This window comes from Macadamia integrifolia, unplaced genomic scaffold, assembly GCF_013358625.1.
Source record: "Macadamia integrifolia cultivar HAES 741 unplaced genomic scaffold, SCU_Mint_v3 scaffold1924, whole genome shotgun sequence".
In the NCBI taxonomy this organism is placed as follows: Eukaryota; Viridiplantae; Streptophyta; class Magnoliopsida; order Proteales; family Proteaceae; genus Macadamia; species Macadamia integrifolia.
The window spans coordinates 43722-111161 of NW_024868419.1; the positions used below are offsets into that span (position 1 = coordinate 43722).

The following is a 67440-nucleotide window of genomic DNA, read 5'->3' on the forward strand; positions in this document are numbered from 1 at the left end:
AAAAAAAAAAAAAAAAAAAAAAGAAGAAAGAAAATCATATGGAACCACTATGAATGAAGTCATGGGAACCAAGTTTGAATGCACTCTTTATATATATATATATATATATATATGTGAAGGCTCTAGTGACGGTGCTTATAGCCTCAACTCACTCAAAGGATCTATGCCAGCCCATGAACAATGCTATGGCCAAGATCCATATGAGGATGACCCTGACTTTGAGCCTGCCAGCTCCAAGGCATCTTCCTCCAGCAAATTCAAAGAAGTAACCTCACGAAGATCTCGTCGGGCTACAAAATCTAAGTCTTCTTCGACCAAACCCTAATTTGGTCCTCAACACCTGCTAGGACGGTCATAAACTAGCCGACCTGTGTAGTCGTAAAAAACACACCTAGTCAAATGACCTCGGACGACCTGTTAAGGAAAGGAGGTACTGTTACTGTCCCAGGTTAAAGGACAGTTCGGCCAATATCTGGCTCAAACAAATAGGATACAAACCTCTTGATCAAACCAATACGGAGAACAGTGTCTCTGACACGTGGAATGCCGTGGTAAAATCATTGAAGTTCCAAATCAAAGGTCCCAAATCATTTTTTGACAGCAACTCTAAAGATTCCAAATCATTTGTCGACAGCAACTCCAACTTTCGGCGGCTAGTTCATCCAATAATGAGAACTTTCAAGCCTGTACTTGTGATTCTTGTATTATTGGTCTCAGCTGTGAAGACTTAAGGCTGCCGAAATAGAACGGGGAACTCCCAGGTTAGTCGTTAATTACAAACCATTAAATGATTTGGAATCTTTAGAGTTGCTGTCGACAAATAAATTTAGCACAACAGATTTTCCACAAAGGTTGGCATCACCATTCAACCTCTCCTACAAAAACTCAAGAATTCTACGAGTACATTTTTGTAGAAACAGATTCCATCAGATTCAAACTCAACTATGATAGAAATGATCAAACCTTGGCTACACACACAACTGTAACTATCTGCAAAATTCTCACCCTCCAAGACTGGGGTTGCCAAACGGCAGTGGAGAAAAACCGAAGGAGGTCAGGTTGGTGAGGTTGTGGGGTTGTATTTTGGCAAAATATTTGGAGGGAATCTTGAATTTGTGTTGGGAGGATTTCAACCATAGGACCATATTGATCCCACCATTTTGGAAACCAGAGGGGAGTTTGGTTATTGAATCTGTACTCAAAACAGAAGAACCAAGAGTGGCGGTTAATTCTGTTTTGAAAGCAGAATGGTATCAAGATCGAGATAGGCGATCCAATATATATATATATATATTGGTAACGATTCATAAAAGTCTGAATGGACTCTCACATGTCAAAAAAATAATGTTCATTTTTTGCTAAAAAAATCAAATTAATTCAACCATTTATAATAAATAAAGAAAGTCTATTACATGGGTCATATGATTTGAGTTGCACTAAAAATATAAGAAAAAAAATTAATACATAAAGGTGGCCAGTGTAAATTTTTTGGTCCCATCTCTATTATAAAACCCAATCATTTTAATAGTTTTATCTATGAATTGTAAAAGTTGTGTTATATATGAAAATATTGAGCTTTCATTCACTTTTAACTTTGTATCACTTCATTGGAAAAAGAAATTGGAATGAAATTAACCAAGTAGGTTGACATGAAAAATACTTACAAGAAATTCATCTTTACCTTCAAAGATAGAAGGACAATTTCAACATGGACTATAAAACAGAGAAAAACTAAAATAGCTGCAACTCAAAACTACATTAAAAGTGGAGGGGGAGGTGGAGGGGGAGGGGGAGAACATCAATCTTGAACTTCTTAATAGAGATTGTACACATATGGATGAAGGGGCAGTGGAGCATCAAATTTGAGAAGAAGAATAGCCTCCCAAATAGAAGGTCGGGGCTTGTAGTCTGGGTGAGTGCACCATAACCCAAGAATCATCAACCCAATTTACAAAAATTACTTCTCTTGGAGCAGCCTCCATCTCAACTGCCTTTCTCCCACATGCAATTTCTAAGAGAACAATTCCAATGCTATAAATATCAGATTCTTTGGTAGCCTTCCCCGTAGTAATATATTCAGGCACCATATATCCCACGGTTGCAGCTACCAAATTTGTTGTTTCTGGCCCTTTTCCTTGTTCCACAAGCCTAGCCATACCGAAATCCCCAAGTTTAGCATTGAAATTGGAATCTAGAATTACATTATTGGATTTAATATCCCTATAGAGACATGGAGGACGCATTGATCCCACTATTCGTGCATATATCGTAATGCAGAGGCTAAGTCTAGAGCTATCTTGTGTCGCAATTCCCATGTCACCCTATTTCGAAATAGATAGGATTCAAGGCTTTCATTGGGCATGAATTCACACAAAAGTAGTTCTTTCCCTTGATGGCACCAACCATGCAACAAGTTGCACGAGGTTCCTATGCTGCAATCGACTAATGATTTCCCCTGTCAAGCCGGTTTTGACAGGTGTGTTGGCGCTCAATCTGGTATCAGAGCCGGGCGGTGGGAGGGGGAAGTTGTGTCGATGTGGCAGTGGCACTGTTCGGATGCATAATCCCACATCGCTCAGCGAGGCCGCCCACCACGACTATATCAGTGCGACCTTACCTTCCCCTGTCAAGCCGGTTTTGACAGGTGTGCTGGCTCGAAGTCACTAGTTGCTTTAGCCAATTCAGCATAGTAGAACTTCCTAGGTCCCTTGGATCAAAGACCACATCATCCTCTGCTTTTATTTCCCGATTTTGTCTCCGATGGAAAATTAATACAAAATCAAGGAAGCCATTTAACTGAAGACTCCCATGAGATAGAATTGTTTATCTTCCAAGTCCATAGACTATTATTACATCAGATATATTTTACAAATATGATGGAATAGATGTCGATGATGGAATTTGAAGCATCATAATTCATAAACTATAATAAAGATTTGTCAATACACCATGAATCATTTCAATACAAGAAGGTGAAACGAAATATCGTTCACCGTCGATGACGTGTTGTTTTCAATGTAGTTTGATGCAATCATTGATGCCGTCCTTGTACGAATGAACAACCTTCTTCTTCTTCTTCTTCAATGGAGGTATGTTTATTTTCTTAGTATTTTCTTAATATACTCCTCTAATGGGTGAGATTAGTCCATAACCATACAAGGGGGGACCTAGTCTCCTTTAATAACATAATCCCACCTCCCATTAAGGTAGGCCAATCAATTAGAAAACAAATCTTCCCTAATAAATCTTTAAAAGAATCCAAAATATTTTGCAATCAAACGGGTTTTCATAATAGAACCCAAACAAATGTCAATTGGGACAAATAAGAAAAATATAAAATAAAATTCTATAGTCGATACCAATGTTACTGAAGGGTTGAGTTCCAATGGAATAGTGGATCCAATGCCTAATGCATTGACATGTAGGTTTTGTTTGAAGAGAAGGCACCATGAGGTTAGTGGATTGATTCGGTCACACAATGTAAGAGTGTGTATTTATAGTATGTGCCCCTCTCCCTATCATTCCTCCCTACCCCTTTGATTTGCTTGAGTAAAGTCTTCTTGGGCGGTTCCTTATAAATAATAGGTAAAAACAAGAAAGTTTCCATCGAGTTGTCTTATCAAAATATAGCAAATGCATGTGTGAGCATTTGTTAGGTCGCCGAGAAATTAAATGTCTACCATTGTTGGAAAACCAGGTTTTTCGACCTGACTCGTCTGGTCAAAAGCCTAGCGAGTCGACCTGGTTAAACCCAGTCAAGCCGAGTCTTGTTTTTTCTATTTTTTATATATATAAATGCAATAAATATGTAAATAAATCATAAAAATACAGAAAATATATAAAAACAAATCACATGTCAATAATTCGAGGGTTGCAGGCAAGAGTCTTTCTCTTGGTTAGAATGTTAGGTTAGGGTTAAGGATTAGAAAATATAAATTATATCTTCCAACAATCCAACTTCCAATAAAATAAGAACTTTGGATTTAGGAATATGGGAAGTTTCTTGGGTCCCAAATTCCTTTTGTTAAAAGGAAAGGAGTAGGAGAAGTTACTAAGTTAGGAGTCTTGTGATCTGGGATTGTAAAGAGATTTTATTTGAATTTAAATTTTTTAAGTGCCTTTTGATATAATGACCAGATTCGGTGGGTTTTTCAAGACTTGGCCAAAAATCTGAGTCAATGTAGAATTGTCTTGACTCATCTCGAGTCTTGTTCTTTTTTAACACAGGGTGAATCTTCGTGACTCTTGACCAGGAATCTCAAATTTTGACTCAACTTGGGCGAGTCTTCCCAGTCAAAACCTGGTTTTCCAACTATGATGTCTACTACAATCTTAATGCATTATAAAAATTATCCTTCGTGTAATTAATTGCCAAATTTTTGAAAGACTCAATCTATTTCAGTCTAAATTGGAAAGAAAAGAAAAATAATATTATAGAGTTCACTTGATTTTTGGAGATGCCAAGGAACTTGGGACAATGCCAAACCACATTTTCATACCATGATCATTTAACATAAAACACACAATTTCATTTAATCACTTAATCATGTAGGTACAGTAAGTACCCAAGTCTGGATCCTTGAAGAGCCTAATCATTTAATCAATCAAGAAAGACACCCAAGGGCACAACCTGTTTTGAGCTTTAAGCAATTATGTAAGTATAATATCACAACTCAATTTAACGTAGTCAATCATACAACACTAAAGATAGATCTTGATAATTTAACATTTTATACTTAATATATTTATCTTAAAATAAATCAAAACTTGTCTTGACTGTGATCACATATCCGTCAAAAGGCCATCTTGATCAGCCAAATCAACAGTAAATATTACTTCTTGGTTGCTCATTTATTGGTCTCTTGAGGTGTCTAGCTGGTTCATTAGCAATCTTCTAGTTTGCAAAGACTCATGTTCCTATTGGAGGTTTCACACATGCAATTTTTTGCTCTTCTAGTTGTTGCTTGGTTATTTGTGTATCCATATACTGCCTTGCTAGTTTTCTTTCTATAAGAATTTGTAATTCCAACTCTTTCACAATTTCACAATTAGTATGGACATTTCCCTAAAACCAAGTTTTTTATTTATTTTTTATTTTTTATTATTAAACATAAAAATTATTCTTAAGCAAGCAATAAATAACATAAAAGAAAGGAATTTAAAATGCTGGATAACATCATGATTAGCAAGGGAAACAACAATTCCATTAAAGCAATAACCCTTGTCCATCTAAATATGTGAAATCCATGAATTATAATGCTCCTCTTCTACCAAGAAGACAGTGAATGCGTTATGTCAATTCATCTTTTTAGTACAAAAAATATTGATTAGAGTTTTCACATTTCTCAATTAGCCTCAAGAATCTAGAATTTTTCGATCATGAATTGGACAATGAACCTAGAGGTTGCAATGACCGAAAAGTAAAGAAATTTCTTTGGCTGTTCATTTTGTTCAGTAATCTGTCCAAAAAAAAAAAAGGTTATGTTCAGTAACAATCCTTCCCTTTGTGTATAGTGTGTCATTTTCTAAGTCTTGGTTAATTTTTAGGTCAGATGTAATAAATAATTCATGTTGAGTATCAACAGTAAAAATTGACATGTAAGATAAAAAGTACAAAACAACTGCAACATCTAAAAGTGACTGACCACAATAATCCATTGCTCCTGATCAAGCAGTAGCAGTAGCAGTAACTTCTGAAAATCAAGTGTCAAACAGCTTTGGTTTCTTTGACAAAAGCTTGAATTGAGAGAGGTAAAACAAGTATCCAGTTTTGATATTTGTAACATTATCATCAAGCCATGGGGAATCATGATTCAAATATCAAAACACCAAAGCTACAACAGCTTCTAATCCTAGAGTGTTCCAGATCCTTCACGAAAACTTTATCATTCCCCTTCAATGTCTTAAGCATATAACTAAGAGATAAGTTACTGCTACTGACCTCATGTACTCAGAGAGAGAGAGAGAGAGAGAAGATATATTGCTTGGTTAACACGCCTCGGAGGAGAGATATAGCCTGACGCCTCACCATACCAGTAGAAACAATTCAAGTTGCATCTTCTTGACCCACTGTTGATGACTGCGTCAACAATTACTTGAATGGGGTTTAAGTCTGTGAGGAGATGGTTGACAATTCGGACAACCATTAGTTTTTTCTTGTTGTTTCGTCGATGCATCATCAGAGAATTTGTCAGCCTTTCCACAATGGGGTATTTGGCCTATTTGAATCTCTTCACAGGATACCTTGTTGGGGAACCTATTCAAAACTTCCACCACAAAGAAAATAGCAGGTTTTGTACAGATTTGGGTATACAATGCATCCCAAGGGGATTGTTTGGTGATTGTAATATCTGAACACTAAAAGAGGTAAGAGCACAGGCCTACCCAGGCCAGGACCACCTTCGCCACCAAACACCCACTTAATAGTGGACAAACAGAACACATAGCCGATAGCTCCCTGTAGTAATGGATCTGCGCAGTGGATTGAGCAAAAACACGTCCAAAGAAGGATTGAACAGTGAGAGCTTTCAGACAACTTCGTTGTGCCAAGCAAGAACCATGTCTTCAAGCTCCACTTTCAACTCTCCCCACTCCAACTCCACCAATTCCATCCCTCCTTTCCCATTCCCCACTCTCACTTGTACCATAAACACCGAAGGAGCCACCTCCAAAACCTCTGTCAACAATCCCATTCTCTCCTTCCCTAGCCCAATCACATTTTTCTTCCTTCTTTCTACTGTGAATCCTAATTTCTTCCTGATGAGGGTATTTCTCCCTAACCACGGCACGGGCAAAGAGTGTCCTGACCAATGCTACATTGGTAGCTTTCTTGGCCATGCTGGCACCTCGGCCCTCCATCTGGCCGTGCTGGTACCTCAGCCCTCCATCAGTCCGAGCCGCCACCTCGGCCTTCATTGGGCCATGCAGGCCGAGGTTCCACCTCGGCCATCCATCAGGCCGTGGTTCCACCTCGGCCGTCCATCAGGCCGTGGTTCCACCTCGGCCGTCCATCAGGCCGTGGTTCCACCTCGGCCGTCCATCAGGCCGTGGTTCCACCTCGGCCCCCATCAAGCCATGCTTCCACCTTGGCCCCCTATCTAGCCGTGCTGCCACCTCGGCCTGGCGTCAACAACAAGGTTCCCAGAAATGTGCTCTCGTCCACTCCTACATTCAAGGAACGTAATCCCCATTCACAAGGATAGGACTCTATCCACTACACGTCACCAGAGACATCTATCCCTCACACGGTTGGCATCTCCGAGATAAGAGGAGATTATTCCCCTGGAATACCCTAGGATCTGGAATATTCCCAGCATTAGAGAACCATTACCCTCGAGGACTCTACGCCTAACAGGACTCTTCACAAACGTCTCCCATCCTCCCTCCATCAGCAGTCTATAAATATCAAGGTAAGCCTCCCTAAAAAATGATCGATAACTTCTTTGACTGAAAAAATCTCTCTTGAGCATGTGTTGTGGAAAGATCTGATTTAGGCATCGAAGAGTCCCCTGTCGGGTCTGCAGGGAAGATCATCCAGTCAATTTTTGCCGCATCACTTCCCAACCTCAGTCACTCTATCCACAATCGTCTCTTGAGATGCTATCATTAATGTAAATCTCTTTGCCCATTTCCTCTTTCCTTCGAACAACCCCGATAAATCCAATCCCGATGATAAGGATATAATATCGAAAGAATTCATTGCCCCCTCATCTGGCGACATTGTTAGTTGCAAATTGAAAAGGGTTTGCATATGTTGTTGATTCTGATCCTGATCCTGAACCTGCAATGATTTCTTGAACCAACCTACGTCCATTAGAGCTTCGATGCTGATCTAGGTTTCTGGATTAGTGTCCAGCAGCCAAGAGATTATCCATCTCCTCAGCTTCAAGAACCAAGAAGGGAACTGAAACTCCCGGCTGCGAATCTTTTGGTACATGAAGGAGATATTGGAATCGTGGAAAGGGGGGAATCCAGCGAGGCAGGCAAAGAGGATGACGCCACATGACCAAGCGTCGGCTTTACTGTTGTAGCCTTTCTGACAGGCGAACTCAGGGGCTGTATATGCCGGCGTTCCGCAAGCCGTGTAGAGAAGCCCATCCTTCAATTGCTCTGGTAGAGCAAAGAGGCCAAAATCGGAGATCTTGAGGTTGCCCTGTTCGTCGAGGAGGAGGTTTTGAGGCTATAGGTCTCTGTGGGCAACACCGTTTCTGTGACAGAAGTGAAGGGCTGAGACTAACTGTTGACAGTAGAAACGGGCGATAGGTTCAGTGAAGCATTTTCGTTGGAAAATCTTGGAGAGCATTTCGCCGCCCCTGGCGTATTCCATGGCTGAGTAGATTGTGGATTTTGTTCTCTAAACCCTAAAACGCCTACTTCGCAGAAGGATTACACTTAGAAAGATGCATATCATAAAATATATTAAAAATAAATAAATAAATAAATAAATAAATAAAGAGAGAGGAACATGAGATTGAAAAAGGAAAATAAAAGTGTGCGAGAGGGATAAAAAAAGACTAGAGATAAAGAAGGGATTAAAGGCATGCCGTTTTGGATATTTTATTTTATTTATCAAAGATTTATACTAGACATGTTGTTGCCGTGTTGGACTTTTCCCTAGATCTTTTTCAATTGTTGGAGACTTTCGAGTTGCGTGTGGATCCAGTCCAAGCTAAACCTTTTTTGTTTAACATGAATTCAGTCCAATCAAACTTAGACACAGCTTGGAGGATTGTCGAGTCCGCCTGGATGAACATTTTACTCTGGGACATGCATTCACTGGTGATCCAACATGTGGCCGAGGAATGATCAGTTATTTATCGAGTTCAATTTCTTTATAGATACGTGTCAAAGAGCTATGGAACAACCATTAATATTGATTTTTATCCAATTCAATTCCAGCTTAAACCAAAAAATCTCTAATGCAGATTGAGATGGACAAGGATGAAGATTCAAACCCAATCTCCTTGAATAGAAAAAGTCTAAAATAGAACCCACCAATCCCTTCGAATTTGGTTAAATATCTTTAAAATCTCCCATAACAATTCTGAAAATCTAATATGTAGATCTTCTCATACCATGTTGATATAACTATATACTGGCCCAATTGAGTCGAACACCAATAACATCTCTAGAGTTTTTACAGAACGAGTTGCACGACAGATGGAAAACACCGATTGTAATTCTCAATATAACCACCAATCATGGAATTAACATGAAGAAAGGTACTTGGATTAAGCCTTGAAATCTTTTCTATTGAAAAATTACTCAATCATCTATCTTTACAGAATCAGATCTTACTCTCATCACCAATCACCCACCATTTCTTCATAGAAACAAAATTCCAGACCTTGCGAATGCCGACGAGATTGATGAAGAATTATATGGCTTCTTCATAGAGTAATTTTTGTTTAGAAACCTCACCTTAAAGAAAGATCCCATAGCTGAGTTTTATCTGCCATACTAATCTATAAAGCAAGGATTTATTCACATCTCGAAGCTTCCACATCCCAAGACCTCCTTCATTCCTTGGTTTACAAATCTCTTCCCATATTACTACCAAGCTTTAGATGATTTAATATCATATGTCCATATAAAATTTTTCGTCCATAGCTCCATAACTAATTTTTGAGGGCTGCCAGAACAAGGAGAAAACATGAACATGAATACTAGAGATCATAGATCTCATAAGCTCCATTCTTCTCTCCAATGATAAAAGCTTTCCCTTCCACCATCCATATGGTCTTTAAATTATCAAGCAACAATAAAATCAGCTCTTTTCTGACCCTTAAAAATTTTTGATAGACCTAAGTACCGGGTGAGAAGATTACATTTGAAACACCCAATCTTCTAATAGTTGTCTTCTTCCAGAAGGCTAGATGCTCTCCATGAGAAATTTATTTGTTCTTAGGATTTATTCATTGAATTGAAATTCTTGATACTTTGACAAAAAAACCTACAGATTTCTAATGAACTTAATGTAAGCATTCATAAATATAAAGATATTATTAGTGAAAAAAAGATGTGCAAGAACTGTAGCTTCTCTTGGCCCACTCAGAGCTTTGATTTTGTGATCATAAATCAGGTTATCAAAGTTCCTCTCACAAGACCTCCTCAGCTACAATGAAAAGTATAGGAGATAGAGGATTCCCTTGTTCAAGAACTCTTTGCACTCTAAAAAACTCATTGTTTCTCCATTAAACAAAACTGAAATTCTAGTAGATAAAAAGATCTGATGTAAACATTGATCCATATGTTATTACTAAACCCAATTTTCTTTATAACAGCACATAAGAAATCCCAAGAAAGAGAATCAGTAAAACTTATTTAGTACATAGAGTTTCATATACCAACCATTACAACAGAGGAAAAGCAACCAAAGATCATCTGCATCTACATTAAAGCAGAAAGGGAGGTGGGAGAATAGTAATCTTGAATATTTCAGATAACATTTTTTCTTAACGTGGAAATACAAGGGATGTCGAGTAAGAAGATGAAATTTGGGTTTGACTTGCATCAGAATTTGTAGACCTATCGGATCCATGATCGAATTGATGAGAAGGTAAACATAAGGAATGAAAGGGTGGCAGTGGAGCATCAAATTTGAGAACAAGAATAGCTTCCCAAATAGAAGGTCGAAGCTTGGAGTCTGGGTGAGCACACCATAACCCAACTACCATCAAACACTCTATTTGCTTCTTGTCAAAATCAAGACCTTGCCCTGGTTCAATCACTTCGAGATGCTTTTGTCTTCCATAGAGCTCCCGAACCCAATTTACCAAAATTACTTCACTTGGCTCAGACTTCATCTCAACTGCCTTTCTCCCAAAAGCAATTTCTAAGAGAACAATTCCAAAACTATAGACATCAGATTCTTTGCTAGCCTTCCCAGTAATAATATATTCAGGCGCCATGTATCCCATGGTTCCAGCTATTAAATTGGTTGTTTCCGACCCTTTCTCATGTTCCACAAGCCTAGCCATACCAAAATCCCCAAGTTTAGCATTGAAGTTGGAATCTAGAATTACATTACTGGATTTAATATCCCTATGGACGACACATTGATCCCACTCTTCATGTAAATATCGTAGTGCAGAGGCTAAGTCTAGAGCTATCTTGTACCTTAACTCCCATGTTAAAGAACCCCTATTTCGAAATAGATGAGAATCAAGGCTTCCATTGGACATGAACTCATACACAAGAAGTAGCTCTTTCCGTTGATGGCACCAGCCAACAAGTTGCACGAGGTTCCTATGGCGCAATCGGCTAATAATATTCACTTCGGATGCATACTCCTCTATCCCTTGTTTAGACCTTTCAGAGATCCTCTTTACAGCAACATCCATGTTGAGATCATTCAAGAAACCTTTATAAACACCTCCAAAGCCTCCCTCTCCGAGCTTTTGTTTCTCATCGAAGTTATTAGTTGCTTCAGCCAATTCAGCATATGAGAACTTCCTTGGCCCCGTGGGCACATCTAAGACCACATCGTCATCTGCTTTAATTGCCTTTCTCTTTCTTCTCCTGTACAACAAATACAACATCAAGGAAGTAACCATCGCAGCTCCACCCAGAAGAATTCAGTGCAAGACTTAGCAATGGGCTAAAGTGCCAACGGAGCTGAAAATTAGTAAAGGCTTTTGTGTGGTCTAAGGCATGCCGTGTTGGAATTTCTAATAATAGTCTTTTTTAATTGCAGGAGACTTTCGAGTTGCGTGCCGATCCAATCCAGCCAAACTTTTTTTGCCCTTTTTTAAATGTACCAAACATTTTTTTATTTTTATTTTACTACTATATATTAAAAATTAAAGATAAGATATACAAGATTTACGGCTAGGCATACCTAATGGTAAAGGACAAAAATGATATCCCTCTCCACCTTGGACATTGCAATCAACAGAGAAAAAATCAATACAAATACTTTTTGCCTTAATCTATCAAACATATCAGCTCATAACTGAACTGGATCTCAACTTTATTATTTTAAAAAACAATTTAATGGAAGACAGAAAAAAAAAAAAAATAGATTAGAAAATGCATATGATCCTAAGATTTCATATCTCAGGGTGGGGTTTTTGTTTCTTATGTACTGATGTATCTGACTTGCTTTGTTATTTTTTTTTTTTTTGTCATTAATATAAATGGCATCATAATGAGGGGGGAAAAATACCCCTTAGAAAAATAGAGAAATCTACAAAGTCTCCAGATGTCGATTTCTTGGAAAGTTGATTCAAATGTTTAAGAAACTATCGAAACTCTACGACATTCCACAAATGGTGAAATCTTGAGTCCGCCTGGATGTATATTTTACTTTAGATATGCATATGTTGTTCTTCCAACATGTGACTGAGGAATAACCAGTTATTTATCGAGTAGAGTTCCTGTTAGATCAAACACCAAGAAACATGAATAATAAAGAGACAATAAATCTGTACGACACACGGATTTAACGAGGTTCACATACTAGGATGGTGTGCTACGTCTTCGGACGAAGAAGAAGATGATTCACTATGCAGAAGAGAGATTACACCCTAGCAGCGGCGAGAAAAAACTCGCCCTGAAACCTTAGCTGCGTGAAAACCCTAGAATACAATCATTTTCTCAACAAGCAACAGTACATTATATATACTCCAAAATCATGGGTCGACCGATCGGGTCACGGTTGATCCAGTCGAACCATACCGCGGGGGCTATGCCCCTGCACCCCCATACGAGATCAATGATGGGTTCCAGGCTTGGGCCTATCGGCCCAACCCCTCTGCTTCCATCACAGATCTCAGAAAAATTTTCCATTCGGGTCGCCACCAAAATATGTCGGATCGGGTCAATCTTCCAAACGGGTCAAGAATTCGAGACAAACTTAACAAATCTCCACCTTGCCTTGAATTCTCTTCCAACAGATAAACAAATAGCTAATATCTTCATCTTCTCCAATAGCCCTCCAAAGGGCTGAACTCAAACACAACAAATACCAGTAAGTTCCAGCAATGCTCGAACTTACCAACACATAAAGGCTTGGTCAACATATCAGCTGGATTGTCTTCAGTACCAATCTTCAACACTTGAATATTACCTTGAACAATTATCTTTTATGAAATGATACCGAACATCAATGTACTTTGTCTTCTCATGATACATTGAATCTTTAGTTAAGTGAATAGCACTCTGGCTATCACAATAGACAACAGTCACCCCATGATCCATACTGAGTTCTCCCAACAAATCTCTAACCCAAATAGCTTGTTAGAGAGAGTACACCCTTGCTGATCTTCATGACTCCACCTTCAGCTGTATACTTGCACCCATTTGAATCAAGAGTGCCTAAACTAATGAGATTCTTCTTCAAATCAGGGACATGCCTGACATTGGACAAGGTTCTGACAATGCCATCATACATCTTGATATTGATCGTTCTCATTCCAATAGTCTTACAATAAACATTATTTTCCATCAACACAACTCCACCTCGAACTGATTCGTATGTGGAGAACCATTCACGATTGGGACACATATGGTAGGAACAACCAGAGTCAAGAATCCATTCATCCTGTAAGTTAACTTTATCATCAGTCACCAAAAGCATATCAGACTCACTCTCATCTTCAGCAATACTAGCTTCTGCAAAATCATCTCTTTTTTGTTGATTTTGATCACCACCACCTGCCTTCTGCTTATTTAAAAGCTTATAGCATTCAGATTTAATATGCCCATTTTTCTTACAGTAATTGCAGGTTAAATTCTTGTGCTTAGATTTTGATCTAGCCTTCTTTTTGTCACCATCTGAACCCCTTTCATTCGTTCCCCCTCTAGCTACCAAACCAATACCATCAGATTTATTGGTAGTTGTCAATTCATCATCAATCTTCTGTTTGCTTTGCAGATTCGTTTTGACATCCTCAATAGAGATTGTCTCTCTACCATAAATCATAGTATCCCTAAAATGCTTATATGATGGAGGCAGAGAACATAACAATAATAGGGCCAAATCTTCATCGTCTATTTTAACATCTATCCTTTTCAAATCAGTAACAATAGAATTGAACTCAGATATATGGGATTTTATAGAAGTACCTTCACCCATATGAAGGGTATACAGTTGTTGCTTCAATTTCAACCTATTGGTGAGGGATTTGGTGAGGTAGAGATTCTCTAACTTCACCCATAACTCTGCAGCCGTTTTCTCTAAGAGAACTTCCTGTGGAACATCATTTGAAAGACACAACTAAATAGCTGAAAGGGCTTTATCATCCAAATCGCTCCAATCATCATCGGACATAGTTGTAGGTTTCTTCGCCTTCCCAAATAGGGTTTTATTCAAACTCTGCTGCGTGAGAACAACCATCATTCGAACCTGCCATAAACTAAAACTGATGTTGCCATCAAACCTATTAATATCGTATTTCGTTGAAGCCATGGATCGAAGTAACCCAGAGCTCTGATACCAGTTTGTTAGATCAAACACCAAGAAACACGAATAATAAAGAGACAATAGATCCGTACGACACAGAGATTTAACGAGGTTCACACACCAGGATGGTGTGCTACGTCCTCAGATGAAGAAAAAGATGATTCACTATCCAGAAGAGAGATTACACCCTAGCAGCGGCGAGAAAAAACTCGCCCTGAAACCCTAGCTGCGTGAAAACCCTAGAATACAATCACTTTCTCAATAAGCAACAGTACATTATATATACTCCAAAATCGTGGGTCGACCCATCGGGTCGCGGTCGATCCGGTCGAACCATACCGTGGGGGCCCCATACGAGATCAATGATGGGCTCCGGGCTTGGGCCTATCGGCCCAACCCCTCTGCTTCCATCACAGATCTCAGAAAAATTCTCATTTGGGTCGCCACCAAAATATGTCGGATCGGGTCAATCTTCAAAAGGGGTCAAGAATTCGAGACAAATTTAACAGTTCCTTTGCACATATGTGCCAAAGAGCAATGGAACAATCATCAATATTGAGTTTTACCCAAATCAATTCTAAGTTATACCAAAAAATCTCCTGTGGAGATTGAGATGAACAAGTGTGAGAATTCAAACCCAATCTCCTTGAATAAAAAAAGTCTAAACTAGAGCCCATCGATCCCTTTAAATTTGGGTAAATATCCTTCAAATCTCTTATAACAATGATGAAATTCTGATATTTAGATCTTCTCACCCTCATATCTATGCCAATTTCTTTCCTTTCAGATGTTATAGAGAATTAAGATAAATGTTAGATCAAACACCAAGAAAATATGAAAATAAACAGATAATAGATCCGCACAACATAGAGATTTAACGAGATTCACATACCAAGGTGGTGTGCTACATCCTCGAGCGAAGAAGAAGATGTTTCACTATGCGGAAGAGAGATTACACCCAAGCAACGACGAGAAAAATCGCCCTATAACCCTAGCTCAAAAAACTCCCAAAAATACAGTGACTTTTTCAACAAGAGAACAATACATTATATATTCCAAGTCGTGGGTCGACCCATCGGGTCATAGTCGATCTAGTTGAACCATACCCCCTGATTCCATCACAGATCTCAGAAAACTTCCCATTTGGATCGCCATCAAAATATGTCGGAGCGGGTCAATCTTCAAAACATGTCAAGAATTCGAGACAAACTTAACAATAAAGCATGTAGATCAAGTTCCTTTTTTGGAAGTAAGAGAGCCATTGTGCTTCCATCATTGCAAAAATATTTAAATCGGTAGGGGAATGGTCAATTTAAGCCAAAACAGTTCAAGAACATTGACCAAACTGATTTTGAGTTAAAACAATCAAGAATATATATATATATATAGTGTCCTTATGATGGTTTCACATTTCACTCTCAAGGTGATCTGCAATCATAGACCTCTTAAGTCATGACTTCTGGTTTGCAGATTTCACATAAAAAATCAGTAGTTGTTTGCTTCAAAGTGGAATACTAAGTTGGGGATGACCTTCCTACATTTGCATGGCCAAAGGGAACTTGTGAATTCTCTGTTCCCCCACATATCACTGCTGTAACAATTTGACCCATTTCTTGTTACTTTTTGATGCAATATTCCTTGTTATTTTAGAATCATATGGTGATGGCTCTCGCTCTCTATTCTAGAGATTTTCACGATTACCATTATGTCATTATTTGAGCTTCTGAGGTCCCAATAATAAAAGATAAGTCAATTGGTTCTGTTAAGAGAAATTGCTCCATCTAAGGAAAATTTGATCTCTCTAGCATTGCCCCTGGTCCAAGGTTTGAGATTATTCAGTTCAAAATCGAATTCGTTTCAAAAAACATTTCTGTTACAATTTCTGAGAGATTTAAACAACAATTCTCTGCCTTTGTATGAGCTCTAGATTGATCAAGAAATAACTAGATTACTGACTTCTAATATTTCTGTTACAATTTCTGAGAGATTATAGTGTGTTCTTCAACTACATTGAATAATATTTCTATTTTAAGTGGAGGAGAATGAGAGGGAGGGAGCTTTCCTATAGAAGGAAAACATATTATATGAGGAGAAAACTTGTGTGCTGGAACCTACTGGTAACATTTTCTGGATTTCTCTGTAGGTGCTTGATTTTGAAAAATTTACCTGGACTACAGCTTCATCAAAGTTTTACTTATCACCAACTAGTCTGCCGCTAAAGATTCCTGCTTGCAAAGGTCATAGTCTGGTATAAATCTTGTGCCTCAATATACCACTTTGTTGTATCATGTTCTTTTGTATTTTTTCTTTCAGTGATTGCCATTTTATTCCCCAAGATGCAACAAGGTTGTCCCACAGGCATGGCACTCCTCATTAATGTACATTCCCCAGGCAATGAGGTTCCATATGGTGGGGACTCTATTGTGCTTTAACAATCACAGGAAAGATCATATGAAAGAGGAACCGTAAGATGTCAAATTCTTTTCCATTTGCTTCCCACGTTATTTAACATCCCTACAGCAACCAAGTAGGAAGACTTACGAGGAAGTTCTCCATTCCACTGAGGGACTGAGGTGAAGATAATACACAAGGCTAATATCCCATGAACCACAAAGGTAATGATGGTCAAACAAAAGGATATCAGCCGTTATTCATGGCAGCTACATTCACTGTTATAAGCACTTGATAATTAGCTTTAAAGATACAATTAAAAGTGGGAAAAGGGTCTTTAAGGTAGAAAACAGAGTTGTTAAAATATAGTGAATGGTTAGCACTGATTTGAGAGCTCACTGAAATTATCTATTCTAGGAAACAGATAGAACAAAGAAAACGATTTGGGAGGAACATGAGGGTGGATGTTCAGAAGTCATTATTGAATGTAGAAAGAAGAGCAAACAGAAATAATTTACTATGGTATTATATTTCCGTAGTATTTAGTGATTTTATACTACAGTAAATTACCGTTTTATATTCAATTTTAAGTTACAGTATAATAATTATGTAGTAAAAAACCTGAACCTATGCATCCCATATTTCCGTCCTAATTGGTTACGACGGCAATTTTAACGATGGATATACGGCGGATAAGAGGTTATAAAGTTGGATGTTGGGGGGGGTGAATGTTCTGTGGGACAACTATCCTTCATCGGGTCTTGATTGTTATGTATTTTTTTAGCATGTGGTCTTGAGGCCTTTTGAGGCTTATATATCCCCATGCCCTTTCTTCTTTCTTTATTTTCACAAAAAATTTTGATTACCTATCATTAAAAATAATAATAGTAATAATAATAAAATAAAATTGAGGAGGGCACCATTGGTAAAGTATATGATGATTTATTCGGATCCATGGATTTAGAAAATGTGTTCCACTCTTATCATGTGTTGTCCCCATGTTGATGATAAATAAATGTGTCTTTTAACCAAAAAAAAAAAATTCTAATCATTCTCCTATAAGATAAATCATGAGAATGGGCTAAAGTGAAACAATTCATGCTCTTGGAAGACTTGGGCTCACCCATTGACATAAATAAACTTGAGTTATTATTATTATTATTATTTAAAAAAAAAAAACTTAAGTTAAAATGTCCTTGAAGTAAAGTCCACTTACAATCATAAATTATAAATTAATCATAAATAACTAAATAATAGAACATGATTCCATGATTGCATCATACTTGCATCATATATACCACCCAGGTGGATGAAAAGTGAAAAGTCAAACCTGCCACTTTTCGCGCACGAACCCCACTGCTAGGCTGGATGAACTAGAATCAGAGTCATGGTCATCCAGTGGACTAAAAGCTCCAAACAAGCAAGGTCCATAACTGGCAATGGTACACGCCATTGTACCATATCAAAGCTCATAAGAGGGAACTATTCATCGTCTTCCTCTTCTTGCAACCTGCAAACACTGAATTGAGTGTTTCCTTGTTCTGGAAACACCCTACAATGGTAAACAGGTTTGGTTGTGGGAGGGTCTCTTCCATACTTCTAGTGCTCCATAAAGTTGTGCCCTCCTCCAGTGAAAAATGCTAGGTCCGGCCAGTGAGATGTGGTTGGGCCATCCACCAAGGTGATCTTCCTAATGTGGACTGCGACTTCCCTATTGGAGAAGGCAATCATGGCGTCCTTGAGAACTGCTTCCACAGCTTCCTGTAGTGGGAAGTCCGTGTACTTCATCATCGACCCATTTGCGACATATCTGAAGTAGCAAATGTGGATCGGGTGAGTTCTTCTATTGCTTTCAAGAATTGTTGCGGAGTCTGAGTGTTTCCTCTCAAAAATCATAGCAGGATAAGGGTCAATTTAGTTCCATCAAGATCTCGACCTCCTTTGATGAACAGAGTTACTAAGAGTAGGAGTTGGAGTAGGACCAAGTGACTATAAAGTGGGTGTTTTTCTTTTGTGAAAGATGTAGTAGTTGTCGTTTGGGTTGGTTGGTAGGGTGTGGTCCTTGACCAATCCTATCCATGGGCACAGTCGGCAGTCGGCAGTCGGCTGCTGATTTGTGGTGTAGTTTTTTGTCTGCAATATATATATTTTTTTTTCATTGATTTTTTGTTAAGACCGTTTGGTTACAAAAGAGATTTAAAAGAAATGAAGGAAAAAAGAAATATATGTAATCATCATCCTTTATGTAATTATAACAATTTAATTTCCAATCATTCCATATTTGGTTATAAAATTTTATCTTATCTTGCATTCAAAACCTTCTGTAATAATATATAAAAGGAAAAATTACATTCCCTTCTTGTAGTTTGTCGAAATTATGTGTGAATCCAAAGGTTTGAGTGAATTACGCCCCCCTCTTCTAAAGCTGACGATGTGAGTATTATGTTACAAACATGAAATGACTTGAATATCCTTTTATTAAAGAAAGTCTTTTGTTAAAAGGACCATTATACCCTTCTCTCTTATAATCTTCTAATGCCCTTACATACACATGAAGTTTCCCCTCGCCGGAGAAGATGACCGGAATCTCATGCCACTGCTACTCCAAGATTTGAAAGAGTTCAACACCTTTTTCGTGTCTTCCGATTCGTCTCAACTCAACTACACCCATTTTTTTCCCCACTTTTGCCCATCTCTTCTTACCCAACAACCATATTGATAAAAAGCCTAGTCAAGGTTTTAAAAAGCGGAAGCAGGGATCAAATCCGCCACCATCGGAATCTGTCAAAATTGGCAATAAACGGAGCAGAATCGGTACGCAGGAATCGAGCAGAAGCATACAAATCGACTAATCTGACCCTAGTCTCTGATCAATTTGCCCTTTTTTATTATTATTTTGAAATTCAACTAAAGATTTGATTCCGTTGGGGAATTGAGTAGAAGCATCCAAATCAACGATTGCTCGTCGGGAAACTGAACTGGATTTTGAGGAAGCGGCTAACAAGGGTGAGGGACGGTTTTTTTTCTTAACTTGGTTTATGTTTCATGTTCAGGAAGGAATTATACCTCGCCAGAATCATATTTATAATTCGGTTCAAAGTCTCCAGAGCTCTTAAATTATAAACTCCAGCATCCTTGGCAAAACAGGTTTGGAGGAACAACATACTACTGTTCAGATTGGGTTTTTCCTTAGTTTTTTTCTTTCTTCCCTTTCTCACTTGTGTCTAACTTCCTTTTTCAGACTGTTCAACTGCCGCTGAAACCATACAGAGTTCACAGGCGAGGAGACCTCATTTCTTCAAAGTCATCCTCTAACCAAGCATCCGCGATGGCAGGGGCGGTGGTGGTACTGGTAGTTTTCTGGCCTACTTGTTGTGTGGTAGATCTGACGGCCCCAGCGGTGACAATATAGAGGTCGGAGCCGGTGGTAACAGAGTAGTCAACGGAGGCAACGATGTTAGTGCGAGGGAGGAAGGTGCGGCGTGCTAGAGGTCAAGCATCCCACAACGGAGGATGTTAATATCAGTTAGGGCTTGGATGAAGACGAGAAAATCCTCTTTCAATCTCATTTTAAGTGAAGGGTATTTCGGTCACCTCACTTTGTTCTGGAAGTATGCTAGGTATAAAAAATGTGACCTCACCACATAACAGATTCAAACTCCACTAACGGATTGGACTCAAATGTAAGAATCTTTCATACTTCAGGGGAGGGGGACGTAATTCGTTCAAACCCTTGGACTCACACGTAATTTTGACAAACTATAGGGGAGGGGATGTAATTCTCCTTATATAAAATAAAGAGATTACCCATAAAATGTAATATTACTAAATATGTTAAAAAAATTATGTAGTTTATATAATCACAATGGATCATATGGGGTAATGATTACAAACATTTTTTTGTAAAGAATGAAAATTTCATTTCCCTTCCATTTAAGTTTCTTTTGCAATCAAACGGAACCTAAGGGTCGGAAAAATTCTATCACTCCCGTGAACTTATCTCTTATTTCTCAAACTCCTCTGTCAAAAATTCTATCTCTTATTCCCCCCCCCAAAAAAAAAAGAAGTGAACTCTCCTTCTCCCCTGTTGTTTTAAAATGACCAAATTACCCTCATTTTCAACCCTTTAACCAGTCACATTTCTTTCTCTCCCCTGATTTTGTTTCTCTCCTCAACTACAATATATTATTCAACTACTATATATATATATATATATATATATTATTCGTTCTTCCCTTTCCTTCACCTCTTCTTCTTCTCTTTCTTCTCTGTGAACACAGTTCCAAAACCATCTCCTTCCACTTCTGATTGCACCCCCACCCCACCCTGCAAATCCTGTCCCCACCCTCACCCTGTGTTGGATAAAACATAAGGAGTTGACCACAGAGAAGGCATCTTCACGATTGGTAATGTGCCTATGGAAGTGACTTAAAATGAAAAGTTGAGATTGAAAAAAATAAAACAAAAACGAACAAAAGTTTTAACCAACTAATAAACTCTTCTCAAAACTACAAAAGGTAGAAATGCACTCAATTGGAATCAGATACAATCTCTTTCAGGCTAACCTGATGTTGCCTGGACTCTTACATATTTAAGAACAAAGCTCTTCAAGACTTGTTTTCAAGTTCTTCAATACTAGAAAAGTATTAAAACTTTTCAATGTTTTTTAAGATGGAGTTACTCCAAAATCTAGTCAAATCTTTTCTACATTGTTCTCCTGCTCCAAGGGTTCTCTCTAACATGGTCTTTTTCCTTTGCCGCTATTTATGGGAGGTCTCCACACCGGATTTTCTAGGTCGATACATTTAATGATGATGTAATCATGGAAGAGAGGTCAATCCTCTCTAGACATCCAACAACTTATATCATTGGTCAAGATTAAAAGCTATAATCAACCGTAAGAATAAAATCATGGGATTGAGGTAACCCATTAACCAAAATAAACTTAAGATAATTAAAATCTTAAAACCAAGTATAATTACAATTAAAAATTAATCATATATTAAAATAAATAATCGAACAAGATTCTAGAATTGCATGTGGGGGGTGTGAAGCTTGATCTATTTATATGGGATATCCATTGCCAATGGAACCGATTGATTATTAGCCTAAGTCCTTTCTTGAAATTCCAATTTTACCCCAAATCCCAAACCATAAAGACTAGGAGTAAAACATCAAACAATCCCCTTAGTTTTAATTGAAAGTGGCAATTTGATGCACCCCCAATTTAATAGGAATTTTTAAGATGCTTCAAAGCCCATTTTATTGATATCCTCCTACAATTCTACTTTACAGATCAATTTTAGGGATGGCCCATTTAGATTTAAACAATCATATAGCCTGCATAATGCTCGTTTAGCCTGATTAGAGAAAGCTTGGTTAAGTCCAATCCTGACCAACAGATTATAAACCGTATCATGTCCACCCAATGTAAGCCTGATCAATTAATTAGGTGGTCACAGTGCAAGGATTGAAATTGGTGAAGCCCAATTAGGCCCAACCAAACAAAATAGTTCACATCCCTACTTGTGTCTATTTCTCTCCTCCTCAAAACAAGAGGTTTAAGCCGGTGCTAATTTAGGCATATGGAAACCCCTTTTGAATCATACATAGGGGCTTTCATGAAAGAGAAAGGGTATGTACCCCTCCACTTTTGTCATTTGGCATATAAGGGAATCCACATACTGACAGTGTGTGTATCCTTTTCCCTTTATAATTTAGTAGGCTAAGGACCGTTGTCAGGATATGTACAACTTGTGCCAGCATCCTAACCAATGGCATGCTTAGTTATTTCAAAGCCAATTGTGAGAGGGTGTACAAATACTCGTCTATGCAGTCTCCCTTTTCCCTATATATATTAATAATGGGAAAATTCATGTGACAAAATCATAGGGATTCAGTGTTGCTTTTAAACACCCCCCAACTCCCTCCTCTCGCAAAAAAAAGAGAATAAAAAATATCAACAAAAAAAAGGAGAAAGCAAAATCATATGGAACCACTATGAATGAAGTCATGGGAACCAAGTTTGATAAATATATATATATATATATATATATTCTTTTTTGGTAACGATTCATAAAAGTCTGAATGGACTCTCACATGTCACAAAAATAATGTTAATTGAACCATTTATAATAAGTAAAGAAAGTCTAATACATGGGTCATATGATTTGAGTTGCGCTATAAAATATAAGAAAAAAAATTAATACATAAAGGTGGCCTATGTCAATTTTTTGGTCCCATCTCTATTATATAACCCAATCATTTTAATAGTTTTATCTATGAATTGTAAAAGTTGTGTTATATATGAAAATATTGAGTTCTCAATCACTTTATCTTTGTATCACTTCATTGGAAAAAGAAATTGGAATGAAATTTACCAAGCAGGTTGACATGAAAAATACTTACAAGAAATTCATCTTTACCTTCAAAGATAGAAGGATAATTTCAACATGGACTATAAAACAGAGAAAAACAAAAATAGCTGCAACTCAAAACTACATTAAAATTGGAGGGGGAGGGGAAGGGGGAGAGCATCAATCTTGAACTTCTTAATGGAGATTGTACACATATGGATGAAGGGGCAGTGAAGCATCAAATTTGAGAACAAGAATAGCCTCCCAAATAGAAGGTCGGGGCTTGTAGTCTGGGTGAGTGCACCATAACCCAAGAATCATCAACCCAATTTACCAAAATTATTTCTCTTGGAGCAGCCTCCATCTCAACTGCCTTTCTCCCACATGCAATTTCTAAGAGAACAATTCCAATGCTATAAATATCAGATTCTTTGGTAGCCTTCCCAGTAGTAATATATTCAGGCACCAAATGTCCCACGGTTGCAGCTACCAAATTTGTTGTTTCTAACCCTTTTTCATGTTCCACAAGCCTAGCCATACCGAAATCCCCAAGTTTAGCATTGAAATTGGAATCTAGAATTAAATTATTGGATTTAATATCCCTATAGAGACATGGAGGACGCATTGATTCCACTATTCGTGCATCTATCGTAATGCAGAGGCTAAGTCTAGAGCTTTCTTGTGTCGCAACTCCCATGTCAAGGAACCCCTATATCGAAATAGATAGGATTCAAGGCTTTCATTGGGCATGAATTCATACACAAGTAGTCCTTGCCCTTGATGGCAACAACCATGCAACAAGTTGCACGAGGTTCCTATGCTGCAGTCAACTAAGGATATTCACTTTCAATTCATATATCCTTTATTCCTTGTTTAGACATTGCAGAGATATTTTTCACAGAAATATCCATGTTGAGATCGCTCAAGAAGCCTCTATAAACACCTCTAAATCATCCTTCTCCGAGCTTTTGTTTATCATCGCAGTCACTAGTTGCTTTAGCCAATTCAGCATAGTAGAACTTCCTAGGCCCCTTGGGCACATCAAAGACCACATCATCCACTGCTTTTATTTCCCCATTCTTTCTCCGATTGAAAATTAATACAAAATCAAGGAAGCCATTTAACTGAAGACTCCCTTGAGATAGAATTGTTTATCTTCCAAGTCCATAGATTACTATTACATCAGATATATTTTACAAATATGATGGAATAGATGTCGATGATGGAATTTGAAGCATCATAATTTGTAAACTATAATAAAGATCTTGTCAATACACCATGAATCATTTTAATACAAGAAGGGGAAACGAAATACCGTTCATCGTCGATGACGTGTTGTTTTCAATGTAGATGTATATATTCAGATCGATACTTACAAGAATCACATTGAAATGCCGTATGAACTCTCTTACTGTAAATGAAATCATCAATTTAAAGCTTGCCATGCATATATCGCCAACCAAAAATTGACTATTTGGGAATCAAATTATTTTCCAAACCATAAATGCCCACGAAATATTTTTTTTCTTTTTGGGATCTCGTTCCATGTTGATATAACTATATACTAGCCCCAAGGAGTCAAACACCAATAACATCTCTAGAATATTTACAGCGTGAGTTGCAAGACAGATGGTAAACACCACTGGTAATTCTCAATAATCACCAATCATAGAATTAACATGAAGATAGGTACTTGGATTAAGCCTTGAAATCTCTTCTATTGAAAAATTACCCAATCATCTATCTTTCTAGAATCAGATCTAACTCCCATCACCAATAACCCACCATTTCTTCATAGAAACAAAATTCCAGACCTTGAGAATGCGGGCAAGATTGATGAAGATTTATATGACTTCTTCATAGAGCCATCTTTTTTAAGAAACCTCGCCTTAAAAGAAAGATTCTATAGCTGAGTCACCAAGCTTTATCTGTCATATTAACTATTAAAGCAAGGATTTACTTACATCTCAAAGCTTCCATATCCCAAGACCTTCATTCCTTGGTTTACAAATCTCCTCCCATTTCACTATTGAAGCTTGAGATGATTTAATATCAGATTTCCATATAAAATTTCGTGGCCACAGCTCCATATTTAATTTTACTTAAGAATGAGGGCCGCCAGAACAAGGAGAAAACATGAACATAAATATTAGAGATCATAGATCTCATAAGCTCTATTCTTCCAGCCAATGATAAAATCTTCCCCTTCCACCCAATAATACGGCCTTTAAATTATCAACCAATGGTAAGATCGGTTCTTTCCTGACCCTTTAAAATTTTGACAGATGTAAGTACCGGGTGGAAGATTACATTTGAAACACCCATTGCTTCTAATAGTTGTCGTCTTCGATAAGGCTAGATGCTCCCCATGAAAAAGTTATTGTTCTTAAAATTTATTCGCTGACTTGATATTCTTGGTACTTTGACAAAAAATCCTTCAGATTTCTGTACTTAATGGAGGTATTCATAAATATATTCTTAGTGGAAAAAATATGCACATGAACTGAAGCATCTCTTGGCCTACTCAAAGCTTTGATCTTGTGATCATAAATCATGTTATTGAAGTCCCGTACACAAGGCCTCCTCAGCTACAATGAAAAGGATAGGAGATAGAGGATTCCCTTGATTAAGAACTCTGTGCACTCTAAAAAAACTCACTGTTCCTGCATTCAACAAAAACTGAAATTTTAGTAGACAAAAAGATCTGATGTAACCATCAATCTATTTGTTACTAAACCAAACTTTTTTTATTACAGAAAATAAGAAATCCCAAGAAAGGGAATCAAAGTATTTTTATAAAACTTATTTAATACCTATAGTTTCATGTACCAACCATTACAATAGATGACATCAAAACTTCTCTTATTCAGTGTTATTGCAGGACTTGAGAGGCTTGGACAACAAAATGAAAATTTTCCTTATTGAGTTGTTACTAGTAAAGACAAGAGAATGAATCTCTTATTATAGTTTTAATTTTGGGCTCAATGCCTCCAAGGGGCTGGTACCCCAATGGTGATTTAGTGACTTTACAAGAGGGAGGTCTAGAGTTCAATACTCCCCATATATTTTGTGTGAACTTTTCTCATATTTGTAAATTTTTAAACCATGTAAGGGCAAAATGGTCAATTTGCATGCAAGTCACTATTTAAGGATTCCTTGAATAGTAAAAGAACTATTGCATGCATTGAGGCCTATTGGAAAAAGTGGCGGTGGAGAAGGGTACTATTATCTTTTCACTCAAGTGGAGTGAATTGCAATACTTCAAAGGTTAGAAGAGTCAGACTGAATTATCACTAAGTACGGGGGTACCATCAAAATACAAGTGTCATTGCTTGAAAACCATGCAAGTGATGAGTCAATGGGAAATTTAGACAATTCACAAATCCTTATCAATGATAAATTTGAAAAGTATATACCAGTGAGTTCCTTTCTCATACTTCTTCTATGTCAAGAGAAGGAGGAAAAAAGGGAAGATGTTGAAGAGGAGCTCAAGAAATGGAGAGGAGAAAAGAGGAGGAAAAAGGTTAGAGGAGAATGAGGTTCTATAGCAACTCAAGCTTGAATCTAATGAGGGACAAGAAGATTTGAGAGAAAATAAAGCTCATTTATGAAAAATTTCTAAGAGTTGGGAGGTCTTGTTTAATTTAGGCTTCTAATCCACACTTGAGTACAAGATTTCAGAATTTCAGGTTAGTGTACTAACTTACATATACTTATTCAAAAAATACTTGTGAGATTTGAGTGTGAGATGAACTTAAGATGAAGTATTCATGTAGGTTATGGAATGCATGTGAATGGACTCAAGGATTTGAGCCAAAATTTGAGAATTTTAGAACCTAAAAATCTATTTCATTTTTGGATTTACAATTTTGGCAGACAAACCTTTGTTCAGTTAAAATAGGATAATTCTTTTATAAAAACTTGAAATTGATTGATTCTAAGTTTTTTAGAAACTAGACTCATAAATTTTCTATTTTTATAGACATAAGCTCTGCCAATTATGCTTCTAAATGGCCTCAAATTTCACTTGAAGTGAGAATATGAATTCTGCTCGAAATTAGTTGAATAGTTCTGGACTACAGATCTTTGTTAAGTAAAAATACCATAACTGCTTCATATGTACTCGGAATTAGTTGATTTTAGGTGTTTCGAAACTAAAGTCATAGAGCTTCAACTGTGATAGATAGGCTCTGTCTAATTATGCTTCTAAATGGCCTTAAAAGTCACTTGAAGTGAGAACATAGGTTCTGCCTGAGAGCAGAATTAATTTCTGGGCAGCTGTTTGAAAAATTACAGAAAATAGACTGCATGAAAATTGTTATAATTTTTTTCATCTGAACTCAGATTGGTGTGATTCTAGTGGCGTTGAATTCATGATTCAATGATCTAAAGTTGTTTAGAAGAAATCATTTTCTAAATATGTTTATTTTAGGAACAAAAATGTCCTTAAATACGAACCTTACTGAAACAGTGAGGTATGTCAATCTATAACCTGTTATTGAGATTTTATCTTATTGGTTACCAGGGAACGGTTGACGTGTTATGAGTTTGTTGTGCTAACATTATACCTAAAGAATCGAGGTGAGTGATTCCCTTCTTAGATGGTTTCTCCGTATATGTATATAGCTTATGATTGATATGATACATCTCCTATGTGTATATGATGATGTTGAGCATGTTGATGCAATTATAGTGTAATTCAATGATGAGATTGGGTTGCATATTGTAATGATGAGCATGTGTTTATATTGAGAATGTTTTGGTTCATATTATGATTATGAGAAGTGCCAAGAGATGTGTTTGGGTGAGACCCTATCAAGAGACATAATTAGTGAGACTGAGGTCAAGAGACCGCACGGTGAGGTGCATTGGTGCCAAGAGACACTTGGGTGAGACCTAGTCAAGAGACGACATGGTAAGGCATCCATTGCCAAGAGACTTGTTTGGTGAGACTAAGGTCAAGAGACCTTGTGGTGAGGACCAATTATGCCTAGGGCCAAAGGAAAAAGCATGGAATAGACACTTTTATGGTTGTTATTTTGCAAACATAATAAATGACGATGATTGATTGATTTATTTTATAAATATATGTACATGTTTAGTGTGGAATTGTTTAGGCAGGGATTTACTTACTAGGCTATCGAGCTCACCCTATTATTATACATCTTTTTCCACAGGTAATAGTCAGGGCCATATGGTTGGTAAGGAGCCTGCAAGCTGATGGTGAACATAAGAAGAAATATTTTATTATTTTGCTTTATGTTGAATCTTAATGGTTAAGAGAACTTAATGTAAATATTGACCAAGTATGAATGAGGACTTGGGAGTTTGGATTGTAAATATTTTGGCCACTAGGGTTTGATCCTGTTAACTCTGATATGTAATAGAACTCTATGTAATGTTTTGAACTATGCATGGATGCTTGGTTTGAATTTTGATCATTTTGATCACTGCCTGTGAGGGCGTGACCATACCCTTATCCCGGGTTTAGGTCTTGACATCATCTGCATCAACATAAAAAGAGAAAGGGAGGGGGGGGGGAGAAGTGGATCTAAATTTTCCGGGGATTGTTAGATAGAGGCTGAGTCTTCTCTGCTAATGGCAATGCCGAAGGTGGAGATTTCTTGGCTGGTCTGTGCAATGGCTTGTCTTTTTTTCTTCTCTTTTTAATTTTTTTTTCACTAGAAGATCATTTGTATTAAAAATTAAAAGGAGATAAAAATATAGTACAGAAGGGATAAAAGACACCCAATACAATCATATAAAATAATAAGAGAGTGGAAATGAACATAAACCACCTTCGGCATTGCCATTAGCATAATAAGCCATTGAGCCAACTCTCCTCCACAAGACAAAAATTATGAGGCTCAAGACTATTGCAGTCTGTATCTCAAACGACTTGAGGCATCCATATCCAAGTCCAGCTTGACCAAGGTTCGCCAAGAACTCATAGGTAAAGAAACTTCAAAGCGAGCAGTTGACTTTGACAAAAATCAGAGACTGAATGAGCTTCTAAGAAGCAGTGAGTGATCTTCCACTCCACCCCTTCAAGATAAGGCATGCAATTCATCCACCTTTGGCTCACTTTCCATGGAATTATCTTTTTCAGCAAAAGAAGAACCATTGTGACCGAATCACACTCAATCCATAGCCTCTGCACCCCTAATCGTTTAGCATTCTCAATTCCTACAATTATTGTCACACCCCCGTTGACATAGAACCGAACAGGTGACCGAGTTAACACCTATTAACCCAAAACCTTCCAGGATCATCTGATACAGTAACCATAGCACAACATACACACACTAAGTAAAGCAAGTTTTGTATTTCAGTGGAAGTCTTATATGTACATACCTGTAAATACCATAATACTCTTGATACCCAAATTGTATTACATAGTACATATACATGTGAGCCCAAAGGCGTGATATATGCACAAGAATTACAATTTAAACATCTAGAGCACAAAAGGGGTAACATTATAAGTAATCAAAAATAAATCACAAGTTGGTATCAGTGTTGCTGTCCCGCAACACAACTCTTGCACCGGCACTCGGCCCAGTGCCCAAGATCTTCAGGGACCCACCAATCCTCAGTTGGAAATTCCACAGTGGTTCTCGACTCTAGCTCTTTAGCTGGATAACCTACATGATCATCTAAAAAGTGGTACACACGTGGGATGAGCTCATTAGCCCAGTAAGTGAAAAGAAAGACCAAGAAAGACCAAGCAATTATTTGCAATACAAAAGCACCTATATGTATGGAAGTTCATTTTATTATTTTAAACCACCTACACATCACATCTAAGTCATAGGTCATGTGCTACTTGCAACCACAGTGCTCGTATGCCCTGGGTACGAGCTGCAAATCCCATCCCTCGATACGTCTATAGGGTTGCCAGAGAAGGCTAGCCGTGGGTACCGAAGAAGTAAATGGGTCTTGCCCTGCATTAAAGTAAAATGGGCCTTGCCCTGCATTAAGGCCTTGCCCTGCATTAATTTAAAAGCAGTACAATTGGCCCTCTTGTTATATCACCAAAGTTACCGACCATCCTAGTGATCGGTTGGGCGTACTTCTAACCTCCACCATTGGTACACAACCTCAGGCTTCCCCCTAGTGATATACCCAACACCTAAACCCCTGCTAGGAAGGGTCGTAGAATAGGGATATGTCATTCCTAATCGCATGCTCTTATGTGAGATAGTACAACTGTATAGTGTCATTGCATCCCATTCCACGAGCCACCGATGCATTCGTGTCAAAGCCGACTATGGTATCTAGTCTAGCAAGGCATCACATTCAATAATTTAAAGCCATCTATCTCATATCTCAAGGCAAGAATAAGCATTAACATTTAAAGATAATAGGATATTGAATCATAAATGAATTTCATAATGCACACGTCAATACATGCAAATGGCACTAGTGGATGACTAGTCTACACATTAATGGAATGATGCAAAAACACTCCAAAAATTAAGTCAATGTCCTATTCCCACTTATCTAATTGTGAACAATGATCACCCTTGGTACGACGAAGATCCGGCTTGCGATGACGCATGTTTCTAGTAGAACCTATAATAAAAGAGGTCGAGCTTAGTATATCTCCACTTTAGCTCATAACCAATGAGATATGATGATCCCAACGCATTTAGAATCACCATAAAAGGTTGCCTGACAAATTTGGGCCCACTCGGAACCCAAAAATTTGGATTGGTAGATCAACTGGTGGGCAAAGCACCCAGTAGACCTTGCTCGCTACTCGACTCAGAGGCTCTACTTGGATTGGCAGAACAAGTGCCCACCGGTCTTGCTCGTCGATTGAGCCAGCAGCTTTACCTGGATCGACGGGCCAATAGCGGGGAGCTAGGTGCCCACTGGTCTTGCCCATCAGTCAAGCCAACAAATCAAATAGGATAGGCGGGCCCCAGATTGGATGGGTCTGACCATTTGCAGGTACCCATCACTCAGAATTGGGATTTTTGATGTTCTCATCCATTCCTCATCCCACCTTGGGGAAACCACAAGGGGTCAATTTGACCTTGTTTTCCACAAATCTAATATCACACATCATGATTCCAACATAGATCTATGATCGATTCAAACTTCCAAGGTTGGGTTTTACCTCTTTGCTTAAGAACACTTCAAAAACCTCAAATCTTCTCTTTTATTTCAAGAGATTAACAAATGGTTCACAAATCTTACAAGTTCTTCCTCAAAATCATTCATAAAAAACATGTAGGTCGTTTATTAAACCTTAGTTTTACATTCCCTAGAGAGATTAACAAGATCTAAAGGATTCCTATCCAATCATAGGGTTTCACTTAGGGTTTCATGAGGGTTTAAGAAATACCATCTTTACTCACCTCAAAATGTTGATCTCGATATTAGGGTTACTAATCCGATGTCGGATTCAAGAGATCTAACCCCGACGAAGCACAACGATCATCTTCTTCCCCATTTCTTCCTTCATCTTCCCTTCTCTCTCCTTCTTTTCTCTGCCTTCTTTATTTTTCTCACCCACCATAAAAAACAATAAATGATAGTGAAGAAAGTAATAAATGTTATTAATAGTGGGGTCAAAATATCTAAAGATCAGAGTGGTAGGCCACACTGGTGGGTCCGACCCATCCATGACCACCCACTAGTCAGCCAAAACTTAGCTGAATCATTGCGATTTTTGATGGGGCTCGGCCCTGACATGTATTCCAGTCTTGGTAATCGATTAACACTCGTACTTAACATAGAATACAGTCACGTACTGTTATTTGCATACATGGCCTGGTGATACGTCTAAGTGCACGGCTTAGGCACACGGACTTCTCTAGGCACCGTCTCTAACTCGTTTGGCCAACCTGATTTTAGAGTCACCCTTGCCATCATGTTCCATAAGGTACTCGCCACGGTTCATTCGGGTTCATGTCCTACAAGGCCAAATCGAACCAATGGGAAAATTAGACCGGGTTTAGAGAGTAGGGTATCACATTTACCCCCCCCCCCTTTTTTGAAAATTTCATCCTCGAAATTGTAGTACCTTGTTGTCCGAAAATATGGGGGTACTTGGATTGGATGTCATCTTCTTTCTCCCAATATGCTTCTTCAAGTGAATGATTTGCCCATTGAATCTTCACAAAAGCGATGGAGCGATTGCGAAGAGTCTTTATTTTTCGGTCTAAGATTTTAGCAGGCTATTCTTCGTAGGACATATCAGCTTCTAAATATTCAGGTTCCATAGGCAGCACATGTGATGGATTATGGATGTACCGCTTTAACATAGACATGTGGAATACATTGTGAACATTGCTGAGAGAAGGTGGAGGAGCCAACATATATGTTACGGAGCCAACTCGAGCCAAGATTTCAAATGGGCCAATATATCTTGGACTTAACTTGCCCTTCTTGTGGAATCTATGCAATCCTTTGGTAGGAGAGATTTTGAGGGACACCGTCTCCCCCTCTTGGAATTCAATATCTTTCCTATAGTTGTTCACATGCTCTTTTGGCGTGATTGGACAGCTTTAATTCTTTCCTGAATGACATCAACCTTGTCACACATCATTGAAAAATCACAAAGCCCTTCCCCAGAGGATGCATGGTCACACCCTGACTTAGCTTCCAGTTTTCACGAGCCTCCTCCCTTGATGCATCAAGAGAGATTAGGCAAAAATTCACTCTCCCTATCAGAGCAAAACGAAAGTTTTGCCTCTTGGATTCATAATCCTATTGGGGGATGACTATGCAACGAATGTTTCCTACCTGGATTGGTTCAGGAAGTGAATCAATTACCATGAAGAATTTCCCAATGCCTTAGCATAAGATCATTTAGGCAAAACAGCCTCTGGTAAACCATCAGGAACAAGAACCTCTGGACCGTGATCAAGAGACTCCCTAGCACCTCCATCACCATCTTCCTCCTCGACAGAGTCCCTTCCCACCAAATCGTCAGACATTTTTTTTTCTTCTATTTTTCTTTCGGTCTCAAGAACCACCTTCCCTTTCTAATAAATATCTCTGAATCTTTAGCCAAAAAAAAATAGAGGCGGGGAGAATAGTAATCTTGAACATTTCAGGAAACAATTTTCCTTAACGTGGAAATACGAGGGATGCCAAGAAGATGAAATTTGGGTTTGACTTGCATCAGAATTTGTAGAACTATCGGATCCATAATCGAATTGAGAATGTACACATATGGAAATAAGGGGCGGCAGTGGAGCATCAAATTTGAGAATAAGAACACCAACCCAAATAGAAGGTCGGAGATTGTAGTCAGGGTGAGCACACCATAACCCAACTACCATCAAACACTCTATTTGTCGCTTTTTCAAAATCCATAACTTCGCTTGGTTCAATTACTTCAAGATGGGGCTATTGTGCACCGGGTTTCATGCATGCCAATATTCAAATTTTTTAGGAAAGGATTTTTAGGAGATTATCTCTTTGATGGAGGTCAGCGGGGCTAGGGTTTCTCTGCAGGAAGCCCCTGGGGTGATCGATTATCAAGACCAACATGGTTTGGAGGGCATTGGACAACGACATCAATGGGTAGAGAATTCCTTTCTCCTTGCGGAGACTCATCTGTTCCTTGGAGGAGTCGTGAACCCTCCTATTGCTGAAGATGTTTCGCTCAACAGGGAAGGATTTGCAGGTCCTTTTTATTTGTTGCAGTAGTTGGGGGTACTTCTATGCCAGTGTTGATGGGGAATTCCTCTTTGTGTTGGAGAAAACACCAAGAAAATATAAAAATAAAAAGACAAGAGATCCATAGAACACAGAAATTTAACGAGGTTCACACACCAGTATGGTGTGCTATGTCCTTGGGCGAAGAAGAAGATGTTTCACTATGCAGAAGAGAGATTACATCCAAGCAGTGGTGAGAAAACTCGCCCTGAAACCCTAGCTCAAAAAACCCCCAAAATACAATGACTTGCTTGACAAGACAATAGTATATTATATACTCCAAGTCGCGGGTTGACCCCCCTGATTCCATCACAGATTTCAGAAACCTTCTCATTCAAGTTACCACCAAAATATGTAAGAGCAGATCAATCTACAAAATGGGTCAAGAATTCGAGACAAACTTAACACTTTGCAATTTAGGGATAATCTTCCTTCCCTTACAAGGGTTGGTAACCTGACAAGCATTCGTATTTCTCAGACTGCTTACGTGAGGCAACTTGAGAATGGAATCTCAAGGGTAAGGTTGGAGAAACTCACCCAAAGTGGGTATTTTCAATCCTACCCCTGAGATTCCATTCCCTTGGATGCTACCATGGGGTTCGAGCTACTTGGCTGCAACCCAGGAAGCAGTGGAATTTTTTCCACAAATATCTACTTCTTGGGAGCATTAATTTTAGAGTGATCTCTATAGACTCCCTTCGGTTTGTGGTTCAGTCGAGTTGGGTGTTGAAGGATGAGGTGATTTTTAAGTCTTTGGGGAAAGGATTTACATTTTTCATTTCAATTCTGAAGCAGATATGATGAACATTTGGAAATGTGGTCTAGTGAAGGACAAATGTTACGTTTCCAGCATTGAAACCTGAGTTTAAGGTTGAGGATGAAGATATTACCCATCGGCTTGTGTGGGTCAGATTCCCTATCTCCCATAAGATCGAATACTGGGGTGAGGAAGTTTTGTTAAATATGGTAAAAGCAATGGGGGCTCCAATTGCAATTGATCAAAAGACTCGGATGTGATATGACTTTCGTGTGATTTCCCTTGATGCATTGCGAGAGGAGGCTCGTGAAAAATGGAATTTGAGTTAGGGCATGGTTATGCATCCTCTGGGAAAGGGATGCGTGATATTCCAGTTCCAATGTGAGGGAGACAAAGCTGAGGTTTGGAGGAGGATACCTTTGACGGTAGGTGAGCAGTTGATCCGATTCCAACACTAGAAACCAGATTTCAACATCCATGAAAAGAAAAACCTTACGAAGTTGGTATGGATTCGTCTGCATGATCTTCCTTTAGAATATTGGCACGAAAACGTGCTTCTTTCAATTGTGAAGGTAGTTGGTCGACCTGTGGCTTTGGATAAATTTACAAGGCAAGACATCCTAGGATACTTTGCTCGGATTCATGTGGAGATTGATATCTCAGAATCGGCTGTTAGGATGGAAGATGTCCAGATTGAAAGGTTCGAACCAGGTACGTCTCAGGTTTATGGTTTTCACCAAAAAGTTCTCTATGAGGATAATGTTGGGCGGTGTGGATACTGCAAGCGAGTTGGGCACTTAGTTGCTTCCTGTAAACAAAAGAAAGTTGATGAAGAAAAACAAAGTGCTATGGAGAAGGAGGGTCGTATCCCAGGGGCTATCTATGTAGAAGATGGAGTTGACTCACCTGGCATGAACTCGATGAGAGAGCCTGTTTAGTCCAACGATATTCTCAATTAGGATATTCCTATTTCTAGTAACATTCCAAGTATAGAACCATTAATTGGAGGAATGCAAATTAGATTGGGCTCTCCTAATATGAGTCCAAATGAAATAGGAAAGGAGGGAGACAGTGGGGATTTTAATTCCTAGGATTCGGTGGATAGTGGATCTCATGTGGGGTTGGACTTGGATCTTAAAGATGGGTTCTTGAAGCATGACCCAGGTGTAAACCCGGTCCATCCTATTTTGCCCATGGAAGAAGTGGACCATCGGCTGCCTACTATTGATGAATGTATTGTGGCTGCTTCAGGCGCTAGATACCCCTCTCATTCTACAAGGATGTCACTGCTCGTGGTAGTCTTTGAGGCATCTCTGGTAGCTTGCGAGTTGGGCTGGACCACAGGGGTGAGCATGTTGTTACATCTCTCCCTGTGGTGGATGTTTCAAGAGGGGTTGTTTCGGTGGTCCATGAGGTTGCAGCGATGGAAAGGGCTATTACAACCAAAGAGAAGGAGGGGGAGGTCAAGCGAGAAAGCGTGACACAAGTCACTCTTCAAATTAGAGCCCGTTTGGTATCGTTTCTGTTCCAGAAAAGACGTTTCGTGTAAAAAACGAAAATTTCAGTTTCGATGTCAAAATCCCGTTTTTAAACGAAAAAATGGGGTTTCAAAATCTCAGATTTTTATCGGGAACGATAGTTATTTTTTTTTGTAAAATGGAACGAAACTGGGAAGACAGAACTCCATTTTGGAGTTCTGTCCAATCTCGTTTTTTCAGTTTATTTATTTATTTTTTATTCCAAAAAAAAAACAGAAACAGACCATAAGTGCACCAAACACTTTATTTCGTTTTTTCATTCCAATAGAATGAAAAAACTCCAAAAACGTTTTTTTAGAACGATACCAAACGGAGCCTTAGTTTCCCCATGATTGTTCTTCTTTGGAACATTCGTGGTGTCAGGAAGGCAGCAGCGAGGAGTGCCTTACGTCAAATAATAAAGGATTCTACTCCGGATATTCTCTGTTTGGCTGAACCTATGGTTCAAGTAAGTAGCTTCCCTGCTTTATTTTTTAGTAAGATGGGGTATGATGTAGATTTTATTCATAATGTTAGGCATGATAAAGTGCCAAATCTATGGGCAATTTGGAAGCTTGGCCGTAATCATCCTGCGATTGTTGCTTTGTCAGAACAACACGTTTCTATTATGGTGGATTGGGTTGGGGAGAACGTCGGCATGTCTTTTATGCATGTAAATTCTTTTAAAATTAAGCGTCGCCAGTTGGGGTTTGACCTGGAATCTTAGGTTGCATCGGCATTGCCTTGGAATGTTATAGGGGATTTTAATGCCGCCTTGACGTCTCATGAAAAAAGAGGTCTTGGTCATTTTAACCTCAATTCGGTAGCTGAGTTTGAGGCGATGGTGGATGTTTGTAGGTTATTACCTATCCCTTCTCAAGGGAGGAAATTTACTTAGCCTAACAATCAACGGAGGGGTCATATAGCGACTGTTTTAGACCGTAGGTTCTATAATGAGAAATGGCTTGATGTTTTTAAAAACATTGGGCAACGCCATTTTCATTCTAGAATGAAAACGCCGTAGGTTATTACCTATCCCCTCTCCTGATCTCTTCTTAGTGTGTGCCTAAACCTAGAAACTGCCCTTTTCATTTTCATGGTTTTTGGATGGAGAATGATAATTTTTTATTTGTGGTGGAGGATGCTTGGAAGGTGAATGTGAGGGGTAACGCCATTTTCATTCTAGCTTAGAAGCTGAAGCATGTTAAAATAAAATTAAAATCTTGGGCGAGGGAAACCTTCCCAAAATTTAATCTGGAGGTAGACAAGGCTTTGCTAGATTTAAAAAATGTGCAGGGTCTGATTGATGTTTCGGGCATGTCGGATGATTTATTCAACAAAGAGGTTGATGCCAAGATAGCCTTAATCACAGTTAGCCACATGTAAGAAAAGGTGTGGGCTGAAAAGGCAAAGCTAAGGTGGATGAAAGAGGGAGATCAGAACTCGAAATTCTTTCATTTATCGGTGAAGATGAGAAAGGCTGGGAACAAATATTTGCTTTAAAAAAAGAGGATGGCTCCTTGGGGTATGACCAGCACGGTATTACCTCTTATATTTCCAGCTTCTTCCTGAGGTTTCATAAAGCTTCTGAAGTTTCTGTGCATCAGGATTTGTTGGAGTGCATTCCTAAGGTGTTATTAGATGAAGATGTTGCTATTTTGGATTCCATTCCATGTTGGGCTGAAATCAAGCAGGTTGTGTGGGAGTTAGATCTTGAGAGCTCCCCTGGTCCTGATGGCTTCCCTGGGAAGTTTTTCAGAAAGAGTTGGGATATTGTGGAGGTTTATTTTTGCAGGACAGTCGTCTCTTTTTTTGTGGCTGGTAAACTGCCAAAAGGGATTAACAACTGCTTTATTACCTTGATCCCAAAGGTGGAGGGTGCTTCCTCGGACAGATTTCACCCAAATTGTATGGGTAATTTTTTTTGCAAGGTGCTATCTAAGATAATGTCTTCATGTGTGATGGGGCTGCTGCCCAGGTTGATTTCAGAGGAGCAAGGCGCTTTTCAAAAGGGGAAGATTATCTCATCAAACATCAGTCTTGCTTTAGAGTTGGCAAATATTATGGATTCGACAATGAGGGGAGGTGGATTGGGTTTGAAGTTGGATGTGCAGAAGGCTTATGACTCTCTTTCATGGGAGTTTCTTTTTGCGACTCTAAAAAGATTTGGGTTTTCCTTGAGGTGGATTTCATGGGTTCACCATTTTTTGGTTTCTTCCAAGGTCTCTGTATTATTGAATGGTGGTCCTATTGGTTTTTTTGAAGTGGGTAGAGGCTTGCGTTAGGACGATCCTATATCTCCCATCCTTTTTATTTCAGCTGAAGAGGTGCTCTATAGAGGCCTGAAGTCGATGACTCATGATGGGCTGTTGCAACCGCTGCCTGACCCTAGTGGTGTGTCTGTTCCCTCTCATTTACCTTTTGCAGACGACATTTTTATTTTTATGAACGCCTCTGCTAAGTATGTGAAGAATTTACAGAATTTTTGTTAAATATCAGGCCTTCTCTAGGAAAAAATTTAACCTTGAAAAGAGTAGCCTCTTTTTTGGTAAGGTCACCCGTCACAGGAAACAATTTATTACTGATTTTTTAGGTATTCCTTCAGCCAGGTTGCCCACAAAATATTTGGGGGTGGAATTATTTAAAGGGAGAGTGAAAAAAGAGTATATGTTTCCATTACTGGATAAAATAAAAAAAGAGGTTGGTCGGATGCAAGGGAAGGCTATTGTCAATGGCTGGAAGGGTAGAGTTGGTGAGGTCGGTTATTTCCAGTATCCCAATTCACAACTTTGGAATTTATTGGTGGCCTGACTTTTCTATCAAAATGGTGCAAGGATGGATGCAAAACTTCATTTGGTCAGGTGATATGGAGTCGCAAAAAAAAATAGTTGTTAAATGGGAGGATGTTTGCATGCCTAAACGCGAGGGAGGTCTAGGAATTAGAAGGCTTAGGGATGTTAGTGTTGCCTGCTTATGTAAGTTGGCAAGGCAGATAAAGCATGGCAGTTCATCGATGAGTTCATTCTTCTAGGGTTGATTTCTCAAGGTGGATGGCTCTCTAAGAAATGACCATATTTCTTCATCGATTTGGCCAGGTCTCAAGAAGGTATGGAGTTTTGTTGAGTCTCAAGAGCAATGGACAGTAGGGACTGGCCAAAAAATAAAATTTTGGTTTGGTCACTAGCTAGGTTCAGCAACCATCATGGAGAGGTTGATGATTGATCTTGATTCTTTAGAATCCCTAAGAGCTATAGTTTCGGATTTTATCAGAAATAATTGCTGGCCTCTTCCGAGGGTGGAGTCTGAGGTGATTTCTGGCCTTTTTGAGGAAACAAAATGTATTTATATCCCTAATTTGCAGGATGTATGTCATTGGCGGCCTACCTCTTCTGGTGTGTTTTCTATTAAATCAGCATAGGATACGATCGGGAAAAAATTGCCAAAGGTTGGATGGTTTTCTCTCCTACGGTAGTCTCAAATCTAGCCCCATCAAGCTATATTTGGGTGGAGGTTGATTAAAAATAAAATCCCTATAGATGCTAATGTGAAGAAACGTGGGGTGTATCTGCCTTCTAGATGCAATTTATGTGAGTTAGAGGAGGAATCTATTGAGCATCTCTTCTTTAATTGCAACTTTTCCAAAGCTCTGTGGCAGAAATTTTGTGATTGTTTTGGTGTTCAACGGATCAACTTCAGTGGGATGGAGATTTTCATAGCCTGGTGGAAATCTAAAATGAAGGTGGTCCCTTGTCAGAAGGGTTGGAGAAAAGGTTTTGTGCTAGTTCCTTATAGTATTTGGCTGGAAAGGAATTCCAGAAGATTTTAGGGAATTTCAAAGCCTGTGGAGCATGTTTTTGCCATGATAAGAAATAAAATTGCTTCCCAGTCTTTGGTGTTCACAGGTTCATCCATCTCCATTTCTGATCTTATGAGCGCTAGAAGGCTGGGTTTCTCAGGGGTGCGGTCTTATCCAAGAGAGTTCTTTGAAATATTTTGGTGTTGTCCGTCGAGAGGGTGGTGGAAACTAAACACTGATGGATGCTCTCTTGGGAATCCGGGATGTCTGGAGCAGGTGGTGTATTTCGTAATGACAAGGGGGAGGTTATGGCCAACTTCAGGAACTTCCTTGGGCTTCACACAAATTTTGAGGCAAAATTTATGGTTGTGGTTACAAGAATAGAACATGCTGAAAAGCTGGGTGTCCAAAGGTTGTGGATTGAATGTGATTCGGTCGCCATGGTTACCTTATTTCAGAAATTTAAGGTACTGTGGATAGTTCATCAAAGATGGTTAGCTTGTATAAGGTTTTTTAGTATGATTGAGTGGAAAATCAGCCACTGCTATCGGGAGGCCAACTCTATTTCTGACTAAAAACAGTGGCTCGATTTGAGGCTTCGGACCCAGTGACAGTATGGCCGGCTCTGGTCAAGATGGAGATTGATATGGATAGCTCTGGTCGTCCTAAATATAGGATGAGTTAGGCCATTTTGTCCTTTAAAGTTTGTTCATTGTGTGGGTGCTGGGGTGGGTCCTCCTTTTTTTGCTGATGGCAATGCCAAAGGTGGATTAGGAGGTCTGCCTTAGTCATCTTTTTGGCTGTCTGGGGTTATCTGCTGGCTCCATTCAGTTTTGTATTCTATCTTATTTTTCTTTTTTCTTAATACAAATGATTATTAGCAAATAAAAGAGGAGTGGATCTCTTGCTTTCAGAATTGTTCTCAATAGGTCCTCCTGAGAGTTGACTCTGACCATACACCTCTGTTGATGTCTTCTGACATTAGTCAACGCCCTCACAACTACCCTTTCCGATTTTTCCAATTCTGGATGGACCATGAAGATTTTGAAAGGGTGGTTACTACTTCTTGGGCTGAATGGATCTCAGGGTTGCCTATCTTTGCTCTCACGAATAGCTCAAGCGTCTTAATGGGATTCTCAAGATCTGGGCAAGGTCTTCATTTTCCCACTTTGATAGAGCTCTGGAAGATGCTAAATATAATCTTTCTTAGTGTAGAAACAAATTGAGAGCAATGGGATGGATGATCAGCTTTTTGCTATGGAGGCAGATGCTAAAACGGCCCTGGTCAAGGCTCTAGAAAATCATGAAAAGCTTTGGACTGAAAAGGTGAGGATCAGGTGGATGAAGTATAGAGATAGAAATTTAGAGGTCTTCCATTTATCAGTTTAAAAGAGGATAAATAGAAATAATATCAAATCTCTCAAGAAACAGGATGATACTACTATTGAAGAGAAGAGTCAGTTGGGTGATTATATTGTTGATTTTTCTGAGAGATTTCATTTTTTTTTTTGCTAAAAGTCAGCAAAAGTATATATTGAATAAATAGAGAAATACAATCACAAAAGAATGAGAGAAAAAACCCATTGAGTTACCTCTCTACCTTCGGCATTGCCATTAGCAGAAAGGTTAACCCAATCATTGGAAAACTGGCTAACAAAATCTATTTCGTGGTCTCATATTTGAGTCCCAAAATATTTCATGGAAAACAAAAGATGGCGCAGAGTTCCAACTTGTAGTTAACTGAGTTGTTGCAGCATGTTTAGCCAATCTATCAGCTATCTAAGAGATTTCATAAAGTTGTTCCAACTGTTGACCATGTGGAATTGTTGGATAGCATTCTGACAGTCCTCCATCAAGAAGATCGCTGCCGCCTTGACTCTTTTCCTGGAGATGCAAAGATAAAAGGGCTAGTTATAGGAGATGTTGCATATAGTGGAAAGGGAGGTGTGTAATGTTGCGAGGTATTTTTTTTTTCAGTTCTAGTTGCATGCCCCGAGGGGTTAATAATAATTTTCTTGTCCTTATTCTAAAAGTGGACGGTGCTGAGACTCTAGACAAATATCTCCCTCTTTGTAGGGGCAAATTTTTCTGTAAAATTGTCTCAAAGGTGATGACCATGCGCTGAGAGACCCTCCTTCCCAGAATTATATTAGAAGAACAGGGAGCCTTCTAGAAGGAGAAGATGATTCATGATAATATTAAGTTGGCGTCAGAGTTAGTGAATCTGATGTTCTCTTCCACTAGAGGAGGTGGGCTTAGCCTGAAAATAGATATCAGGAAAGCCTATGACACTATTTCATGGTCTTTTATTTTCCAGGTGCTACGAAGATTTGGTTTCTCAGCGAAGTGGATTATTTGGCTTCACTAGGTTTGATATCAACTAAGATATCAATTCTTGTCAATGGAGGCCCGCAAGGTTTCTTTGGCGTGGAGTGTGGGCTGAGATAAGGTGATCCTATATTCCCTATGCATTTCATAATAGTGGAAGAAGTCTTTACTAGAGGCCTGACGAGGCTAATCCAAATCAAAAAGCTAAAGCAGATACAAGGCCTTAGCTACCCCCGGTCATTTTCTCTTTGTAGACGACATATTCATCTTCACCATTGTTTCCATGAGGTATGTCTGCAATTTAAAAGATTTTATGATGAAGTATCAAGAATTCTCAGGATAATATATTGATTTCGAGAAAAGCAAGTTTTTCTTTGGAAAGATTGCTTCGGTTAGAAAGCAGTCCATCTCTGACACTCTGGGGATTCAAATATGTAACTTCCCTACAAGATATCTAGGATTTGAGATCTTCAATGGTAGAGTGAAGAAGGATGCTATGCTGCCTGTTATGGACAAGGTGAAGGGTCGGTTAGCTGGGTAGGAAGGAAAAATTTTATCGATGACGGGTAGAGTGGAGTTGGTTCAGTCTGTTATTTCTGGTATTCCTAACCATAGTTTTGCAATGTAGTGGTAGCCCTTTTCGCTTCTTGCTACAATGGAGAGATGGATGATGAACTTTATCTGGACAAGGGAGGTGGATACTACGAAATTGATCATGGTGAAGTGGGACACATTATGCAAACCAAAAGAGGAGGGGGTTTGGGGATCAGGAATCTAAGAGATTCGAACAAGGCCATATGAGTAAGCTGGTATGGAGAATCAAGCATGAGAAGTTTGCTTCAAGCTCTTTCCTTAGGGCCTGATTTGTCAAGAAGGAAGGAACTTTCAATAAAGGGTGTCGGACTTCTTCCACAACCATGGGTGTTAGAAAGATGTGGGATTTTGTGGAAGAGAATGAAAAATGGATTATTGGAAATGGCAATTTAGCAAATTTCTAGAAGGACAAGTGGTAGGGCCCAAAGTCTATGATGGAGAAGATTCACTCTGCTGACCTTTCCTCTCTCACTACTATTGCCAAGGTGGGTGACTTTATCGGGGACGGTGAATGGGCTCTTCCAGATGTCAGATTTGAACTTCTCAGTAATATTTTCAATGTTATTAAGGGGGTGAAACTTCCCAGTGGTCAACTGGAAGATCTATGTGTATGGCAATTGTCGCCATTGGGATCTTTCTCCATTGCTTCAGCATGGGAGATATAAGGAGAAAGTCCCCAACGGTGTATTGGAGTTCAGTGGTATGGTGAAAAGGCCTTCCCCCAGATACTCAACCTTAGGGTGGCGGCTAGCTCATGGGAGGCTCCCCATGGACAAGATAGTTAGAAGGAAGGGGGTTCATTTAGCCTCAAGGTGTATCCTCTGCAAATAGGCGGAAGATGGCAGTGAGCATATTTTCCTCAGCTACTCTTATTTGGTAGGTATATAGGAAAAGTTCACAATCTGTGTTGGAGTTGTTTGGTATGAGCACTAGTCGGTTGAAAGTCTGATCATGTGGTGGAAGAGTAAGGCTAGGGCTCTTAATCTTAAGAATGGGATTTTGATGGCTAAGCATACTGATGCAAGGGGATTGTGGATTGAGTCTGACTCGGCAGTGGTGGTGTCTGTGGTTCAAAATAATCAGATCCCGTGGTCTGCTCTCCAAAGATGGGTATTTTCTCTTCCATATTTGGATTCTATCCCATGGAAAATTACCCATTGCTTCTGTGAAGCTAATACCATAGCTGACTACCTTGCTAATAAAGCTTCAAAGTCGACACTTCAGAAACCTCGGTGTCCTTCCCGATTCATATCCTGACTGATTTGGAGAATGATACAATGGATAGACATAGACTCAGAATCTGCTAGGGCGTTGCTTGCTCTCTCTGCTGACGGCCATGTCGAAGGTGGAGTTTGCAATTTATTTTAATTTTTTTATATAGGTAGGGAGGGAAGTTGTTCTAGTTGTTTCGTCCTTGTCCTTGTCTTTTCTTTTTTGGTGTATTTTTCTCTCTTTTTATAAAATTATCTTCTAGCAAAAAAAAAAAAAAAAAAAATCCAATATCTCCTTAGAGATTATTTACTAATATTGGATCATTCTTGCTTACTCCATCTATAGTAAACACTACTAAACCAATTTTGAAAACATAACCTTGGATTTGCTAGCCCACCTAATTGAAAATCTTATAACCTTCCCATGACTCCACCCTCTCTCTCTCTCTCTCTCCCATTTGCTTTCATTTTAATCTTGAGATGATGCATTTGATCTTTGAATGTAATAGTAATGTATATTCCACACTACACACCTGATCCAATTGGTTTGTTCATCTATCTCATCGTTTGGATTGGGAGAATTAATGAATCAAGTGGAAACCAAATAATCGTTCATCCAATTATCTGGTTTTGTTGTTGATGTCTTTGCATATCAGCAATGGACCGGGCATCGTCCCTTCTTCTGAGACTTCTCCAATGTCCTCCAACTATGGTAGTATCCCCTTTCGTTAATTCCATTTCTGGATTGACTTTGTGGCTTCTTGCCCTATAGATCCTATGCCATGGATGATGATAGGAGATTTTAATGTGACTCTTGAGTCTCATGAAAAGCATGTCCCGGGGGCATTCAGCATGGGTTCTGCAGCTGAATTTGGTCTATGGTGAGTGCTTGTGGTATGATTTAGGCTCCCTCAGGGTAGAAAATTCACGTGGTCAAACAGTAGGTGAAGAGGTAATGTTTCAGCTGTTTTGGACAGAAGTGTCTATAATTAGGCCTGGCTATCGTTTTTTCATTACTGTGCCCAACTGGTTTTGCGGAGATTGTCTACAGATCACTCTCCTCTTCTGGTTGTTTCAGAATCTATAGAACGGTCTCATAATTGCCCTCTTAGAATCCATAAGTTATGGATGCAACATGATACCTTTCTCCATGTTGTGGGAATGTCCTAGAAAGAGCGGATTAGAGGATCTCCCATTCTTGTGTTGACTTAGAAGCTGAAGCAATGAAAACTTGTTCTCAAGGCATGGACGAAGGAAAACTTTCCTAGTCACATTAGATGGATGAGTCAAGGTGACAGAAACTCTAATTTTTTTCCACCTATCAACCAAAATTCGAAGGGCCGAAAGTATTATCAGAAGCTTGAAGGGACAGGACGGTTTGGTTGTCACTCACACGAACCAGTTAGGAGACTTCATAGTTAATTTTTATGAAGGATTTCATAAGGTTTCTGCGGTGACCATATGGGTTTGCTTGATTGCATCCCTAGCGTGTTGGAGTAAAGAGATTGGGTTTCTTTAGGGCCCGTTTGATAACGTTTCAAGAAACGCGTTTCTGCCGTTTCTGTTTACAGGAACAGTAGAAACGGAGTGAAAAGCGTTTGATAAAACTATTTCGTTTCACTTATTTTCAGAAATAGAAATAGAAATTTTTACTTATTTATGGTTCAAGAAACGACTAAGGCGAAACAAGTTCAACTTGTTTCGCTGTTTCTGGAATCGACTTGTGGTCATACTTTCACTGGTTACTATCGACTTCTAAAAACATGACTTATCAAACACCTTCAATTCTATTTTTGTTTCTAGAAACGACAATTTATGTTTCTGCCGTTTCTTGAAACAGAAACGACAGAAACGTTATCAAACGGGCCCTTAGTGTCCATGCCCCGTGACTCGGAGATTAAGGGAGATGTTTGGGAGTTAGACCCTGACAGGCATTGTTGGGAGATCATAGAGCAAGATATGCATAAGGCAGTGAGATTCTTTTTTAGCTCAGATTACGTGCCAAATGGGATGAATAATAATTTCTTAGTGCTAATTCCAAAGTTGAAAGGGGGTGCTTCGTTAGATAAGTTAAGCATGGGAAATTTCTTTTGCAATATTACATAATAAATTATGGTGGCCTATTTGTCTGCTCTCCTTCCTAGGATGATATTTAAAAAGCAGGGGGTATTTCAAAAAGGAAAAGTCAATTCTAACATCAGCTTGACATTTGAGTTAGCGAACTTTATGTTCTCTGCAACTAGGGGTGGTGGCATGGGTATCAAAATTGACATATAGAAATATGACAAGTTTATTTTCTATTTCTTGAGAAGATACGGCTTCTCTGAGCAATGGATAAGATCGGTGCACAAGTTGCTATCGATCTCTCGAATCTCGATCCTCCTTAATGGAGGACCAATTGGCTACTTTGAGTGAAAAGAGGATTACGGCAAGGCGATCCAATTTCTCCAATGTTGTTCATATCGCTAAAGAGGTTCTCTATTGCAGGGGTTTGAGGGGAATGATTAATGAAAAGAAAATTGATCATCTTCAAGGGCCTTACAGTGTGTAGCACCTGGACACATCCTTTTTGCTGATGACATATCTATCTTCACAAATGCCTCCATTAGGTATTAACAAATTTCTTGACTAACTAGCAAGAGTTTTCAAGACAACAGATCAATCTAGATAAGACCAAACTGTTTATGGGAAATATTTCTCCAGCCAAGAAAAGAAGAATAGCTAAGACCATCAATATCCCAATATGCAATTTCGCGACCAGCTATGTAGGTGTGGAAATATTTAAGCGAAGAATCAAGAACGAAGTCATGCCAGTGATGGACAAAGTGAAGAGTAGGCTGTCAGGTTGGAAAGGAAGAATCCTTTCAATGGCAGGCAGGGTGGAGCTTGTTCGATCAGCGAAATCTGAGATGTTGATCCATAGTTTTTTGTATATTGGTGTCCTACTTCCCTTTTATCTCTAATAGTGAAGTGGATGAGGAATTTTATATGGACAGGTGATGCAACCTTGGCAAAGAGAGTGGTTGTCAAATAGGACCAGGTGTGTAAGCCTAAAGAAGAGGGTGGATTGGGAATCAAGAGACTGTAGGATGTTAATAAGGCTATGATCTGTAAGATGCTATGGAATATTGTACACAATGATTCGATGGCCAGTCGATTCATCAAGGCAAGATTTGTGAAGATAGGGGGAACTTAAAAAGCGGGTATATACCATTGTCAATATGGTCTGGTTGCCACAAGATGTGGAACTTTGTTCGTGAGAAAGAGAGGTGGATTATAGGCAATAGGAGGTCGGTAAATTTCTAGAAGGACAAGTGGTGGGGGCCAGATTCAATTGCTGAAATAGAAAACTTGGAGGGTTCATTGGTTGATAACACCTCTGTTATGGTGTCTGACCTCATTTTAGATGGGGATTGGGCCTTCCCTGATGTGCAACCAGCAAGGCTTGAAAACATCTTCCAAATATTGAAAGGTATTGAAATTTCTTCTCAACCAGCGGGGGATAGATGTGTCTGGAGCCCAACTATCTCTAGGAGTTTCACATCGATTTTGCTCAGGAATAGATTAGAAGGAATCCTAAGGTCCTTTGGCATGACTTGAGATGGTGTAAAAAGCTCCAACTGAGGCAGCCATCATTGGGGTGGATGATGGCTCATGGAAAAGTTCCAACTGATGAGGTCATGATGAAAAAGGGAATCCAACTAGCATCCAAATGTGGCTTATGTGGTGAGGCTTCAAAGTCTATTATATATTTTTCTTCAATGTAACTTCTCTGTGGACATGTGGAAAACGTTCTTAAACTGCTTTGGGATTGAATGGCGGCATCATGTAAATATTATTGATTTAATGATGTGGTGGAAGAGGAAGATAAGGTGTTTAAATGTCAAAGAACCATGGATCGTGGGGTTGGTGATTATTGCATCAAATATACGGAGAAAAAGGAATAGAAGAAGGGCAAAAGGAAAGGAAAGAAGATCCACTTTCATTCTTGAGATGGCTAAAGAAGAGATCAGGCTGCTAAAGTTGAATATAAAAGGTGTAGTAAAATCACGCTGTACGAAGATCCTGATACCGATTTTCATAAATTATAGTAGGTGTTTCAGAGTTTCATGTTGATGGCAATGCCGATGGTGGGGAACTCTCAATCACAGTTTATTGTATTTTGATTTTTTTAACCTTTTTATTCTTATCTTTTGATAAAGTCTACGAATTTCTAGCAGAAAAAAAAAAAAGAAGAGCAAACTTGACATGTTGTAGAAGGCTTGGGTTGAAGTCTGTGGCAAACCCAGTGAAACCAATCTTGGAGGTGCATTGGTGTATGCTAAGTGAAAATTGGATAAAATTGAATGTTGATGGTAGCTCATTGGGAAATCCAGGCAGAGCAGGGGTGGCTGGTGTATTAAGGGAAAATTCAGGTCTAGTGATTTTTTCCTTTAAATCCTTTCTAGGAATTAAAAATATCTTTAAGGCAGAGTTTAATGCCTTAATGGAAAGAATTATAGAAGCTAAGGACACGGATGTGCAGGCTTTTCGGATTGAATCTGACTTGGCATCAGTTTGACTTCAATGCAAAAAACAGATATTCCATGGTTTTCTCTCCAAAAGTGGATGTTTTTGCAGCCTTATCTTACATCAATACTGTGGAAGATTTCACACTGCTTTAGGGAGGAAAATCCCATAGCACACTACCTAACTAAAAATGCGGCTAAGATGGGTGTCTTAGGAACCTTGTGCGGCTTTCCTCATCACATATGGGAGGATATCACTACAAATGCTTCAGGACGTCCTAATTTAAGTTCAAATAAGTACAGATAGACTCCTTACCGATGGAAATGCCGAAGGTGGGGTGTCCTGTCTCCTTATTTGGATTTTGGTTTGTTACTTTTTGCTTTGCTTCTTTGGTTTGATGTCATAGTTTTTCGTTTTTAATAATATGATCCTTTTAGGGGAAAAAGGAAAAAAAAAAAAAAGATGTGGATTCAAGGGGAGACTATTGATCAAGGGATGAGGGAGATGAGGTGGTGGGAGGCGAGGTGGAGGGAGATGAGGGAGTGGGAGGATGGGTAGATAGTGAGGGATGAGGTTTGGGCGGTTGGCAGGATAGATGGGGCGGTGGGAGGAGGGCAGGAGGTAGTGGGATGTGGGTTGCAGTGCGAAAGATGGGTTTGGGGCTTGTCTAAGAGCAACACACAAGGAGAGGTGAAAGGAAGCATGTCACAAATGCCAATATAAATATCTTTCTAACTGATTTGGCACTCACTTTTGTAGACTTCCGAACCAGCAAGTGAGCCACATCATCGCTATTGTTATATATATCATCAACGAGTCTATGGTCGTCAAGCTGCACTCCATCAAAGATCAGCTCTTGGATCTTGAGGATAAGAGAACCTTTCTCCTTTCTAGTGATCCGTATTTGTGATAGGGTTTTAAGACAAAGTGGAGGGTGGAGGGTGGAGGGTGGAGGGTGGAGTTGTGGGGTCAGTATGGGCCCGCAGGCATTAGCAAAACGATACCCATCTTTGGCAGAAAGAAGAAAAAAAGAAAAAAAGGAAGGTGGAGTTGGACAAGGGTGGAGCAGGGCAAGGGGGTAGGGAGGGGATTATTGTGAAAGAGAGAGAGAGAGAAGGCAGAGAAGAAGGAGAGTGAGCCTAAGGGAAGGAGAGGCAGAGGTGTGGGGGATGGATGTCTAGTGGAAGGACAGGGTGTGGAGATGCTGGAGCCCTAAGAGGAATGGAGAAGGATGTGAGTGGTGAATTTTGTAAATGTGAATTTACAAAATAAACCCTCCCCTTGGATTCAGCTCACAAGCATTTGTTAGCTGTGAGAGTAAGACAATCGTATTGAGGTGAATTGCTTCAGTAGGCATAGTGCCATGAAATATTGCCCCAAAAAAATTTATAAGCTATTTTTTTTTTTTTTTTTTTTTTTTTTTTTCATGATCAATAAAAGAATATGTTAATAAGAGAGAAAATGTACAGATTAAAAAATCCTCAATACTGAGGAAGAAATTCGAAGAGATGGCCTATTGGGTAGTTGTCAAGCCAAGAACTGCACAAGAGCGTAAGAGTGAAGAAATTCGAAGAGAAGGTGACGGAGCTGTACTTCTACTTCCACGAAACCGTTAGCGGAAAAACACCAAGCGCGGTGAGGGTGGTGCAAGCAGCGGACACTCAGAAATCGCCAACCCTCGTCGGGGTTGTGATGATGGCTGATGACCCATTAAAGGAAGGACCAGAACCGACCTCCAAGGAGGGTGGGTCGAGCCCAAGGTTTGTACGGCTCAGCCGGTTAGCAGGAACTTAGTCTCATAATGGCGTTGAACTTTGGTTTCACTGATGGGGTCTATAATGGTAGTAGTGTTAGCATTCTGGGGCGTTACCCAGCGTTGGATCCGGAACGGTGTTGCCGATCGTCGGGGGAATCGGTGTTTCCGGCAGGCTCGAGGTTTCATATACATCGAAATCAATTGTTTTTTTGTAATTTTAAATTGAAATTGAATCCATTGATGTGGTTTTAGTTGGTGATAATTCGGAATTTAATGGGTTTCAAAAACAAAAAAACAATCAGAGCATTTTAGCAAATGTTCTCTGGTGATCGGCAATGGCATCACAGAGATATCTCTTGTTGTTGCGTGATAAAATTGTTGGGGTTAGGGTTCCAAGATCACTCTTTTCTGTTGGTGCAGATAGTTTATGGGCTCTTCTTCTTCTCTTTCTTGACTTTTCTGATTTTTTTCCTTTTTTGCAGTTTCTTGCTCTAGGGCATTCGACATCTTCTTGGAGGTACATCTCTGTTATAGTCTCTCTTCATTTCTCTATCTCACTACCGTTTATTGGAGCCGCATAGAAGATTGTGGGACATTTGTGGAAGACAAATTGGTATTGACCATAGAATCTGGGCCATGAGGTCCTTGTTTTAGGGGTAAATAACTAGGACCTCATGGTTTATGCCTTAAAAATAAAGCAAGAAGAATTATATGGGTTTTGAAACTAGTAGATGGTCGGCTTGCATTTGCAACCATTTGAAGAATTGTTATTGTGAAAACTACTGATTCCATTTACACCACCGTTCTCCATTAGAGCACAAATTAAGATAACTACACAACCCCCTATTAACCTAGCCAATTAAGACACAAGAAGCCTTTGGTCTGGTATTTTCTAGTTATGCTTTATGTTTTTTAGACACAAACCTGGACGACCCACTCACTATTATCTACCGATAACCCAAAAGGACCAATTAGCACTTTCAATTGCTGAACTTCTCTCAACTCTTATGCATAACTCAAAAACATTGACTGTTTTTTGTAGTAATGGACGAAGAGATCCAACCAATCTTGCTGAATATCTGAATCTTTTTTAAGGGTTTCTTAGTTTTTGAACTTGGCTAGAAATATAAATCCTCATCTGATTTTCAAGACTTTCAATTGATAGATCAGATTATTACCCTCCTGACTCGACCAAAATTGATCATTATAGCGATTCGACAATATTGAAGGTGATATTTTTAGGGGAGATACTAAGCGTCTATCTATTAATTAGGAAAGGAGTGGAAAGGTAAAAGCTGAGAAAAAAAAAAAAAAAGGAAAGAAAAGAAAATGAAGCCATTTTCGTCTGGGGAGAAACAAACAGGAAGTAAGAGGTGGAAACTTACTACAAGGACTAAGCAAGCGGAAAACAGAGCTTATGTAGCAGAGAAAAAAACCATTAGGAGAAGAATTGGGAGGGAAAAGAGCAATTGGGGAAACGAAGAGAGAAAGAGACCTTAGGCAATGAAGGACCATCCAGCAAGGTACTGTTAAGCCTTGTCCTATTGATGGAGGACCATATTTTGTACTGTCTTGTTTTTGTGGCTGGATATTAACCTAAGGTACTGTTAAACCTTGTTGAAAGTTATAAGAGCTAAGTACATTGTTCACTTAATGCTTAGATGTTCTGTTGTTGGAAATTGGTGTTATATAAGGTACTGTTGTCAATATTGGGAGGTCCTATTGAAGTTAGGTTTAAGTTGTCTATTTGTGTCCTTGCCTTTACAATTTACAGTACCTAAAAAAATGCCTACTTGTAGTTACTCTAATGATTCTCAATGCACTTTTTTGAGTAGCTGAGCACTCATAAACAAAAGCAAGAGCACCCATGCGAAAGAATGAGGACCTAGTTAGTGAGTACGTACAACAGAGATGCCAACAGCATTGTTGAATGTGATGACAACAACATTCTTCCTAACCCAAGCTTATTTTATAATCCTAATTTTGTATATCTTCAATATTAAGGTTTATATTACAGTTTTGGTTTCTCGATGTTGGGAGGGATTTTTGTGGATAACAGCTCGTTTAAATCTAAACTTTTGACAGATTTAGTTTTGAATTTTAATTGATGATAACAAATGAGATATGCTGGATTTGGGGTTCATTTATTTTTTTCATTTTTCCCCTCACAAAGATCATTGATTCGTTATTTTTCTATATTTTCCCATGACAAAAATGAAAGTCTTATGTGGTTTTAATTTTTAAGGAGAAAGGTTGGTGCATACCTTTCACTCCTAATTAGACGAACATAGATAATAGAGGTGCTACTGAAGCTTTGGTTGGAGTTATATATATTATTCATTCAAAATTGATGTCAATGAAAACAAAGTTTTAATTATTGTTAATTCCAGAACAGAAATGAAATTGTCTCTTGTTAGGAAGGATTTGCCTTAGCATGCACAAGGTGGTCGATGCCCTTGGTGGGCTCGTCATCGGACTGGTGATCTTCGCCTTTTGGTTAACTATTTAAGAACACATGGATAGCCTTGTGGTCTATGGACATAATGGTATGCAAACTACACATTCTCTATTTTGTTCTTTTTTTACATCTTTTCCTTCTATCTCCTTTTGGTTGACATTAGTAACTTGGCTTGCATCACTAGTCACCTTGCATTCTCCTCCTTCTGGCACCTTTAGTTTCTTATTTCTCTTTACATATACAACACTAGAGCTTCTCAACCCGAGTTTTGGATATTACACAGCTTTGTTTCAAAATGGAAATGATAAGTACAAACTTTAGTCTTTCTTCTTCTCATACTTGTATCAATAATAAACTAACTTTACTGAAACTTGAAATTCGATATAGGCAAGTAATGGTTTGCACATTCTATTCAATGGTTGCGTCTATCTAGAGTACTCTTGCATTTGGGAGCTACAGCTAAGGTATGGTTTTCTTGTGTAGATCTTATGGAGTTGGTAGTTGCCTTGTAATAAGGCCATCATGTTGTACATCCTCTGATGGAACCTCAATTCCCATCACAATGAGGTTATATAGTGGTTTATACTTTAGGTTCATAATGGATTGATGACCTTTTGTACTTGGAAAGTGGCTTATTCCTTCTTAGCAATAACTTGTCATTGGCTCCAATGATTTCAACTGTTTTGGTGGATATTTGGATTTTTTTTTTCTTTTTTTGACAGATTTAATAACTAAAGTGCAGGTTGTATATATTAGTGTCTAGATGCATCCATACAAGTTATAATTTCTCTTATTTGCTTTCTTGTATGAAAGTCTTTAGCTCAAATTGGTAGAGCACCTGGAATTTACCCAAGGGATGATAATTCGAATCCATCAAGACTTGTACTGAATTTATCTTTGTTTAATATTCTGAATTCTAATGCAACATTGTGGAACTGAAAATATAGATAGAAGTTTTGAAAAGTATAGTGCTTATTGTAATCCAAATTTTTTTTCCTACAATAAAAAAGGATGGGTCATGAGATCCACTAACACCTTTTGATGGTTCCCCTAGCCAACACCTCAACGCATATGGAAAGATGGGAAAGAAAAACCAATCATTTACCTTAAAAAATCCAATGGTGTTTATTATTTGTCCAAGTTCACCAAAGCTTAAAGAAATGAAGATTTAAGAAAGTTATCAAAGTTGTAATTAGGTAATAAGGTTAGAAGTGTGTTGGTCATTACCGTTGTTATAATTTCAACAAAGTCTATATATAGAGATTTTTTTTTTTCATTTTAAGTGGATGTTTCAGAATCTGAGTTCTTCTGGAGAGCTGTAGATCTTCGAGTCGTGAATCTAACGCAACTGAAATCGTCTGAATCGGAGTTCAAATGAAAAAGTTATGCTCATTCTTGTACAGTTAGTCTGAATTGGCAAACAGCCAGATCAATCGACTGATTACGATAATCGGTCAACTTATGATGGCAATCAGTCGACCGATAGTAACCCTATTATGACAATCGGTCGACTCTTACGGAAATTGATCGATTGATCTGGATTGTACAAAAATGGCCATAACTTTTTTCATCTGAACTCCGATCGAGACGATTTCAGTTGCGTTGGATTTACAACTCAAAGATCTATAACTTTTTAGAAGAATCAATATTTTAAACATCAATTTAAAATGACCAAAATGCCCTTAAACATGAAACCCTAAACTCTTAATTTTGGGTAAGTGTTCTCGTAAAAAATATATTGGTAGGGACCATTCAATCCATCGTGCTAATCTATCGGGCAAGATCATATTGCTATTTTATATTGCCATCATAATCCACCTAAAGTTTGATAAATTTATTGAAATTGTATCATTTGAACTAATTAATTTTCATAAGTTTCTCGAAGATGTCCAAAATTTACCTAAATATTGCTTAAATTCACTCAACTTTGATAAAATTGATAAAATTATCAAAAGTTTAACCAAGCCCTAAAACCTTAAAATCATCAATCTTGGGTAAGTTTTCCCTTGAAAAATAAATTGATAGGGACCATTCAATCCATAGTGCTAGTCTATGGATTTCTTAAATTTACATAAATATTGCTTAATTCATTTCGGATTGGTAAATTTGGCCAAATTATCAAAAGTTTAACCATATAACCTTAAATCCTTCGACCTTAAACTCATAACATCTTACGCTTAAACAAAATCACTAAAATATGTTTAAAGTTATCGAAATTTCTTGAAAATTTATATCTTTTAACTTATTTCACTGAGATGTCCAAATTATATTTAAATGTGCATATACTTTATTCAATTTGACAAAAATTGATCAACACAACGCAATGTTAACCTTAAGAAAAGCATATCTTTGACTAAGATTACAAAATATTTCGGATTTGACCATAAATATTTTTTTTTCTAATTTAATCCAGGATTATAATTTTTTATTAAATAATGATAATTTTTTAAAATCTCCATCTTTTGATATGGTGAAATATTTTGTATTCTTGGTGAAACATGTGGTTCTTTTTAAGGTCAACATTGCATTGGATTGATCAATTTTGGTCAAATCGAATAAGGTTTAGGCATATTTAGATCCAATTTGGATATCTGTGAAAATTAAGTCAAAATTTCATGAAATTTCGATCAAAATTTAGACAAATATTAGTGACTTTGTTTAAGCGTAAGATTTTAAGAGTTTGAGGTTTTATAGTTTAAGGTTTAAGGTTTTAGGGTTTTAGGGTCATATGGTTAAACTTTGATAATTTAATCAATCCGAAGTTAATTTAGGTAAATATAGGACATCCTGATGAAACTTATGAAAATAGGTTAGTTAATTTTATCTAGCCTGAATGAATTAAAGCAATATTTAGGTAAATTTTGAAAATCTTGGTGAAACTTGTGAAAATTAATTAGTTCAAGTGATATAATTTCAATAAAATTATTAAGCTTTAGGTGGTTTATGACAACAATATAAAATCACTCTATGAACTTACACTATAGACTAGCAATATGGATTGAATGGTCCCTACCAATATATTTTTTTTACAGGAACACTTACCCAAGATTGAGAGTTTAGGGTTTTATGTTTAAAGGTATTTTGGTTATTTTAAATGGATGTTTCAAAAGATGTGTTCTTTTGAAAAGTTATAGATCTTCGAGTCGTGAATCTGACGCAACTAAAATCATCGCGATCAGAGTTCAGATGAAAAATTTATGCCCATTTTCGTACAATTAGTCTAAGTCGACAATGTTTCAGATCAGTCGACTGATTGCCGTAATAAGTCGATCGATTGTCGTAACAGAGCTACCATCGATCGACTGTATGACTCCCAAGAATACGGTAAGTACCAGACCTATCTGGGAGATCGGTGAGGTGTCCCCACCAAGAATGCGACAAGTACCAGGGGGTTTGGGAGATCGGTGAGGGTGTACAAACTTTAGTCTCACATCACCTAGGGAGAGATTCCTAGACTAATTAATAATTTTTAGTTTCCTTAACATGACACAACGCGTTTTAAAGCCATGAGACCCATGGGCCAAAGATGATAAAATTGTGCAAGGTTAATGGGGCCGAGGCGTTACTAATGGTATTAGAACAGACCTTGACAGCGTGTGGGGCAACAACAGGAACACTGTGCCGAAAGGAGGAAAGTTGTGATGCCCCAGAATACAAGTACCAGACCCGCCTGGGAGATTGGTGATGTGTCCCCACCAAGAATACGGCAAGTACTATGGGGTTTGGGAGACTGGTGAAGGTGTGCAAACTTTAGTCTGACATCATCTAGGGAGAGATTCCTGGATTGATTGCCATCATAAGTCGATCAACTATCGTAATCAGTCGACTAATCTGACTCTTTGCCAATTCAAACTAATCATACGAAATTGGGCATAACTTTTTCATCTGAACTCTGATCGAGACGATTTTAGTTGCGTCAGATTCACAACTTAGAGATCTATAACTTTTCAAAAAATCCCATCTTTTGAAACATCCATTTAAAATGATAAAAATACCCTTAAACATAAAACACTAAACTCTCACTCTTGGGTAAGTATTTCCCTAAAAAATATATTGGTATGGGCCATTCGATCCATAGTGCTAGTCTATAGGGCAAGTTCATATTGCGACTTTATATTGCTATCATAAACGCCTAGAGTTTGACAAAATTTATTCAAATTGTGTCATTTGAACTAATTAATTTTCACAAGTTTCACCAAGATGTCAGAAATTTTCCTAAATATTGCTTAAATTCACTCTAAGAAAATAAAACTTAAATCTTAAACTCTAAAACCTCAAACTCTTAACATCTTATGCTTAAAAAAAGCCATTAAAGTTTATCTAAATTTATTAAAATTTCTTCAAAATATTTAGGGTTCATTTTATTTAATTTCCACACATTTGACCAAGATGTCCACATTGGATCTAAAAATGTCTAAACTTTATTCGATTTGACCAAATTTGATCAATTAATTAGTTCAAATGATACAATTTGATAAATTTTGTCAAACTCAAGGGATTTATGATAGCAAAATAAATTGCAATATGAACTTGCCCTATAGACTAGCACTATGGATCGAATGGCCCCTACCAATATATTTTTTAGGGGAATACATACATAAGATTGATGATTTTAGGGTTATATGGTTTAGGGGTTTAGGGTATTATGGTTAAACTTTTGATTCCTTGGTCAATTTTATAAAGCTTGAATGAATTTAAGCATTATTTAGGTAAATTTTGAAAATCTTGGTGAAACTTGTGAAAATTAATTGTTCAAATGATAGAATTTCAATAAAATTATCAAACTTTACGTGGCTTATGATATCAAAATAAAATCACACTATGAACTTGTCCTATAAACTAGCACTATGGATTGAATGGTCCCTATCAATATATTTTTTTTTTACAGGAATACTTACCCAAGATTGAGAGTTTAGGGTTTCATGTTCAAGGATATTTTGGTTATTTTAAATGGATGTTTCAAAATATGTGTTCTTCTGAAAAGTCATAGATCTTCGAGTTGTGAATCCAATGCAACTAAAATCATCTCGATCGGAGTTCAAATGAAAAATTTATGCTCATTTTCGTACAATCAGTCTGAGTAGGCAATGTTCTAGATCTGTCAACCGATTGCCATAATAAGTCGACCGATTGTCATAACAGAGCTACCATCAATCGACTGATTGCCATCATAAGTAAACCGGCTATCGTAATCGGTCGACTGATTTGACTCTTTGCCAATTCAGACTAATTGTACGAAAATGAGCATAACTTTTTCATCTGAATTCTAATCGAGACGATTTCAATTGTGTTGGATTCATGACTTGAAGATCTACAACTTTCCAAAAGAATCCATATTCTAAAACATCTATTTAAAATGAAAAAAAAAATACCACTAAACATGGACTTTACTGAAATTATAACAACCATGACCGACGCACTTCTAACCTTATTACCTAATTACAACTCTTTAATAATGTTCTTAAATCTTCATTTCTTTAAGCTTTGGTGAAATTGAACAAATAATAAACAACATTGGAATTTGTAAGGTAAAGGATTGGTTTTTCTTTCCCATCTTCCCATATGCACTGGGGTGTTGGCTAGGGGAACCATCAAAACGAGTTATCGGTTCTTACAATCTATCCTTTTTTATTGTAGGAAAAAAAATTTGGATTACAATAAGCACTATAGACTTTTCAAAACTTTTATCTATATTTTCAGTTCCACAATGTTGCATTAGAATTCAGAATATTTAAAAAAAAAAAAAAAAAAAAAAAAAAAAAAAAAAAAAAAAATCAGTACAAGTCTTGATGGATTCGAACCATTATCCCTTGGGTAAATCCCAAATGCTCTACCAATTTGAGCTAAAGACTTTCATACAAAAAAGCAAACAAGAGAAATTATAACTTGTATGGATGCATTTAGACACTAATATGTACAACTTGCACTTTACTTATTATATATATATATATCAATCCACCAAAACATTGAAATTGTTGGAGCCAATGATATGTTATTGCTAAGAAGGAATAAGCCACTTTCAAGTATAAAAGGTCATCCAAAACTTTGGTTGGGAAGCTCTAGTGTTGTATATGCAAAGAGAAATAAGAAACTAAAGGTGCTCCAGAAGGGTGCAAGGGGAGTAGTGATGCAAGCCAAGTTACTCATATCAAATAAAAGGAGATAAAGGAAAAGATGTTCAAAAACAACAAAATGAAGAATGTGTAGTTGCATACCAGATAATCTTGATAGCTGTTAATATCATTTATAGAATTGACCAGATAGACACGGGTTAGCAGCAAATATAACAAGAATAAAAGTACAAATATACTAATCACTTCTGCTTTTAATGTTAATGCTTCTTGGTATATCTCTTTGGTAATTGATTCTTCAATATTTAATAAGATCAGATAACTTCTTGTTCATATCTCAGCACCTTAGGGACCTGCTTTTGCTTTTTAGTTATCTCCTCATAGAATAACTGTATTCTTTATAATGTCATGCTTTTGTAGAATAAGAAATGTTTTCTGTGTATGCATTCAGGTTTGAGATAAATTATGTGGCTTTTTAGAAGTACACTTAACACTTGAGAATCAGAAACTATGTTATCCGTTTGAGGCATACAAGCAAAGGGAGCAGTATACATCAGACGCAAGAGCAGTTGAGCATAAGCTGGCAAGTCGTTACAGCTTTATGCCATGATTTAGTTATAGTTCATGGTAAGACTTGTTTATCTTGTACCCCAAAAAAAAATAAAAAATAAAAAATAAAAAATTAATTATTTTGATTAGATTAAAGCTGTGATTGAAATATCTCAAAAATACCCTTGGATAACCTCCATGTTTTGAGATTGAGCAATTGAAAAATCAAGATGCCTGATACCCAATCTATGGAAACCATTAGAATTCAATTTGGAGCCTTTGTTTACATGGTCTGAAGGAAAAGAGAAGACACTCTAAGACATACCATGGTACCCAAGGTAAATCTAGATGAGGTTGCACATATTCATATGGGTTGTGATCAAGTTCTCATGTGTGGTATGTTGATTGAGTACTTGAAACTGTAGATGAGTGGGGGTAATAGGTTTTTTTATGGGTTTCTAGAAGCCTGAAAGATTAGGTTCAGAAACTCGATTGAAAACCAGAATTGCAGTGACAGGTTTAGAAATCAATTTTAAAAATAAATTCAATAACAACAATCATATGGTTTGCTGTTCTATGTTGGGGACTTGGTAATGTAAGGACAGGTATGAATGCCCAACTCCCAAAATCTCTCCAATAGGCACTGATATCAGTGTAAGACTAATCCCCAAACAGTAGTAAAAAGAAACAAAACAAAACCAATCAGCTAGGACAAATCAGGACCTCAAGACTAGCAAACAAGATAGAGAACAGAACATCAATGATCGGACAACATCTGGGACTTTAAACACTAATTAAACCTTTCTAATAGTGGGTAATTATCCCTAGAATAACAAGCTAACAATCTAGACAGAATTCTGTTTACCTTAAATTGAACACAGAGATCACATCAAAGAAACCCAAGAACTCCAAAAATAAAAGAGAGCCCAGGTGGAGCTGAAATCTGGGTTGCATACTCGCATGTGGGTTAATTAAACCTTGATAAAATTCCACAAAGCATAGCCTGAGTTGGTAGTTTATCGTTGAAATATTTAAGTTCTTGACTAAGATCATGAAATAGGAAACCTTCAAGAACTACATGTGGAAGCTCCATAAGGGACTCCAACCCTGGTCAAAGACAGCTTCTAGTGACCTGAACAACCACTCTAAAATCCAGCTTAAACTGATAGTGTTGGGCTGAGATCTGTACACTCGAAGTTGCCTCAGTTTCTAGAGGAAAACCTGAACCGCAGGTCTTGGATTTGGTCTGGAAAATCTCAGAAGTAACGGCAACCGATGGGCTTGATGTTGGTCTTCAAAGACTGATGATAAGAAAGAAAGCCTCTAGCAGATTTCTCCCTTATACAAGAAGATTAAAGCTCAAAGTAAATAAAGTAAATAGGAAACAAAGACTTCCAAACACTGTTAACAAGAAAGGAAACCAAAATCAACTCTATAGACTACCAATCGATCCTCTTCGTCAACACATCAACTTGCTGCCCAAGGTTAAGAGAATACCCAAACAATGGCAGCTTTTCTTGGCTGACCACCTTGCTGGCCAAAGCAGAACTAATGGAAATAAATACCATTCGGTAGCCTTGATTCCCAAGGAAAAAGAACCGCTGCAGGCTGAAACATAACCCTGGAATATGTGTTCTTATTGGCTTAATGCTAGTCCTAAGCTAGAAACAGGTAGAGACCATACAAGAAACCATTGTAATTCTAATCATGAACTATTTAGCACATAATAAAAGGACAAGGCTGCATCAAGTAACGATGAGAATGAATCCAGGGAGTTAAATGGGAAAGGAAGAATACAAGATCCATCATACTTTTAAAAGAAAAAAAAAAAAGGAGACATGCATCATTAGGCTTACTGAAGAACATCAAGAAATATTGGGATTCAGCAAAAAAGACAATCGGATGTCCTTAACATTAGGGATAGGGTAGCATCATTAGAGAATTAATAAAGAGACAAACGGAAAAAAGAAAGAAAGCAAAACAGAGAGGAAAGATTCAGCATAGCAGCATATCTTGTTTGGAGCTGAAATATGTCACAGAGCCTGACTGAAAATTGATCACAGAGCAAGATCTACCGCCTATATTAGGATTCAAACATCATACTCTAGAGAGGGAAAAGAAAAAATTGAAAAAGGAAGTATTGCATAGCATTATCAGCAGCGAAACGAAGAATAGGTGTAAATTCTTACCTGTTCGAGGATGAACCTTCTTCTCAAACTGAAGCACCAAAGCTCTCCGAAAAACTCTCACTAACGCAGCCCATCTCTGAACTAGTGACCTCTCCCTGTGAACCCCTTTCTGATCAGCCAACGGTTCCTCTTTGTGAAGCCCTTCTCTAAACCAGTGACACCTCTCTGTGTTTTCTTCTCTCCCAAAACAAAAACCCCCTCTCTCTCCTACTCAGCGAGAGTTCTTCTCTCTTGTGTCTTCAAATCTCCCTGCCCCTTCCCCTTGGTTAGGGTTAGGGAATAAAGATTGAGAAAGATTTCAGAAAGCTTGCAAAGGGAGAGTAGGTTGAGAATGGCGACGGAGCAGATTGCAGCGGGACAGAGGGAAGTGAGGGAGAAGCACAACGGGAGAGAAGAGAGTTGCGGCTTTTGCAGCATTTCAATCTTGCCGTAACCATAAAGGCAAGCCCGCATTTGCCTTTATTCGTCTCCCACTCCACTTCGCCCTCTCTCTCTCTCTCTCTCTCAACTCCAGCACTTCACAGTTCATACTGAAATCGCTGCTTTAAAACCCAAATAAAGCGCTTTATCTTTCCAGAAACAAGGCGATCAACAGGGAAACCAAAATGGCATCCGCCGCCGCCTCCCAAGCCCTAGAATCCTGCACTTTCTCGATCAAGAAGAAAAGCAACAACACAGCATGAATAAATCTCCCCATCTCTGTCTCTCTCTTTCTCTTTCTCGTTCTCTTTCTCTTTCTATGGCGAAATTCTACTGATTGTTCTCTGTTGTTTGGTTTCTTTCTTCTTTTTTCTGTTTTTTCTTAACGTGGATCTGCTCACAAAGAGGACGCAGGGTTCGGAAGAAGAAGAAAAAGAAAGTCTATTAAAAAAAAAAAAAAATTTGTTTGCCCAGACCCAACCCTAACGGGAAAATAATCCTCTGTTTTTCTTATCCATGTTTTTTCTTGTTTTGCTACTTGCAGAACACGACACGTGGATAACTTTAAAACCAACGCACTGAATATAATAATCCTCACCCAACCTTGACCGTTGATCTTAAAGTTATCCACGTGTCGTGTTCTGCAAGTAATAAAACAAGGAAAAACACGAATGAGAAAAACAGAGGATTTTGATCCACCCTAACGAGGATCGAGCTCGTCTATGGTGTAACACAGTATCCGATGAATATCTAACGATCAAAAATGTCTTCACACGAAACCCAAGACAGTCACACAACCAAAAAAAGGACACAACCTTCACCAAACCGGCTGTCATCTAACGGCAAGTCTCCGGTTTTTCATTCCATCTGTATTCAACAGTTCAGATTTGATATGCAAGAGATCGACGGTTCATATTGCTTTTCGCGTTGCCAACACTTAGCAACACCTCGTGTTGCTATGAGCCTATGACCCACCCAAAAAATATATCCTATAATTTAAAGGCAAGGGTTTACAAAAAAAAAAGCCAAAACTTGTAACAAATCGATAAGAAAACTTCCCAAATAAGCATGAAAAACACCGTACAAAAGGGATAGGCTCAGTGCATGCGCACGTTGCTTGCTTATTACATCGGCCCTTGATCCAGAAAGGGAGACTGGTTAAGATAGATTTGGATCTTCGATTGGATTGATCTATCGTAGGTGAAACCACTTCGTTGCTAATGGCTCTCAATCTCAATTTACTATTAGTGTGAATCTATAAGAGGCCTTGTAGCCGCAACTGATCTGCCCTATCTTTTTTATCAGTTAGTACCAAACTGACTTGTTGAGAATACAATAGATGAAATTGCGTATTAGTTGTCTCAGGCAATTAGTCTAGGAAGAACATTTTGAGATCTCATCCGTAGGTCAATACCTCTGGTAGTCTTCATGGCAAACATTATTGACTGGAAAGGAATTGAATCTTTCTTCCTAAGTCACTTCGATTGCAAAAGCACCAGGTCCAAGATTCAAGCAAAGACATCTAATAAGGAAGTCAATATGTAGTGGTTAGCTTTGTAAATCACAGCGAAATGATAATGGAGCAATAGTACATTAAGAAGCCTAACAAGTGAACCCAGACCGTTTTAAATTTTTTTATTTATAAATCTTTGAAAATCAATATTTTTAAATTGCAAATCTGATTTTAACAAACAATGTGTCATTTTAACTTTTTAACTTTTTCCAAGTACTATCCAATGGTATAAGAAAGTGAAAATTTATTTTATAAAAAACATTTTAAAAATATGTTTGATGGTGAACCCACATGCCATAAATTGAATCTTCCTAAATGATATTATTTTTAAACATATTTTAAAACTATAATTTAATATACTTTGACTAGTCAACCACCACCGGTGCATTTTGTAATTTTTTTCAAGATACTTCCCTTGAAAACTTTGAGGTGATTCCAACTGTTAGATAGAGATTAGCCAAGATCTCCATAGTCCATAATACAAATACAACTAAAACACCCAATCATTTGTGCTTTGAGAATCCTAGGACTAAGAGTGATAATATGAGGTGTCTACACTTATGTATGTTGGGATATATGTGACTCAAACATTCATATAATCCTCTTAATCATTTTTATGCTTACATTTCTTGGATAATTATTGAAGTAGCATAATCTAAAAGGATTTGGAGTTCAAAGACCAAAGCAAAAGGTCGGGTAGACAAAGCTGATTTGGAGTTCATGCCTTCATCCCCGCCAATCCATCTTTGGGTGGAAACTTCTCCATGATAAGCTTCTTATGATGACAAGGTCAAGGGAAAAGGCATTTCTCTATCTTCGAGGTGTGATTTATGCATGAGGAGGACTCAGTTTTCCATCTATTTATTGACTGTGAATGTGTCAGGTTCCTATGGTCTTCTTTCTCTGAGTGCTTGGGGTGACCTGGCAAGTGGGTCTTAATAATGTATTGGATTTGAGTAAGTGGTTGATTCTAGAGTTTTAGGACTCAAGGTGGCTTGGCTCTTAGGTTTCGTTTCGATTCCCTATTTCATTTGGCTAGAAAGGAATTTTAAACGATTCAACGAAGTGGCGAGAAATTACGAACAAATATTTTCCATGATTGTAGGAGAGCTCAGATCATTGGCCCCAAGTTTCAAAGGGCGGATGTTAACAGTGGTGGATTTGGAGAGTTTTAAAAAAATTAAACACCTTAGTTCCCCGAAATAGGACGAAATTGATGATGAAAGTTTTTGGTGTGTTCCCAGAATTATTGGGTTAAAACTCAATATTGATGGATGTTCTTTGGAAAATCCAGGGAAAGTGAGTGCAAGAGGAATTTTTCAGGACCAACAGTGCTCTGGTGGTTTCTTATTATATAGCCTTTATTTGTTTAACTACAAATTTTGAGGCAGAATTTTGTACTCTAATATTAGTGATGGAAAAGGCTAGAGATCAACAAATTTCCAAGATTTGGATCAAGTGTGACTCTACAGCGGTTGTGGTTATAGTTTTGAAAAGGTTAGCTCAATGGTTTGTGTGGTAGCAGTGTTCTGCCCTTCAGAGCTTCTTGTCAGTCATTGAATGGAAAATTACCCACTGTTATTGGGAAGTTATTCTTCTTGTTGATTTCCTTGCATTGCTAAGGCAGCGGCTAAATTTGAATCATCAGGTCCCTTGAATTTGTGACTATCTACTGTCAAAGAGGACCTGACAGCTGATGCTATTGGCAGACCCCGTTTTCGGATGTTCTAGTTTGCTGGAGTTTTCTTTTCCATGTGTTCGCTAGCGCTCTCCCCTGCTAATGGCCGTTGTTCTTTTTCTTCTTTCTTTTATTAATATACATGATTCTTTATGAAAAAAAAAATAAAAAACAATTTGTTTAGTTAAAAAAAAATCTAAAAGGATAATAGATAGATCCAAAAAAAAAAAAAACTCAAGCCCTGGTGTGGTCTCAAGACTTATCAACACAAATTTATTTTGTTTCAAATGAAAGTGACTATTTTTTTTATTTATTTATTTTTTGGGTAAGGAAAGGAGGGTGACTAATTGAGACCACAACAAAATATATTACAAGTGAAGTATGGTCACCATGTCATAGTCGGTTCCTGGGGAAGGCTATCCCAAATTAAGCAACTACTCACTAATTGTTTAGCCATATACATGATAAAAGGCAATAAATCTCTTATAAAGTTATACAATGTCTTAGAGCGATATAGGTCTAGAATACAAACAATAGTTACAAAATGAAAACTGTCATAATTAGAAAGATCAACTGCTAGTGTTGAATAATCAACGAGTAATCTCTAATGCCTGCATGATAGAATCTCCGAAAGACTCTTGACCAGTCCCATTGATAGTAGAACTTGTTGATGCTCCACCAAGAAGGCTTTCAATTTCCTCGTAATTATGTTGTATCCATGAGTACTCATACAACATTATTAGTGAATCAAGCTCCATTGCAACTTCTTTCAGTGTTGGCCTATCTTCTCCTTTAACTTTCAAGCATCTTCTTGCAAGCTCAGCAACTGCCACCAATTGTTCTCTCTCCCTCATTCACTACTTGGTTGTCAAGAATCTGAAAAAAATTGTTATCTTTCATTGAAGAAACAAAATGCATTGCAAGGCTTTTACAGTCCTCAATCCCTTCTGATAGAATTGCCTTTTGCCTCATCAAAAGCTCAACAAGGACAACACCAGAGCTATAAACATCACTCTTATGAATTAGTTGACCTGTATACAAGCATTCTGGGTCCAAATAACCTAAGGTCCCTTTAACCAATGTTGTAGCTTGAGTTTGATTTAAAGGGGCCAGTCTTGAAGCTCCAAAATCAGATACTTTAGCTATGTAATTATCATCTAGAAGTATATTGGTAGACTCGACATGTCACACCCCGTTCACACTGAACCGGAGCAGTGACCGAGTTAACACCGGTTAACCCAAACCTGCCAGGATCATCAGATACTGTATTCCACCACAGCATACGCACACTAACATAAGTTCATTAGATCAGCGGAAGACTAAGTTTTACCTGTGAATAAATCCCATATACTTGATACCCGAATTGTGATACAATAATTATATACATGTGGGCCCGAAGGCATGATAATTACACAATAAAAGTACAATTCATATATCAAGTATATACAGGAAATCATCAACACAATCAGAGTGCACAGCTCGGCTCAGTTTCAAGGCTGGAGCTCAGCTCGGCATCAAGGGTTGTGCCCAACTCGGCATCACATAGAAGAGCTCAGCTCGGCCTCAGAAGTGGAGCTCAGCACGGCCTCAGAAGTGCTATCCCACAGCACAACTCTCACACGAGCAGTCGGCGCCGTGCTCTAACTCCTCAGGGGTCCACCAGTCCTCTTCAGGAAACTCGACTGTGGGACCCACCCCATACTCCTCAGATGTATGACCTGCAAAATCATCTAAAAAGGGGGTGTACACGTGGGATGAGCTCACTAGCTCAGTAAGTAGAAAGATGGACCATACACAACAGTCCACACATCACAACACATCATATGCACTACATGCCATGCTATACATTTTAAATCACATCCACCTAAGCAACATTACTAAGTCCTTGGTTTTAGGTGCTACTACAACCACAGTGCGCGTATACTCCGGGTACGAGCTGCGAACTCCATCCCGCGATACGCCCATAGGGCTGTCGAAGAAGGCCCACCGTGAGTACTCGAAAAAATAAAACATGCCGACCACAGGCTCTCAACATAAAGTAAATGACTGAAAATTAAAGGTGCTGACTCCAGCAATTTAAAAACAGTACGATTGGCCCTCTTGAATATACCATCGGGATTGCCGACTGTCCTAATGACCAGCCGGGTGTAATGTCTAACCGCCACAGTGACCCGACAACCGCGACCACTGCTTCCCCCCAAATGGTAACCCAACACCTTAACCCCTGTTGGGAAGGGTCGTAGCACAGGAAGATGATAATCCTAAA

The 67440-nt window shown here is 38.3% G+C and overlaps 1 protein-coding gene, 1 long non-coding RNA gene and 2 pseudogenes across 2 annotated transcripts; all 4 read right to left on the reverse strand.

The window, feature by feature from the left end:
• Positions 1-6419: 6419 nt before the first annotated feature.
• LOC122065213 lies at positions 6420-9125 on the reverse strand (annotated as a pseudogene).
• Positions 9126-10229: 1104 nt separating this feature from the next.
• LOC122065215 (L-type lectin-domain containing receptor kinase IX.1-like) lies at positions 10230-11646 on the reverse strand. The gene has a single exon (XM_042629031.1). It carries the CDS (start codon positions 11553-11555, stop codon positions 10455-10457), a length of 1101 nt encoding a protein of 366 aa, XP_042484965.1. The 5' UTR covers positions 11556-11646; the 3' UTR covers positions 10230-10454.
• Positions 11647-23222: 11576 nt separating this feature from the next.
• Positions 23223-33101, reverse strand: LOC122065214 (annotated as a pseudogene).
• Positions 33102-58726: 25625 nt separating this feature from the next.
• On the reverse strand, positions 58727-62451 carry LOC122065216. The gene is made up of 2 exons (XR_006135941.1): positions 61564-62451; positions 58727-61452 (listed from the first exon to the last, which is right to left on the reverse strand). It is a non-coding gene; the product is annotated as an uncharacterized LOC122065216 (long non-coding RNA).
• Between the last annotated feature and the right edge of the window lie 4989 nt (positions 62452-67440).

Bases quoted from the DNA above. Each gene is read 5' to 3' on its own strand.
- LOC122065215 (XM_042629031.1), bottom strand. From the start codon at position 11,555: ATGGTTACTTCCTTGATGTTGTATTTGTTGTACAGGAGAAGAAAGAGA.